This window comes from Ovis canadensis, chromosome 18, assembly GCF_042477335.2.
Source record: "Ovis canadensis isolate MfBH-ARS-UI-01 breed Bighorn chromosome 18, ARS-UI_OviCan_v2, whole genome shotgun sequence".
In the NCBI taxonomy this organism is placed as follows: domain Eukaryota; kingdom Metazoa; phylum Chordata; class Mammalia; order Artiodactyla; family Bovidae; genus Ovis; species Ovis canadensis.
The window spans coordinates 50,853,141-50,925,229 of NC_091262.1; positions in this window are offsets into that span (position 1 = coordinate 50,853,141).

Sequence of the window (72,089 nt, forward strand, 5' to 3'; positions counted from 1 at the left end):
TTTCCAAATTTGTTGGCATGTTGAGTGCAGCAGTTTCCTACCATCATCTTTCAGGATTTGAAATAACTCAGCTGGAATTCCATCACCTCCACTAGCTTTGTTCGTACTTGACTTCACATTCCGGGATGTCTGGCTCTAGATGAGTGATCACACCATCGTGATTATCTGGGTTGTAAAGATTTTTTTGTACAGTTCTTCTGTGTTGGAGAAGACTCTTGAGGGTCCCTTGGACTGCAAGGAGATCCAACCAGTCCATTCTAAAGGAGATCAACCCTGGGATTTCTTTGGAAGGAATGATGCTAAAGCTGAAGCTCCAGTACTTTGGACACCTCATGAGAAGTGTTGACTCATTGGAAAGACCCTGATGCTGGGAGAGATTGGGGACAGGATGAGAAGGGGACGGCCCAGGATGAGATGGCTGGATGGCATCACGGACTCAATGGATGTGAGTCTAAGTGAACTCTGGGAGATGGTGATGGACAGGGAGGCCTGGCGTGCTGCAATTCATGGGGTCGCAAAGAATCAGACACGACTGAGCGACTGAACTGAACTGAACTTCTGTGTATTCTTGCTACCTCTTCTTAATATCTTCTGCTTCTGTTACGTCCATACCATTTTTGTCCTTTATCAAGCCCATCTTTGCATGAGATGTTCCCTTGGTATCTCTAATTTTCTTGAAGAGATCTCTAGTTTTTCCCATTCTGTTGTTTTCCTCTATTTCTTTGCATTGATCTCTGAGGAAGGCTTTCTTATGTCTCCTTGCTATTCTTTGGAACTCTGCATTCAGATGCTTATATCTTTCCTTTTCTGCTTGGCTTTTCACTTCTCTTCTTTTCACAGCTATTTGTAAGGCCTCCCCAGATAGCCATTTTGCTTTTTTGCCTTTCTTTTCCACGGGGATAGTCTTGATCCCTGTCTCCTGTACAATGTCACGAACCTTCATCCATAGTTCATCAGGCAATCTATTGATCAGATCTAGTCCCTTAAATCTATTTCTTACTGCCACTGTACAATCATAAGGGATTTAATTTAGGTCATACCTGAATGGTCTAGCGGTTTTCCCTACTTTCTTCAGTTTAAGTCTGAATTTGGTAATACAGAGTTCATGATCTGAGCCACAGCCAGCTCCTGGTCTTGTTTTTGCTGACTGTATAGAGCTTCTCTGTCTTTGGCCTCAAAGGATAAAATCAATCTGATTTTGGTGTTGACCATCTGGTGATGTCCAAGTGTAGGGTCTTCTCTTGTGTTGCTGGAAGAGGATGTTTGCTATGACCTTGCATTCTCTTGGCAAAACTCTATTAGCCTTTGCCTTGCTTCATTCCGCAGCCAAGGCCAAATTTACCTGATACTCCACGTGTTTCTTGACTTTCTACTTTTGCCTTACAGTCCCCTATAATGAAAAGGACATCTTTTTTGGGTGTTAGTTCTAAAAGGTCTTGTAGGTCTTCATAGAACCGTTCAACTTCAGGTTCTTCAGAATTACTGGTTGGGGCATAGGCTTGGATTACTGTGATATTGAATGATTTGTCTTAGAAAGAATAGAGATCATTCTGTCGTTTTTGAGATTGCATCCAAGTACTGCATTTTGGACTCTTTTGTTGACCATGATGGCTACTCCATTTCTTCTGAGGGATTCCTGCCCACAGTAGTAGATATAATGGTCATCTGAGTTAAATTCACCCATTCCCGTCCATTTTAGTTCACTGATTCCTAGAATGTTGACTTTCAGTCTTTCCATTTCCTGTTTGACCACTTCCAATTTGCCTTGATTCATGGACCTAACATTTCAGGTTCCTATGCAATATTGCTCTTTACAGCATCAGACCTTGCTTCTATCACCAGTCACATCCACAACTTGGTATTGTTTTTGCTTCAGCTCCATCCCTTCATTCTTTCTGCAGTTCTGAACTCTTTCTGAACGCAGGAGACCTGGGTTCAATTCCTGTGTTGGGAAGATTTCCCGGAGAAGAAAATGGCAACCCACTCCAGTATTCTTGCCTGGAAAATCCCATGGACAGAGGAGCCTGGTAGGCTGCAGTCCATGGGGACACAAAGAGTCAGACATGACTGACAGACCTCACTTTCTTTTCTTATTTTTTTCCTAGTCTGATGCACTACAGCTTTCAGAATCCTGGTGAAACCATTACATCTGAGAAGGATATTCAGCCAATTGATGAGATACACCAAAAACTGCAATGCTGCAGCCAGCACTGGTCAAAGAGAGGCCCAATTCTTCTTCACAACAATGCCTGACTGCAACCAACGCTTCAAAAGTTCAATGAATTGGGCTATGAAGTTTTGCCTCATCCACCATATTCACCTGACCTCTTGCCAATTGACTACCACTTCTTCAAGCATCTTGACAACTTTTTCCAGGGAAAATGCTTCTACAACCAGCAGGAGGCAGAAAATGCTCTCCACAAGCTCATGGAATCCTGAAGCACAGATTTTTATGCTATAAGAATAAGTAAACTTATTTCTCATTGACAAAATTGTGTTGATAGCAATGGTTCTTGTGTTGATGAATAAAAATGTGTTTGAGCCAAGTTATAACAATTTTAAAATTCATGATCTGAAACTGCAATTACTTTTGGAAGAAACATATATATAAATGTTGTTTTATGAACAGCATATCAAATATTCAAATAGCAAAACCACCTTGGCAATTATGTGGTTAAATTTATATTTCTTAACTAAAGATTAGAAGTTTTGAACAATAATGCATGGTACATTATATATTAGATCATGAATGATGACTAATAAGCACAAGTTAAAGTAAGATTGAATTATTGTATGTGACTAGTATATGTATATAAAGGGATTTATATGTAAATTCTCCCCAAAACAAGGCATTTATCTTAACTTTACTTCCCAATTCATTTTCCTCTTCTCTCAACTTTTTCTGTACTAAACTATTCTTTTATTTTCCATAAAACTAAAAAAACATGTCATCAGCATACCCTAAAATTGATGAATTCTAAGAGTTAATTTATTGGTGCATTTCATACAAACTTAATAAGAATAGAAGAGAAATAAGATGTTGAATGTATCAGATTTTCCTATTAAGACTACCTGATTTTTTGTAGGCCCGGGTATATATTTCTTGAGTATAGAGCACCCATAAAAGAATGTTTATTTTTTTAAAAGAGAAAGTACTTCATAGAACCACTCTTAGAAATTTTAGAATTTGCAAGTTGAAGAAAGAAACTTTTAAGAAGCAACAGTTTTTGTTTATGATGTCAGTCTCTCAGGAGATAAATTAGATGTAGTGTGGATCTATGGAAAGGACATTGAAACAGGAATCAGCAGCAATAGATAGGAGTTCTAAATGTTCCAGTAAACTGTGGCAAGTCCTTAGTTAAGGTACTTCACCTCTCTAAGCCTCATAAGAATGATTATATCTACTCTGGGTATCTAAACTGGTTATTATGAGTAACAATAATGTAAATGAAAATATGTTGCATATTCTAAAGTACTAGAGTATATTCCGTGTCAACCAAGTGAGGTGATTACATAGTTTTGCTAAGAGACTAGACTTCTTGATTCAGCTACAGCATTTGAGATATCTACTCAGAGAAGCTAGAGGCAGTGTAATTAAGGAGGTATATATCATTCTTGTGGTCAAGGAAGGAAGACAGAAGTCAAGGCCACAGAAAACATAAGAAGCATCATTTCCAAAGGGTGAGGCAAACTGTTAACAGGAAATTATTTATAGAGTCAAAAGCCAAAAGAAACAGGAAAAGACAAGAAATCCATCACTTATAAGGATGAATGGTTTTGAAGGAGGCTGTTGACAATTGGAGGGCACAAAAGGCACTTTATTGTGCTTATTTTATGACCCTAAGTCTGGAGTCTGATGAATTAAAGGGGTAAAATTGTTCTGGGTGACATGTAAGAGAGAATACCCTCTAGGCAGTAACTTTTCACATTAACCCTCATAAGGTTGGTGCCATTCTTTCCTTTACAGCATAAACAAAAGATATTACTACAGAGAAATGAAAGGATACACCAACCTTGCATAGTTAATAGTTATAGCAATGTGTGTGTGCATACTCAGTCACTTCAGTCATGTCTGTCTGTTTGCAACCCTATGGACTGTAGCCTGCCAGGCTCCTCTGTCCATGGGATTCTCCAGGCAAGAATACTGGAGCGGGTTGTCATGCCCTTCTCTAAAGGATCTTTCTGACCCAAGAATCAAACCCACGTTTCTTGCATTGCAGGCAGATTCTTTACCCACGAGGCCACCTAGGAAGCACCAGTTATAGCAATGTGGCCTATGAAACCTGTATTTTTTTTTTGTTTTCAAACTCTTTGGGAGGTCATGGTCATAGAGAGTTACCTGTATAGTTAAAAATGATCTATAGCTCATAGTTTTTAATTTAAAAACTTATTCTTCAATGTTATAAGCCAATTAATTTAGACTTACATGATACCTCTTATAGTAAAGCATAAAATCATCAAAGAAATATCCAAGCTGTGTCTTCAAAATATAATAACTATATACTTAAACCACACAACAGAGTTTTGTATTTTAGTGCAATAAGAAATATGTTCACAATAATAGCTCTTATGCATGAAAATTATTATTTTTATCAATCATGTTTTAAAAAACTGTTAAAAACATTAAATGAGGTAAAAAATCACATTCTTCTAGGTTCTGAAGTCTATATAAAAGCAATAGTTGCTACTCTCTTACAAAAAAAATTTTAAAATATCAATTCAAGCTAGGAAAGACAAAGCAGAAGACTATGCTGATCAGTTCTTCATGAATGATACTAAGAAATTGTCAGAGATAGAAGAAAATCAAATTCAATACATTTTTAATCTACTTATTGGTACTCAAGGTCATTGAAAATTGGTAAGTTTTATATAGAATCAGGATTATTCCATGTTACTCAAGAATGTCTATATACTGCGTTATTCAGTAGTTTATTGCTTCATTCATCACGTTTTCTTTTGTTAGTGAGGGCATCTCGTCTATTCCATATAAACTGGGATCAAATGTATCAGTGTAAGTAGGAGGGGACATGGATTTTGCACTCTTTTGGCCATCGTGTTTAGTATTTGCTTTACTAAAAAATAGAAGAAGAAAAGGAATTTGGGGACTAGGTTTACACAGCTTCTTGAGTGCTGGTCACGTTTCATTGGTGGTTTTATGAGTAGTGTCTTAAAGGTCATCTGGGTATATTTTAAAGTGGATTTTAAGGATAACATAGCCATCAAATTCAATATCTTACAAAAATTTTATCTATTAATTAATTGTTGCTGCTGCTGCTAAGTCACTTCAGTCGTGTCCAACTCTGCTCGACCCCAAAGACGGCAGCCCACCAGGCTCCGCCGTCCCTGGGATTCTCCAGGCAAGAACACTGGAGTGGGTTGCCATTTCCTTCTCCAATGCATGAAAGTGAAAAGTGAAAGTGAAGTCACTGAGTCGTGTCCAACTCTCAGCAACCCCATGGACTGCAGCCTACCAGGCTCCTCCATCCATGGGATTTTCCAGGCAAGAGTATTGGAGTGGGGTGCCATTGCCTTCTCCTAATACCTAAGCATAATTATGTCCTCTCATTTCTTTCCTTTATTATTGAACAGAGTGAAGTAACTATCTTTAAAAAAAGCCAAAAAGTTTTATTAAGCATTATGTTTCCAAAAATGTATTTAAAAAATTCACAAAAGAAAAGCACTGATTTTATTTATAATCACTGCTTTCACCTGATTTGTCCTCTGTTTCAATCCTAATGTTGTTTCTTGCTTACCATGTGAGATAATGAATATTCTCATAGTTCCCAATCAATTGGATATGCTTACTCACATGCTGGTAAAGTAATGCTCAAAATTCTCCAAGACAGGCTTCATCAATATGTGAACCATGAACTTCCAGATGTTCAAGCTGGTTTTAGGAAAGGCAGAGGAACCAGAGATCAAATTGCCAACATCTGCTGGATCATGGAAAAAGCAAGAGAGTTCCAGAAAAACATCTATTTCTGCTTTCTTGACTATGCCAAAGCCTTTGACTGTGTGGATCACAATAAACTGTGGAAAATTCTGAAAGAGATGGGCATACCAGAACACCTGACCTGCCTCTTGAGAAACCTACATGCAGGTCAGGAAGCAACAGTTCCTGGACATGGAACAACAGACTGGTTCCAAATAGGAAAAGGAGTACGTCAAGGCTGTATATTATAACCCTGCTTATTTAACTTATATGCAGAGTACATCATGAGAAACGCTGGGCTGGAAGAAGCACAAGCTGAAATCAAGATTGCTGGGAGAAATATCAATAACCTCAGATACACAGATGACACCACCCTTATGGCAGAAAGTGAAGAGGAATTAAAAAGCCTCTTGATGAAAGTGAAAGAGGAGAGTAAAAAACTTGACTTAAAGCTCAACATTCATAAAACTAAGATCATGGCATCTGGTCTCATCACTTCATGGGAAATAGATGGGGAAACAGTGGAAACAGCGTCAGACTTTATTTTGGGGGGCTCCAAAATCACTGCAGATGGTGATTGCAGCCATGAAATTAAAAGACGCTTACTCCTTGGAAGGAAAGTTATGACCAACCTAGATTAGCATATTCAAAAACAGAGGCATTACTTTGCCAACAAAGGTCTGTCTAATCAAGGCTATGGTTTTTCCAGTGGTCATGTTTGGATGTGAGAGTTGGAGTGAAAAGAAAGCTGAGCACTGAAGAATTGATGCTTTTGAACTGTGGTGTTGGAGAAGATTCTTGAGAGTCCCTTGGACTGCAAGGAGATCCAAGCAGTCCATTCTGAAGGAGATCAGTCCTGGGTGTTCATTGGAGGGACTGATGCTAAAGCTGACACTCCAGTACTTTGGCCACCTCATGCAAAGAGCTGACTCACTGGAAAAGACTGTGATGCTGGGAGGGATTGGGGACAGGAGGAAAAGGGGACGACAGAGAATGACATGGCTGGATCATGTCACTGACTTGATGGACGTGAGTCTGAGTGAACTCTAGGAGTTGGTGATGGACAGGGAGGCCTGGTGTGCTGTGATTCATGGAGTTGCAAAGAGTCGGGCACGACTGAACAACTGTACTGAATTGAACTGAATGCTAATGAAAACTAAGCATTTATTTTAGATATGAAGAGAAGACTTCCTACTCTATCTGCTATTAACTCTAGTTATATTTTTCTTAAAGTATTGAAAATATTTCCTGAAAAGGATGAATCATTTTAATCTTCAACTTAACAGTAAGAAAAAGTAGGAAGTTAGTTCTTATCTTTAAAATATATCATATATTTGAAGCACCTTATGGACTTCCCTGGTGGCTCAGCTGGTACGGAATCTGCCTGCAATGTGGGAGACCTGGGTTCTATCCCTGGGTTGGGAAGATCCCCTGTAGAAGGGATTGGCTACCCACTCCAGTATTCTGGCCTGGAGAATTCCATGGACTGTGTAGTTCTGACGACTCTTTGCGACTTCCACTTTTTATTGAAATAATCATTCTGTCTCTTCCCATCTTCTTTGTGTTAATACATGACAAAAAAATAAAATAAAACAACACATTTGTTTTTCAGTTTTGCATAGATTCATTCATAAATTTTATTGTTAGACATCAACATAAACTAAAAGTGGATTTTCTGTCTAAAATTAGATGTTTTGACTAGTGTATATATTTGTCTCACAACCTACAGGTTCAAGATATACAATATTTGCATTACTATAAAAAATCCCCTTGTACTATTCCTTTGTAGTCACACAGTCGGTCTCTTCTGATCATTGGCAACCATTGATCTAGTCCCCATCACCTATTTTGATTTTTAAGAAATATCATATAATAAGTGAAATTGTACAGTATGTAACATTTTGAGATTGACTTTCACTGAGCATAATGCCTTAGAAGTTTATTTAAGTTGTTGGCTGTATCAATAGTTCATTCTTTTTTATTGCTAAGTAGCATTCTTAGTAAGGATGTACTTCTTTTTGTTTATGCATTCATTCATTGAAGGATATTTAGATTGTTTCCAGGTTATTGGCTATTACAAATAGAGTTGCTAAAACAAAATTTATGTATAGGGTTTAGGTGAACATAATTCCATTTCTATAAGATAAATACATAAGTGTAGGATATCTGGGTCATACAATGTTTGTTTAATTTTATGAGAAACTGATGAACTATTTTTGGGAGTACTCACAGTATTTTGCATTCCAGCAGCATTTTGAGTTCCAGTCCTCCTCATTGTCATCATTTGGTACTGTCAATATATATATTTTTAAACTTTAACCATTTTTATAGATGTGTAGTGGAAACTCCTTTCAGTTTTAATTTTTATTTCACCAATAATATTGAGTGACTGTTCTGATGTTGAATATCTTTCCATGTGTTTCTTTTCCATCAGTACATCCTCTTAGTGATGTGTCTATTCAGGTCTTTGTCCATTTTAAAGCTGGGTTATTTGTAGAGAGTTCTTAACATATTCTGAATAGAAGTTTTTGGTCAGATATATAATTTGCAAATATATTCTCCAACTCTGTAGCTTTTCTTTTAATTCTCTTCATAGTGCCTTACACGAAAAAGTTTTTAATTTTTATGAATTCTAATTTATTTATCCTTTTTATGGACTATGTTTTTGTGTCATGTCTAAGAGCTCGTTGCCTAACCACAGATCATAACAAATTTCTCCCATACTTTATTCCAAAAGTTTTATGATATTATGATCTATTTTGAGTTTCTTTTCATATATTGAGAGAGCTTTTGGTCGAGGTTCATTCATTTTTTGCATATGTTTATCCAGTTTTTCCAACCCCATTTGACTTGCCTTTGCACTTTTGAGGAACTCTGTTGACCATATTTGTGTAGGTCTATTTCTTGACTTTCTTTTTGTTTCATCGATCTATGTGTCTATCCTTTTTGCAATACCACAGTGTCTTGACTTCTGTGATATTAAATCCTACATTTAGATAATGCCATTCTCCTTGCTTCATCCTTTAGTTCAGCAGTTTTTGCTATTTATTTCTTGTGCTTTTTCAAGGAAAATTTAGAGTTAACTTCACAGATGAATTTCCTTTGAGTATCTAGTCTAACATTTTTTCCTTCCTAAATTTTTAGGTTCTACATTAGGCAAATTGACCAAGAAAACAAATGGGCTAAAAAGACATCATGTAATTTCAACAAAGAGACAGGAAATTTGATTTTTAATAATGAGATGTAAGTTAAGTCATACTATAAACCTAAACACAATATGTCAAAGTGACTTTTAAAGACTGAACTCATGCATTAGGATTTATCTTCTGAGATACATGACAGAGAAGTTTCCTGAAAAATGAGAGAATTGTTTTATAAAAGGAAAATTATGAAATACTTCTATGTTAGAATTTTTAAATTGTTAATAAGGGAACAAAATAAACATTATGAAATTGTTTGAAAGTTCTGTGAGCCCATAGGGACCTTATGTGTAAGAAAGGGAGGATCTTCCAGTAAATTGGCTGAAGGAAGAGTACTAACCATTGCATCTGCCAAATCAAATAGGCATATGATATACAGGAGCAGCTTTGGAAACGTTGCTCCCGTTACTACTTTTGGAGACCTTGAGTAACTTGCACAGGGGATATGATGTTTCTCCTCATCACCCCCTGGAGACTTATAAATGGAACAGCAACTGCTTTCTTTTGAGAAGATTATTAATAGAAGAAAAGGGTATTTAAGATAATAATAAATACAGAAATAAAATGACTAGGTTATTTCATATTTTCTGTATTGTTTCACCTTCTATCTGTTGTTATACTTGTTTCATGAGGCAGTTTACTAGATAGATGATCACATCTAGAGCAGAGATATTTTAAAGACATATGCAAATGAATCTTCTCTGGAGAACCAAAAGTAACAAAATGAGTATCCTAGGTGCTTTAAATTTCCAGGTTTAGTAAAGTCCCTATTATATTCTGTCATAATATATCACATCCTCATAGAAATTGTTCTTAAATCCTATATATATATATATTCTATATCATGTAGGAAATATAGTTTTTCCCTTCCTTCAGCTAGCACCATTGTACATGTACAGAAATCTTCAGACAACAGCAAACTTTATCCCTGTTTTTCTAACCCTTTCCTCTTTTATTTTGCAGAGATTAGTTGGAAATGAACACATAGCCAGCTAGATTACATTGTTAGATACTGAGTTTCTAACAGTAGTGCAAGTTTTTGATGAAAACATAGCAAATATCAACATGGCAAACTCTGAACTTTTCCCTGGCACCCTTCCACCAAAAAAGGATTTCTGCCTTGTTTTCAAGACTGATTCATTTCTATTTCACAATCTAGCATTGAAATATTTGAGGACCTACTCCTCTGAGGTCAATGGAAAAGCAAAGAATGAGACCACGCTGTATAAAAGAAAATTGTGTCACCTTCTCAGCAAATAAAAAGTTTGGTCTCAATTTCATGCTTAAGTATGAAGTATAGTCTCTGAAGAGACAGCCAGTTTGGTTTGTTATAGTAGGCTTTGTAACTGTGGAAGTGGAAAAGTTTCTCCAATCTGTGAAAGATATTGTGAAACATTTACTGTGAAGAAGCTGGAATAATACCAACCAGTAGCTATAAAAAATGAGAGAGGAGGCTTAATTTGAGAAGTTTTATACTTTTTTATAAGAACTGCCCCATTATTCTTAATACAGACAAAGGTTGAGTCAAGTTTGTGATGCAGTAAATGAAAAGTTAACAGTTCAGCTCATCACTTCAAGCGAATCCATCTAGATTCACTGCCTTCGCTTCTCTCCCTGTTCTCCCTTGCCCTGCACTTCTTCATTTTGATTAGCTTGTTCCCTTAACTGGTGAAGCAAGCATTTGTCCTTCAAGTCCAATAAGTTCTAACTGTCATTAATCACAAGTTTCTTTGGTAAGTGTTTTAAAAAGTCTAATCAGGAAAGAAGAGCACTACAGAGAAAATACACAGCACTTTTCAGTAAAGAATTCAGTGAAAGGTCAAGAACTAAGATAGCTGAGTTTTGAAATCTTAGATAAAATAAAATCAGCAAGCTATGTGTCTCATAATTTTACTTTCAAATATATTTATAGATTTGAAAGATCAATTATATCCTCTATTGTGTATATCGAATTGTGCCAGTTCATTGCTTGCATAAATTGAATTCTATCCCTCTTTTGGGTGAATTGCCCACCATTTTAACAATAGTAAAAGATGTATGAGGAACATTAAACAGAAAGTAGTTTTGGAGAAGAAATAAAATATCAGTGATTCCAAGAAATAAAATGCCAACCTCAAATTAACATGTGCAACTTTTTTCTGTATCTTCACAAATTAATATTTAGTAACTGGAATTCTTTTAGTGCCTAGATCTTAAAGGCTGGAAATTATGCTCCCAGGGAGGCAGAATATAACTGAAATCAAGCTTTATTAGAATTAAGAGTACCTCTACTTTCGGCTAAGATCAAGTGGTGGCTCAGACAGAAAGTGTCTGTCTACAATGTGGGAGACCTGGGTTCAATCCCTGGGTTGGGCAGTTCCCTGGAAAAGGAAATGGCAACCCACTCAGTACTCTTGCCTAGAAAATCCCATGGATGGAGGAGCCTGGTGTCCATGGGGTCGCAAGGAGTTGGACACGACTGAGCGACTTCACTTTTCTTTTTTTTTTTTTCTACTTTCCCTAGTGGCTCAGATAGTAAAGAATCTGCCTGCAATGCTGGAGGCCTGAGTTCGATCCCTGGGTTGGGAAGATCCCCTGGAGGAGGGCACGGCAACCCATTCCACTATTCTTGCCTGGAGAATCCCCATGGACAGAGGAGCCTGGTGAGCTATAGTCCATGGGGTCTCAAAGAGTTGGAGGCAACTGAGTGACTAAGCACACAGCTACTTTGATTGGGACCACTGATGTATGAATCCCCTCTGTAACATCTATGATAAATAGTTGAAGAGATTTAACAGGTATTGGAATATCTAAATATATTTCCATGTTTATAGTGAAGACATATTTCTGCCCCCTTTAACCAAACAGCCTGTCAGCTCCTTTTTTCCCCCCATTTCATTTAAACCATCATTTATTGAGCCCTATCACGCATCAGGTAATTATCATTCTATGTTGATTACAAAGAAAAGTAAAATTATTTCTATGGACCCTCAGTTATTGAGAGAAAGGAGTAAAAAGAGAGAGGAACATAAAGCAGTATTTTACGAAAATGATCTAAACATCATCAATGTATTGTGTACTGTATTGTGAAAAGTAGATGAATGGTAGTTAAGCTAGTAAGGGAGAAGTGTTAAAGATTTTCTGAAGAAGGTGATGTGAATTGAGTTTTAAACCAAGGTGTTGATGACCAGAGGAAGCAAGAATGGCGTGGATATGTCTATTTTATGCGGAGGGAAGAATTTGGGCAAAAGATGTGATCACGGCTTAGCTTCAGTGTTCAGTGCTTTCTATGTAATTTTACTAAAGTGCGAGGCACACAGGAAGAGATGAAGATAAAGAGGCAGATTGAGGGTGGTAAGGCTATATAGATACATGTTAAGAACTGTTGACTTTTAGATAAACAGTCATATAATCTAAATAATCTAAAACTAGATTAGTCCCATAATCTAAAACTCTTTTAGATAAACAGGAGACTTTAAAGGATTTTAGGGAGATGGGTGATATTAGCTCTGTACTTTATTTGTCAGTCTGTTGGCAGTGTGAGGGTAGATTTAAGTGGTCTGAAATATAAAATCAATAGTATATTGAAACATCCTAGATCAAAGAAGAGGAAGGTCTAAATTGGCAGTCTGGATGCAAAAATAAAAGTCATTGTTCAAATGTAGTGCATAATTACTAGATAAACTTGACCAGTAGGACTTGTAAATTAGGTGTAGGGGTTTAAAAAAAGACCCATGATTTCTGGCTGGATATTAGGACTATTGGTGGAACTGTAAATTGGCACATGGACTTTAGGAAAGAAAACAGTTTTGGAAGGAACATGAGTTTCATTTTAGACATCTGACTTTAAAGACCCCTGAGATATCAAGATGGGGAGGTGTAGAAATTAGTTATGTGATATGTTTAATATTTTTAAGAGAGATCATATTTAATGCTATGACTTTTGAAGTCATAACAGCATAAAGGTAAAAGTCATAAAAGAGGTAGAGATAATTCAAAGAGAAATTTAGTATAAGAAAACTCATTCACTGGAGAGTAGTTGAGTGTGCCAGCATTTAGGTGATGAAAGAAATAATGAAGACCAACATTATTTAGAAGTAAATTACAGTTTGATGTTATGAAAATGATGGGAGCAGAAAGTTTTAAGCACATGGAAGTGATCTACACAATTAAAAACAGCAAAGGATTCAACAGAAATTGAGACTGAAAATGTCTGTTGAATTGAGTCAGTGTGACTAGATTAGGAGTAGATTTAATGGTGGCATACAGGGGAACTGGACATGGAGCAACAGACTGGTTCCAAATAGGAAAAGGAGTACGTCAAGGCTGTATATTGTCACCCTGCTTATTTAGCTTATATGCAGAGTACATCATGAGAAATGCTGGACTGGAAGAAGCAGAAGCTGGAATCAAGATTGCTAGGAGAAATATCAATAACCTCAGATATGCAGATGACACTACCCTTATGGCAGAAAGTGAAGAGGAACTAAAAAGCCTCTTGAAAGAGGACAGTGAAAAAGTTGGCTTAAAGCTCAACATTCAGAAAATGAAGATCATGGCATCTGGTCCCATCACTTCATGGCAAATAGATGGGGAAACAGTGGAAACAGTGTCAGACTTTATTTTGGGGGGCTCCAAATTCACTGCAGATGGTGACTGCAGCCATGAAATTAAAAGACACTTACTCCTTGGAAGGAAAGTTATGACCAACCTAGATAGTATATTCAGAAGCAGAGACATTACTTTGCCAACAAAGGTCCGTCTAGTCAAGGCTATGGTTTTTCCAGTCGTCATGTATGGATGTGAGAGTTGGACTGTGAAGAAGGCTGAGCGCTGAAGAATTGATGCTTTTGAACTGTGGTGTTAAGAGAAGACTCTTGAGAGTCCCTTGGACTGCAAGGAGATCCAAGCAGTCCATTCTGAAGGAGATCAGTCCTGGGTGTTCTTTGGAAGGAATGATGCTAAAGCTGAAACTCCAGTACTTTGGCCACCTCATGCAAAGAGTTGACTCATTGGGAAAGACTCTGATGCTGGGAGGAATTGGGGGCAGGAGGAGAAGGGGACGACAGAAGATGAGATGGCTGGATGGCATCACTGACTCGATGGATGTGAGTTTGAGTGAACTCTAGGAGTTGGTGATGGACAGGGAGGCCTGGTGTGCTGCAATTTATGGGGTCACAAAGAGTCAGACACGCCTGAGCGACTGAACTGAATTGAACTGAACAGGAGATTACAATGGACTGAGGAGGAAATGTCATGATGAAGGGGAGTTATAAAAACAGAACATGCTGTCAGACATTTAGTGTAAGAAGAATGTATGATGTGTTGTCACTGATGCAAACGGAGTGTAAATTGCCTTGGTTTTTGCCACCTAATGTCCAAAATTTTATAATTTGTGTTCTGTTATTTGGTAAAGAGTTTTTCCATAAAATGAAGCCCTCTTCTAATAAGAGTGGGAAATATTTTTTTTTCTTTTTTTTTTTAATTTTAATTTTAAAATCTTTAATTCTTACATGCGTTCCCAAACATGACCCCCCCTCCCACCTCCCTGCCCACAACATCTCTCTGGGTCATCCCCATGCACCAGCCCCAAGCATGCTGCACCCTACGTCAGACAATGAGTACGAATTGTAAGTGCCAGACTATATCTTTTATTTTATCCTTTTTTTTAAAGTTGGTTTTGATATTTCTGATAGAAGGATTGGAAAGGATTTTATACAATCTTGACTTTGTGTTTTCGAACCACTTAGAGTCATCTTCTGAAAAATTTCAGGCTGTAGGGCCAAACCTATGTTTGCTGGGTTTTAATTAAATTATACATCTAAAAATCCCAAAAGTATAGCTAGCTGTATCAGACGTCTCTGTTGATTAACACAAAGATAATGTGCTTTATTTCTTTAAAACTTCTTGTTATTTTTATTTCAATAAGCATGCTTTTTATAGCTACAATTAAGTCCAAAGTAACACATTTCCTTCTTACTTTCAATTATTATAAGAAAAACTTTTTGTAGACTCATTGAGTCTACGGTTTATCAAATACTGTGTGTTACCCCCAACTACTTCACTTTTTTCTCCATAATTCAATTCCTAAATTTTACCTAATTCCTTCCAAACATTGAATTTAATCTTAAAATTTTTCAACCTCTTTTAAATGGAGTGGTCTATTATTATTGTTACATAACATTGCTTCTATTTACCTAAACTTATTTTTTTTTTATTTAAGGAGGATTTTTAATACATAAACTGAAAATGTAATGAAAATTATCAACTTTTCACTTTATAGCTTGTCCTTTATTTTATTCTTTGATTTGTAAAAAACTAAAAAAATCTTCCTAGCTTCTCTGGTTTAATGTTTACTCTCAAACTTTTTAAAAAATTTGTTTTCCTTCTCTTCTCTATAAAAGAGAAGAGATTGAATACAAAAGGAAATGAGGGAATTTAGGAGGGATGGAAATATAAATTGACTCCTTTTTGGTGGCATTATGCATTTGTAAAACACATCAACTATACCTCAAAAAAGGATGGGTTTTATTGTATACAAGATTTTACCTCAATAAACCTGAATTCTAATAATACCTCTTAAGTTCACATAATTAATTGGGGTATTGAAAATACATGTAAAGTATTGAGAGAGAAATTATCCTACCAAATATTAAACACATTATAAAACTTCAGTGGAAGCAATATAGATGTGGTGCATGAATCGATACAAAGAACAATTGGCTAGATAGATATAGAGCTATCTAATGCATAAATACATAACAATGCATAAGAATTCAGTTCAAAATAAAAGAATAAAAGCAAATGTGTCAGAGTCAATTTGCCTCTGCTAGAATCCCAGCTCCATGCTTTACCTTTTATGTAATATGAATTGATAAAAATCAATCTGTCTGTCCTTCAGTTTTATCTCCAGTTAAAAAATTAATTTTTTCTTCATTGTGGTCATATAAAGATTAAATGAGGTAATTTATGTAAAGCAAAGTTTCTTACCCATGAAGTTCATGTACAGATTTAAGGGCCCAGAATTTGATGGAAAAATTACATCTTCATTTTGATCAAGCTATAAACAAAATTCTATTTCTTCTAATCATAAATGTAGGCAATAAATCACAGTAGAATTAGGGGTAGCTGTTTTTGGGGCTCCAAAATCACTGCAGATGATGACTGCAGCCATGAAATTAAAAGACGCTTACTCCTTGGAAGGAAAATTATGACCAACCTAGATAGCATATTCAAAAGCAGAGACATTACTTTGCCAACAAAGGTCCGTTTAGTCAAGGCTATGGTTTTTCCAGTGGTCATGCATGGATGTGAGAGTTGGACTGTGACGAAGAAAGCTGAGCACCGAAGAATTGTTGCTTTTGAACTGTGGTGTTGGAGAAGACTCTTGAGAGTCCCTTGGACTGCAAGGAGATCCAAGCAGTCCATTCTGAAGGAGATCAGCCCTGGGTGTTCTTTGGAAGGAATGATGCTAAAGCTAAAACTCCAGTACTTTGGCCACCTCATGCAAAGAGTTGACTCATTGGAAAAGACTCTGATGCTGGGAGGGATTGGGGGCAGGAGAAGAAGGGGATGATAGAGGATGAGATGGCTGGATGGCATCACCGACTCGATGGACATGAGTTTGAGTGAACTCCGGGAGTTGGTGATGGACAGGCAGGCCTGGCGTGCTGTGATTCATGATGTCACAAAGAGTCGGACATGACTGAGCAACTGAACTGAACTGAACTGTGGCATCACTATTAGAAATCACAGGGGTTTTTTTGAACCACATTACAGTTTTTGGCAAATATTTCAAAATCTTTTTTGCATCCATCATTAGCCAAAAGTATAATTTTTGTTAGATCCACCATCAAGTCATTGAATGCACTAGTGGAATGTCAGGCAACTCTGTACCCAGTAGTAATTCATCCACCAAGAGATGAAGTCAGGGTGTCTCATATCAGTGCCCCAGTCACCTAGTTGTTTTGCAGATCTCTGCCTACAATTATTTGTTAATTAACACAGAAATGAGGTGATTCACTTTTGTTATTTGTATAAGTTTTCAAAATTGAGCAATTCAAGTGAGAATTTTTAACCCTGGTAGGGTGGTATGGGGCTTCCCTGGTAGCTCAGCAGTAAAGAATCTGCCTGTCAATGCAGGAGATGTGGGTTTGATCCCTGAGTTGGGAAGGTACCTGGAGAAGGAAACAGCAACCCACTCCAGTATTATTGCCTGGGAAATCCCATGAACAGAAGGATCCTGGCGGGGAAAGAATCTTTGGGTTGCAAAAGAGTCAGATACGACTCAGTGACTAAACAACAATAACAGGGTGATGTGTCCTTTTTTAATATAGGAATTCATCTAAACCACATTATCAACTTGTACCCTATTGCTCTGGATTTGTGATTGCTATTCATTCCAGCACCTGCTGATTCTCTTCTTCCACTTAAACTTGGTTAGCATTAATTTGGAGAAGGCAATGGCACCCCACTCCAATACTCTTGCCTGGAAAATCCCATGGATGGAGGAACCTGGTGGGCTGCAGTCCACAGGGTCGTGAAGAGTCGGACACGACTGAGCGACTTCACTTTCACTTTTCACTTTCATGCATTGGAGAAGGAAATGGCAACCCACTCCAATGTTCTTGCCTGGAGAATTCCAGGGACGGGGAAGCCTGGTGGGCTGTTGTCTATGGGGTCACACAGAGTCGGACAGGACTGACGTGACTTAGCAACAGCAGCATTAATTTATTATTATTATTTTATTTTATGTAGTGTGGAAGGGGCTGAAACTTAACCTTAGTCTCCTATGTTATTGGATATAGAAGAGCTTTCCTCTTTTTATCACACATAAAATTTCTTTACTGAATTTCAGGTTTCGTGGATTTTCATCCTGTTAGACATTTTTTAAACATACAGTTTCACAAGTTCCTTACCTTCCTTTAGGTCTGCTTCTTTAGTAATATGTTTCCCTTTCCATTGCCTTCCTCTGGTCATGAAGTGCTAACATTTATGTGCTATTTATCCCTTTGCTCAGAAAAAGATAAATTCACAGGTGACATCAACTCAAAATTAAACTACATTTTGTTATTTCTATAAATCTTGACTCCAAGAAACTGGAACTTTTAGAACTGTTACTCTTAGCTTTATAAATCTAATGTTATTTGAAAGAAAGTATTATTTGCCAAGAAAGCTCATAATGAATCTGATTCACTCCCTCACAATCCTAGATTCTAGAATTTCATAGGTCTGGTAAACTTAACAGGTACCCACTGTTCCCTACCAGTGTTCCCGGACAGATCCTGGGAAAGCAAGATTTCAATTCTCTGCGGTACCTTAAATTTTATGCCTTGTGGAAACAGACTGTTATTGTGAGAATATTCTGAGTCATCCCTAATCCACCGATCACGAGAAGATACTTTTTCTTGCTCTTTTAAGCACGTTTTTTTCCTGAAAGAAAAAAAAAAAAAAGCTTTCTTGTTTCTGCCCTCCTCTGCTGTTTTCATCTAAATTTTTCTAATCTATGAAGTATATTCCAAGAATATCATAAATATGTAAACAGTTTATAGACCATCTCAGCATTCTTGATTGTCAGGAATAAAACAGCACTGACAGATTTAGCACCCACACAGGCAAACACATCCTTTGGTACCAAGGAAGGATTTTACCATATGGCACTCTGCTAGGCTGTGGAACTGAAAAGGTGCTCCAGAGTATTTATTGTAATTCAAGTACCATGAGAATTTAACTAATGTTTTATTCCCCTTTTAATAAGAAATCTACTCAATGTTCTGACTTTCTCTAGGCTTGAATCTCATAACTCAGGATATAAACTTCTTAATAAGTACTATTACATATATAGTATCTATTCTGAAAAGAAAAGAAAATAGATGTCCTGAATCAATTAAGAGGATATCATGAGTAGAACTGAAAGAAATGTAAAAGGGGAACAGATATTATACCAGAATGTTAACAGACAAAAGATACAGAGCAAAAAGGTCACTGAACAAATATTTTAATAATGCTTTATTGAAATTCCACCAGTTATACACTATTTCCTTTACCATGCTGCAGAAACCTGGGAGGAATAATGTGAGCAATGTTATTTATGATACAACAAACTTAGGCACCTCTAGGGCACACATCAGCCACCAAGCACTTTGCCATGGATTGCCTGATTTCTTGACCTTACAAAGTTGCTTTCCTTCAACAGAAGGAAATTGTGTGCAGAGTCAAACTAAAATGAGCCTAACAAAGAGGGTTTCTTACTGTCAGTTCGGAACTATGAACTTCTTAATAGGAATGTAAACATTTACTCAGTGACTCTGTGCACAGAGATCATATTAAGTGATTCACATGTTTTTACTCATTTCATCCTCACACTAAACTCTGAGGTACATACCATCCATTTTTTAGAAGAAAAAATTAACATATATGGGGACAAAATAACTAGATCAGCATCAACCATGTAGTAAGTATCGTTTTGGCATTTAAATGTGAATGCCACTGCTATGTTGCCTCTTTAATGTCAGTCTTTTGTGGAAAAGGAAGGTGCAGTGAGTGATACACAGAAGCCGTGTCAAAAAGTGCAGTAGACTCTCTGGCAAACACCTGAGAGTATGGATGATTGAAAGAGGATGCTCTGGTTAAGGCTAGACAATCTCTCATTGTGAAAAGAGTGCTCGTTTGTAAGGTGAGAGGGCAAGGCTTGAGCATGTGCGTCTAGCTGGTTTGAGATCTAGTGTTGTGTCATCTCTATTCTAACCCAACCACTTTTTCAGAACACTGCTTTCCATGTTAGCTGTTCACTGCGCCGATTGGGAGGGGATGCCATAGAAAAGGACAATGGAAAGCCTGCTCATGTCTTGTTTGTCTTATGGGACTCGACACAGCCTAACCAGGACACTTCAAATACTGATGTTTTTATTACTTACCCCTAGAAGATCCAATTGCTTCCTGCAGTTCATGGGGTGGTAAGCTAGGAAGGCATAAATATACAGGGAAACATTTCTTCAATTTTCTAAAGTAGAAGTTTTCTGTCCTTTGAGACTCCATATAGGCCTATGAGTTTTAGACATAATTTATAGTTTCAAATTCTTCAACACTGGGAAATGAAGATAATGGTGTATAAAACTAGGTAGCATAATGTTTCTAATGGGAAACTTGTGTTCATGTCAATTTGCAGTCCTCTGAGGGTCTCTGCCAGATCTTTTCTGTGTCATCAGGCTTCCACGGCTATTAGGTGTGAGAGTCGATGCCATCACAATTCTATGCTTCCAAACAGCCTTTTTCACTGCTATACTGTGTATGCTGAGGGTTGGAAAGGGAAGGAGCAGGTGGAACCAACAAATATGACCCATCATATTAAGCCTCAGCGACTGCAGGGCAAAGTATGAAAAATGGAACTCTTGAGTTTTAGCTTTGAACTGTCATTAAATTCATTTGATCATTTTTAAAAACTGTGATGATCTCTTCAGCAAACTGGAGGCAAGAGGAACCTTAAGAAGTACTGAACTTTAATACACAGAAAATCCTGACAACTCTCCCTTTCATTTATATATCCAGAATCTGACTCCTTTTTACTTTCCTGTTTTTAAGACCCTGAATGAAGCTTTTATTACCTGTAACTTGAAACAGTGAACTCCATAAAACAATCAGATTGAGTCTAAGTGAAGTGAAAGTTGCTCAGTTGTGTCCTACTCTTTGCGACCCCATGGACATAGAATTCTGCAAGCCAGAATATTACAGTGGGTTGCCTTTCCCTTCTCCAAGGGATCTTCCCAACCCAGGGATTGAACCCAGGTCTCCCACATTGCAGGTAGATTCTTTACCAGCTGAGCCACCAGGGAAGCCCAAGAATACTGGAGTTTGTAGCTTATCCCTTCTCTGGGGGATCTTCCCAACTCAGGGATTGAACCCAGGTCTCCTGCATTGCAGGTAGATTCTTTACCAGCTAAGCTACCAGGGAAGCCTAGATTGAATCTGATGAAGTGTAAATTTAACACAGATATCCCCCATCTCAAAAATGAAATAAATGCTAATTTAAAAAGTTGTATGCACCCCTAGACTCATTGCAGCACTATTTACAATAGCCAAGATATGGAAGCAACTTAAGTGTCCTTTGATAGATAAATGATGAAAGAGGATGTGGGGTGTATGTGTAATGGAATATTCTAAACCATAAAAAGGATGAAATCTTGCCATTTGCAGCCACATGGATGGACCTAGAGAGTATTATGCTATTAAGTTGAGTGAAATATGTCAGAGGAGGACATATAGTATATAAACTCACTAATATATGAAATCTAAAAAGAAAGTAAGCAAACCAAATGAACAAATAAAACAAAGCAGAAGCAGTTTCATAGATACAGAAAACGAATAGGTGGTTGCCAAAAAGGAGGGCGGATGGATGGTCAAATAGATGAAGGGAATTAACGGGCCCAAACTTTCAGTTAAAAAATAAGTCATGGGGATGTACTATACAAAACAGGAAATATAGTCAATAATATTGTAATAACTTTAAATTGTTACAGGAGGTAACTCATTGTGTTGATCATCTGGTGATGTTTATAAATGTCAACTTGTTGTATACCTGAAACTTATATAATATTATATGTCAATTATACTTCAAAAAAGAAAAGAAGACTTCAATCATGTTCCAAGTCAATCAGAAAAATGCCAAAGTCCTTTCAGTCTACAGAAAGAAGGCATTACTCGTCTGACTTAATTGCCTATTTCACGTCCCCTTAGTCTCTGCTCCAGCTACTTTGGCCTTCTGGTCATTTCTCAAATGTTTCAGCTTGCTCCACCTCAGAGATTTTGAACTTTGGTTCTCCTTCTACTGAAACACTTTTCTCTTAGATACCTGCGAAGGTGTAGACTCATTCAATTAAGAACAGGGCCATCTCTCCTTCCCTTGCTATCCCTATATTTTGTATATATGTGCGTACATATACTCACATTCTCAAAAATGTTAAGGTAGCTTGAGTTCATAATATTAAACTATGAATAGATAAATTATATTACCAATATTAAATATCATAGCATTAATGTCAATCTTTATAATCAGTAAATTGGGTGGGAGATTATTATATATAATTATTCCATATTAAGTATGATGTGTTCAAACATAAGCAAAATATTTCATGGGAAGAAATATTTTTATTTAGTTTTCATTTCTTTGTTGTTCAGTCACGTAGTCATGTCTGACTCTCTGAAACTCCATGGACTGCAGGACGCCAAGCTTCTCTGTCCTTCACCATCTCCTGGAGCTTGCTCAAACCCATGTCCATTGAGTCAGTGATGCCATCCAACCATCTTGACCTCTTTCATTCCCTTTTCCTCCTGCCTTCAATCTTTCCCAGCGTCAGACTCCTTTCTAATGAGTTGACTCTTTGCATCAGGTGGCCGAAGTACTGGAGCTTCAGCATCAGCATAAGCCCTTCCAAAGGATGTTCAGGATTGATCTCCTTTAGGATGGACTGTTTTGATCTCTTTGCAGTCCAAGGCACTCTCAAGAATCTTCTCCAACACCACAGTTCAAAAGCATCAATTCTTTGGCACTCAGCCTTCTTTATGGTTCGACTCTCATATCCATACATGACCACTGGAAAAACTGTAGCTTTGACTAGACAGACCTTCGTTGGCAAAATAATATATCTGCTTTTCAACACTCTGACTCAGTTGATCATAGCTTTTCTTCCAAGGAGCAAGCGTCTTTTAATTTCATGGCTGCAGACACCATCTGCAGTGATTTTGGAGCCCGAGAAAATAGTCTGTCACTGTTTCCATTGTTTCTCCATCTATTTGCCATGAAGTGATGGGACCATATGCCATGATCTTAGTTTTTTGAATACTGCTTTTTAAGCCAGGTTTTTCACTCTTGTCTTTTACTTTCATCAAGAGGTGCTTTAGTTATTCTTCACTTTCTTCCATGAGGGTGGTGTCATCTACATATTTGAGGTTATTGATATTTCTCCTGGCAATCTTGATTCCAGCTTGTGCTTCATCCAGCACGACATTCAACATGATGTGCTCTGCACATAAGTTAAATAAACAGGGTGACAATATATAACTTTGACATATTCCTTTCCCAATTTTGAAGCAGTGTCTTGTTCCATGTCTCATTCTAACTGTTGCTTCTTGACCTGGATACAGGTTTTGTAGAAGGCAGGTAAGGTAGTCTGCTTTCTAATCTCTTTATTTCTAGGTTGTGAATCATTTATTGACTTTGTTTTAAAGTCCATTTTGTCTGATATGTGTATTGCTACTCATGGCTTTTGTCATTTCCAGTTGCACAAAACATCTTCTGCCATCCCTAACTTTCAGTCTGTGTATGTCTTTTGCTCTGAAGTGAATATCTTCTCAGTAGCATGTTGTAGATTCTTGTTCTTTTTTATGCCACCTGCCAGTCTATGTCTTTTGATTGGTGAATTTATTCCAGCAGTCCCTAACTTTTGGGTTACCAGGAACCAGTTTCACATTTTGTGCTTTTAATGTCCTAATTTATATTTACATGCTTATCCTTTTCTGTTAATTTTAGTTGTAATCACTTTTATCATTATTCTGTTGTGTTTTAGAAGGTATGTGTACTGGCTTAAGTGATTTTTAATCCTTTTATATATATGCCTTTAATACTATGATTTTCCTTTGCCTATAGATTCTTGTTTGTTTTCTATTTATCGAAGACCCTTTAATAATTATTTTAATTTAGGTTTAGTAGTGCTGAATTCTTTTAGTTTTCTCTTGTCCAAGAAATTCTGTCTTCCACCTTCTATTATAAATGATCATATTGCTGGGTAGAATATCATGGTCTTCCCTGGTGGCTCAGATATTAAAGAATCTGCCTGCAATGCAGAAGACCCAGGTTTGACCCCTAGTTCAGAAGATCTCCTGGAGAAGGGAATGGCTGCCGACTTCAGTATTCTTGCATGGAGAGTTCCATGATCAGAGCAGTCTGGCAGACAGGTTTTCTCCCTTGTGGGGCTTTTCTCTCCCTTTCTCCTTCTGGAACCCTATTGCATGTAAGTTGGCACTCTTTGTGTTATCCCATAGATCTTATATGTTGCTTTCACTTTTTTTTGTTTACATTTGTTTTTCTGTCTGCTGTTCCGATATCTTGCAGATCACTTATTTGTTCTTCTGTGTCATTTATCTGCTAATCATTGTTTCTAAGCTGCTTTTCATCTCAGCAGTCGATTGGTCCAAGTTTGATTGGTTTGTCTTTATGGTTTTCTTTCTTGTACAGTTGCCTGCACTTCTTTCAGTAATCTTTCTTAATTCCTAAAGCATTTTAGTTACCACCTTTTTTGAACTCAGAGTGTAGTGGACTAGAAAGGTTTGTTGCACTATTTGTTCTTTAGAGGATTTTTCTCTTGTTATTTTAATTAGGAGTAGTTTCCCTGTTTCTTTCTTTTTTTTGCTTTTTCACTTTCCTTGTCTCTATAAATTTAGGTGAAGCAGTTGTGTATTTTGGTTGAAGTGGTGTTTTTAGGTGGGAACATCTCTGTATAGACTGTGTGTACCCAGCATTTAGCTTCGAGGATTGGTTTTCGTATGGATGCCAGCCACATCTTCCCTCAGAGCATGCTGGCCTTTGTCTCCTTGATAGGAGTGTGATTTGTGTCCAGACCCTGCCCTGGATGTGAGGTCTCTTCTTTGCTCTGTTACTGTCACCACCCACTTAAGGACAGGGTTTGCTCCCCAGCTCTTGAAGTAGACAGGGTCATGTTTGATCAGGCTCTGCTGCCCTTGAGTGCATGCACTACCCCAGAGAAGGTGACTACTGAAGTAAGGGCCAAGTAAGGTGACTACCCAAGTAAGCGCCGTGCAGTCACAGTGAACCATGCACTGCCCATGCAACTCTCTGCAGTTCCACTCAGAAGCAGCCCAAAGTTGCATCCGCTTCTCCCTTGTATCCACCCGGTATCTAATGCAAGGCTCTAATGTGAAGTAGTCTGGGGCTCATGGCTGGGTAACTCTGGCTGCAAGAATCAAGGTGGGTGTGCTGCCACTTGGAATCTGAGATACCTCTGTGGCAGACCTCTCCCATGACCTGTCCACCCTATATCTGATGCCAGGCTGCTGGACTCTGGCATTGGTGGAGCCAGAAATAAACTGCTATGTACTTCTGCCCAGGGCCTATCCACCCAAGACTCAGCGTCCTGCCTCGGCCTGTTCCTGTGATGCTTCTCACGCTTGTAGCCACAATGTCTGTCATGACCAGAACCCGCCCTCGCCCCATGCCTGCTGACAGTGGGCTCAGTGGCCAGAATTGCTCTGAGTGTGTGTGTGTGTGTTAACGTTGCCCACTGTGACTCTCCTCCTCCTCAACCCCACCCTAGATGCTTCAGGCTATATCGAGCGAGATCAAGTCCTCTCTCAGGGTCTGCATGCCTTGGATTCAGTGCTTAGACCCTCCGAGTTCTTGTGGTGCCACCCTGTGCAAAGACTCCTAATGTCTGCCCAGTTCCTTCCGCCACCCCCGTGTTTGTGCTGACAGTGGTCATTGTAGTTCTGCCTGGATCGCACCCCCTGGGCTTCTGTCTCTCTCTGTGCAGCCAGACTGAATCTCTGTCCTGACCTCCTGCCAGTCTGCAGTGTAAAGAGTGCGGCCAGGACATTCGCTCCTCAGAGTGGCAAGTAGGCAAGGTGGCAGCCCCCAGCACAAGTCTCTCTCTACCCTGATTATTAGCAAGTGAGCATGGGTGCTTTCTTCTGGAGTAGAATCTAGACGTCTCCAGCCTTTTTATCTGCACCAGCATGTTTCCCAGCAGTTAAGGGGCTTTTCAAGGACCTTCTCTTTTTCACACATCCCTTCCAGGAGTGCTGGTCTTGATGATCTTTCTGTTTTTTTCCTTTCTACCTGATTACATGGAGATGTTTCTTGTAGCTTTGATTGTATAGGAAATCAGTTTCCAGGTAGTTTTCTTTGAGAATTGCTCCACAGGTAGATGCATCTTTTTGTATTTTTGTCAAAGAGTTGAGCTTCACGTTCTTCTCCTCTCCCATTTTGATCCCCCTCCTGACTTATTCTTTTCGTGTTATCTTTGGTTATTTATCTCTATTGTGTAAAATAATATGCATATATTGATATTTCTTGATGTATTCATTTTAATCACTGTTTATTGATTTGCTCTTATGGAAGATTAGGATTTTACTTTCTTTCATACCACATCTCAACATTCAATCACACCCTTTAAAAAACTGATTTCAATAAAAATTTCTGGTTAATTATGAAGCTTTATATTATTCAAAATGTAAATATTAGTCACTGGTAAGAAAAATTATATAAAATGTAGGTTTTATCATCAGTCTTTGTTTTCCTTGAATTTAACATTTGCCTCACTTGTCATTTTATTAGTTCCCTATGTACCTATTTTCTGCATTATCAATCTATTAACAATGTTATTTTCCCAAATCTCTATTACACCAGAGGCTATATCATTTCCATTTTTTTCCTAAAGACCATATTTTATCCTATTGTGCCAGCTTAAGCTGGCATTTGCTTTCTAAGTCATTTGCTTTTTGAGTGTGCTCTGACTCTGGGGCCGTCTATCTTTGGAGACATTTTTTACTTTCCCTCTCTGTTAAATGTTATTTTGTTTCTTAGTTTATTCCCTTGTTTAACTGGAGCTCATCTTCTAGTAGTTTCATGGAGAGGAAAAATAGGCTATACATTTCTTAAACCTTTACATGTCTAAAGGGGAATTTATTTTACCTTTCCAATTGATTCAAAAATGAACTGAATGCAGAATTCTAAGTTGAAAGTCATTTTCTTTTTTTTCAGAATTGTGATGGTATTACTCCATGGTTTTCTGGCTCTTATAGAGAACTTCTATGATGTGTGATTCTTATACCTTTGTGTGGAATCTTGTTTTACTCTCTGGTGATTTTAGAAAATTTTTTATCCTCGACATGCAGAAAATACAGGATGGCATATTTTGTTGCAAGATTTCTTTATTTCATTGTACAAGATCCTCTATCAGCTCTTTATATTTACAGACACATGTCCCACATTTATAGGAAATACTGCTGCATTTTTGATAATTTTCTTTCATCTGTTTTTATTTCTTTCATTTTAATTTCTATTACTATAATAATAAAAATCTTGAATAGTCTTTTAAATGTTTTAAATATATATTATCTTTTTTTAATATGCATCTTTTTATTCTAAAATCAGGGTTTCAGTTCAGTTCAGTTGCTCAGTCATGTCTGACTCTTTGCAACCTCATGGATTGCTGCATGCCAGGCTTCCCTGTCCATCACCAACTCCCAGAGCTTGCAGAAACTCATGTCCATCGAGTCACTGATCCAACCATCTCATCCTCTGTCATCCCCTTCTCCTCCTGCTTTCAATCTTTCCCAGCATCAGGGTCTTTTCCAATAAGTGAGTTCTTCACATCAAGTGGCCAAAGTATTGGAGTTTCAGCTTCAGCATCAGCCCTTCCAATGAATATTCAGCATTGATTTCCTTTAGGATTGACTGATTTGTTTGATCTCCCTGCAGTCCAAGGGACTCTCAAGAGTCTTCTCCAACACCACAGTTCAAAAGCATCAATTCTTCAGCACTCAGCTTTCTTTATAGTCCAACTCTCACATCCATACATGACTACTAGAAAAACCATAGCTTTGACTAGACAGACCTTAGTCAGCAAAGTAATGTTTCTGCTTTTTAATATGCTGTCTAGGTTTGTCACAGCTTTTCTTCCAAGGAGCAAGTATCTTTTAATTTCTGGCTGCAATCACCATCTGCAGTGATTTTGGAGCCCCCCAAAATAAAGCCTGTCACTGTTTCCATTGTTTCCCCATCTATTTGCCATGAAGTGATGGGACCAGATGCCATGATCTTAGTTTTTCAAATGTTGAATTTTAAATCAACTTTTTCACTCTCCTCTTTCACTTTCATCAAAAGGAGCTTTAGTTCTTCTTTGCTTTCTGCCATAAGGGTGGTATCATCTGTGTATCTGAGATTATTGATATTTCTCCTGGCAATCTTAAAAATCTAGGGCTTATTCTTGACTTTACCTTTTATACCCTCATTTTAAAACCTTTCAGTGTTATCTTTTTAATTTTCAACATATATCTCATGTTATATTTTAACAGTAGTATTTTATTAATTTAACATATTACTTTTTTCCTCTCTTACTGTGGCCCAACAAGGCTCTGAATAAGCTGGCATCAGGTTTTTGTACAATTTATTGTTTTCATACTTCAAATCTTATTTTAAAAGATAATACCTCAGTTTTCTTTATAACAATTTATATTTGAATTTGTAATTACTCATTCATTTTTTACTTGTTTATTATCTCTGTATCTCTGCTAGAGTGTTTTTGATGGCAAAATTATCTTTTCTTAAAAGAACATTCATAATACTTGGTATATAATCAATAATTTGTTAGTGTTAATGAGAAGGAAATTAAAATGGTACAGAGTAGGAAAGAATGTGTTGAAGTACATAATAATCACATAAAATAAATACTAGTAGAAATTGAATATACTAAATTAGTGGATATAGGTAACCTATACTTATAAGATATTATAAAGAATCAGAACATGTAAAAAAGCAGACAGCCATAATGCTTAGATTCTTAACCCCTCAATAAAAAATTTGAAGCAAGAATGCAATTGTTGTTTTATCAAGTAGGGCAGAAGGGTCAGTGAAAGTGAAACCGTGGTGAACTTTTAGACTCAACTGAAGAATTGGCCTGATAGTCAAGGCTATGGTTTTTCCTGTGGTCATGTATGGATGTGAGAGTTGGACTGTGAAGAAGGCTGAGCGCCGAAGAATTGATGCGTTTGAACTGTGGTGTTGGAGAAGACTCTTGAGAGTCCCTTGGACTGCAAGGAGATCCAAGCAGTCCATTCTGAAGGAGATCAGCCCTGGGTGTTCTTTGGAAGGAATGATGCTAAAGCTGAAACTCCAGTACTTTGGCCATGTCATGCGAAGAGTTGACTCATTGGAAAATACTCTTATGCTGGGAAGGATTGTGGGCAGGAGGAGAAGGGGATGACAGAGGATGAGATGGCTGGATGGCATTGCTGACTCGATGGACGTGAGTCTGAGTGAACTCTGGGAGTTGGTGATGGACAGGGAGGCCTGGTGTGTTGCGATTCATGGGGTCACAAAGAGTCGGATACGACTGAGCGACTGAACTATTGAACTATGAAACCCCCATCCTCATGATAATTGTATAAAGATGAAAATGCTTCCTTTAAGTGAAGTAAGCTATAATCAAGCATGCAGTAACAAGAGATCATGCTAGCTTCACCTTTGAATAACCTTTTTTGGTAAGAAATTATGAGCAGTTTTTGCAGAACACAAGAAAATGATCTTAGTTATAAATAAGATACTGCACTTAGTTTGAAATCCAGAGAGGTTCTTGATTCCCCTTACACACTGTAACTCCTCTGGATGCTCTTATAATCAGTATAAAGAAACCATGTTACCTCATCACTTTTCCTTGCTTCCATTTTTTTTTTTTTTTAATGGAATGAAATCCCTTGACTGGAGGACAACAAGGCTCATTCTTCTGATTACTTTGTAAAATAGGTTGAGCTAAAAGCAATTGTAGCAGCTATTTTCTTAGCTCCTTGCTGCCACTATGGACAGTAAGCTCTGCCTAAGGAGTTGAAACAGGGAAACAGGAGCAACGTCAAAAAGATATGTTGAATAAATTCAGAAAGGTATCATGTTATGCATTTGTCCAGCAGGAAGCTACATGACCTTGTGAAGGTCATTTCAGCTCAGAGTGCATTAGCTCTCTGAGAATTTTAACATTTGCAGTGTGATGTACATAGGACTTCTGCAGAAGTATCATGAGGGACAATAGGGTAGAATGGGTCATTACCAAGACAGAATATAAGAAGGAGTCCTGAGGTGGCAGAAGGACGTGGAGGTGTTATTATATTTTGGTGATCACCAGGACCCAAAACACAGTATGAGGCTCAGGAATCATTTTTTGATATAAAAAATTACAGCGTTAAATCGGCAGGAATGCTGATGCCGCTTTAATGTAGGGGTAGCTTAGGTTCAGGGATCTTCCAGTCTGGGGAATTTTATTACAGAGAGAGTTCAGAGTGGTGTGTAGGGTTGAGAAATTATGTGAAGGAGAGAGATAGAGTTCAAAAGACAAATTTCTGACAGGCATGAAAAACTATAAGAAAGCTATAAGTAGAAAATCAATCAAGGGATAGGTCTAACTCATTAATCAGAATTAAAGTAGCAAATAAATGATTACTTAGAAATTTTGAAAAAGAATTATCACCTCTAGGGACCTTTTGAGGTTAAAGTTGTTTCAAACAGAGCTATTTATTTAGGAAATAAAAAGTTCCATCTTTTCGGAGGGCCACTGGCAAATATGCCTGGTAAAAGCATTTATTCTGAAAGAGCATTGCTTTATTCTTATTCGTTTTATTATCCATTTACCTCTTGGGAGAATTGTTTAAATATTTAATGCTTATTCATGTTTATTATGCAGTAGACCAAAGGCTGCTAGGTTTCTAAAGGAATTACAGTCTTTTATACTGTAATGGTTTGGAAGTTTGTGTTTATATCCAGGAATTCTTCTTGTTCCTCTGTAAACTCATCCTTTGTTTTACTATTCTTCATCAGAAAAAGGAAATATTTCCTTTTAATTTTTTAAAAATTTCATTTTTACTTATTTGTTTTTGGCAATGCCTCATACCTTGTGGGATCTTAGTTCCTCAATCAGGAATCGAACTTGTACCCTCTTCAGTGAAATATTCGAGGCTTAACCACTGGTCTTCCAGGGAAATGTTCCCCTCTGCCACCAAAAAGAAGAATAAGGAAATGGCTGTAAAACATAAATCATTAGATCATTGTTTTCTTCTTGACAACTATCATCAACTCATTCTTAAGGAAAATGACTTAATAAAAGTATTTATTCTACCCTTTGTGGTCCATCCAGTTTCTAAAACTCCTAAAAAATGTGCAAGCTTTTTCAAAGTCTACTTCAAATTGGGAACCAATATCAAATATATACTCCTTTAAAAACCTGGTCAATATTAACTAGACATGGAACTCTTCTCTAAGGAGAGTGTCTTACTTTGTTTTGATTTTTTAATATGATCTCTTTATTTGCCTTTTGGCTAAAATGGTAAAGAATCTACCTGCAATGCAGGAGACCTAGGTTTGATCCCTAGGTTAAGAAGATCCCCTGGGTAAGGGATGGCTACTTATTCCAGTATTCTTGTCTGGAGAATTCCATGGATAAAGGAGCCCAGCAGGCTACAGTTCATTGAAGTTGCACAGAATCAGACATGACTGAGCAACTAATACTTTCACATTTGCCTTTTACCTCATACCTGAAAAAAAACCTAAGAAAATAAATTATCAAGGTAGGAATTTAATAAATATTGAAATTATTTATATTCATTTATTCCAAGTCTAAGCTGAAAGATTCAAAATCCAAATAATTATATTTATTAAAAATTCTTCTTTGTGAAACCTCCAGTAATCTATTTTGCTAACTTCATGTTTCCAATTTCAAGAAAAACACATTTTTTCCCTTTTAATTACAGTATGGAAGTGTAATACTGTATGAAAAAAAGAGGTTGAAATTCCCGGATTGAAAACACTTGAAAGAAGCCAGTATAAGACTAAGTGTACTCTGCAACAAGCTTAGTATTATCACTGGATGGTCCACAACCTGACCTCTCAGCTGTTGGTATTACTTGTTTGTTCCTTTCCCCAGCTGATGACTTTCAGCAACTGTCTATTTTTCCCACTTCTAGGATTTTATCTCAGTTATTTGCCATTCTACAAAACCTTAGAAAAATTTCCTCACACTTTTAAAACTTGGCATTCCTAGCTTAAAAGTCTGCAATATTTATTCATTCTTTATTACTTCAGGTTCACCTTGGAACCAGACAGAGATCATTCTGTCATTTCTGAGATTGCACCCAAATGCTGCATTTCAGAATCTTTTGTTGACTATGAGGGCTACTCCATTTCTTCTAAGGGCTTCTTGCCCACAGTAGTAGATATAATGGTCATCTGAATTAAATTTGCCTGTTCCAGGGATCACTGATTGCTAAAATGCCAATGTTCACTCTTGCCATCTTCTGTGTGACAACATCTAATTTACCTTGATTCATGGACCTAACATTCCAGGTTCCTATGCAATATTGCTCGTTAGAGCATCTGCCTTTACTTCCATCACCAGTCACATCCACAACTGGGCATTGTTTTCACTTTGGCTCCACCTTTTCATTCTTTCTGGAGTTATTTCTCCATTGATCTCCAGTAGCATATTGGACACCTACCGACCAGGGGAGTTTATCTTTCAATGTCCTCTCTTTTTGTCTTCTCATACTGTTCATGGGGTTCTCAAGGCAAGAACACTGAAGTGGTTTGCCATTCTCTTCTCCAGTGGACCATGTTTTGTCAGAACTCTCCACCATGACCATCCATCTTGGGTGGCCCTACAAGGCATGGCTCATAGTTTCATTGAGTTAGTGTGAGTGTCCAGGAATCTCCAGCAGAGGAGTGGGTCAGAGGTGGCCTGCTGCAGGGTTGGGGTCACTGAGTGCAGCAGTGCATGCATGGGACCATTTGAAGGAGGTCAACATTATCTTCATTACCTCCACCATAGTTTGGCCTCAGGTCAAGTAACAGGGAAGGAACACAAATGCACCCTTCAGCAGAAAATTGGATTAAAGATTTACTGAGCATGGCCTTGCCCATCAGAAAAAGACCCTGGTTTCCCCTCAGTTAGTCTCTCCCATCAGGAAGCTTCCATAAGCCTCTTATCCTTATCCATCAGAGGGCAGATAGAATGAAAAACACAATGACAGAAACTAACCAATCTGATCACATGGACAACAGCCTTGTTTAACTCAATGAAACTATGATTCATGCCCTGTCCACCCGAGACAAATTGGTCATGGTGGAGAGTTCTGACAAAATATGGTCCACTGGAGAAGGGAACGGCAAACCACTTCAGTATTCTTGAATTAAGAACCCCGTGAACAGTCAGTGTCAGTGAATTTGCTCTGTCGTGTCTGACTCTTTGTGATCCCATGAACTATCCTACCAGGCTCCTCCATCCATGGAACTTTCCAAGCAAGAGTACTGGAGTGGATTGCCATTTCCTTCTCCAGGGGATCTTCCTGACCCAAGGATTGAACCCGGGTTTCCCTCATTGCAGGCAGAGGCTTTACGGCCTGAGCTATCAGGGAAGCCTCCCCATGAATAGTATGAAAGACAAAAAGATAAGACACTGAAAGATGAACTCCCTAGGTCAGTAGGTGCCCAATATGCTACTGGAGATCAGTGAAGAAATAACTCCAGAAGGAAGGAAGAGATGGATCCAAAGCAAAAACAACAGCCAGTTGTGGTTGTAGCTGGTGATGGAAGTAAAGTCCCATGCTGTGAAGAGTTATATTGCATAGGAACCTGGAAGGTTAAGTCCATGAGTCAAGGCAAATTGGAAGCAGTCAAACAGGAGATGGCATTAGTGAATGTTGACATTTTAGGAATCAGTGAATTAAAATGGACTGGAATGGGTGGATTTTACTCAGATGACCATTTTATCTACTACTGCGGGCAAGAATCCCTTAGAAGAAATGGAGTAGTGCTCATAGGCAACAAAAGATTCTGAAATGCAGTACTTGGATGCAGTCTCAAAAACAACAGAATGATCTCTGTTCGTTTCCAATGCAAACCATACAATATCACAGTTATCCCAAGTCTATACCCCCAACCAGTAACGCTGAAGAAGCTGAAGTTGAACAGTTCTACGAAGACCTACAAGACCTTCTAGAACTGACACCCAAAGATGTCCTTTTCACTATAGGGGCCTGGAATGCAAAAGTAGGAAGCCAAGAAATACCTGGAGTAACAGGCAAATTTGGCCTTTGAATACAGAATGAAGCAGGGCAAAGGCTAATAAAGTTTTTCCAAGAGAACACAGTGGTCAGAGCAAACACCCACTTCCAACAACACAAGAGAAGACTCTACACAGGGACATCACATGGTCAATACTGAAATCAGATTGATTAAATTCTTTGCAGCCAAAGATGGAGAAACTCTATACAGTCAGCAAAAACAAGACCAGGAGCTGACTGTGGCTCAGATCATGAACTCCTTATTACCAAACTCAGACTTGAATTGAAGAAAGTAGGGAAAACCACTTGACCATTCAGTTATGACCTAAATCAAATCCCTTAGGATTATACAATGGAAGTGACAAATAGATTTAAGGGATTAGATCTGATAGACAGGGTGCCTGAAGAACTATGTGCAGAGGTTCCTGACATTGTATAGGAGGCAGTTATCAAGGACATCCACAATAAGAAGAAATGTAAAAAGGCAAAATGGCTATCTGAGGAGGCCTTACAAATGCTGTGAAAAGAAGAGAAGAGAAGGGAAAGGCAAATGAGGAAAGGAAAGATATACTCATTTGAATCCAGAGTTTCAAAGAATAGCAAGGAGAAATAAGAAAGCCCTCCTCAGTGGTCAATGCAAAGAAATAGAGGAAAACAATAGAATGGGAAAGACTAGAGATCACTTCAAGAAAATTAGAGATAGCAAGGGAACATTTCATGCAAAGATGGGCACAATAAAGGACAGAAATTTTATGGACCTAACAGAAGCAGAAGATATAAGAGTTGGCAAGAATACACAGAAGAACTATACAATAAAGTTCTCCATGACCCAGTTAATCACAATGGTGTGATCACTCACCTAGAGCCAGACATCCTGGAATGCATAGTCAAGTGGGCATTAGGAAGCATCACTACGAACAAAGCTAGTAGAGGGGATGGAATTCCAGTTGAGTTATTTCAAATCCTGGAAGATGATGCTGTGAAAGTGCTGCACCCAATATGGCAGCAAATTTGGAAATCTCAGCAGTGGACACAGGAATGGAAATGATCAGTTTTCATTCTAATCCCAAAGAATGTTTAAACTACTGCATAATTGCACTCACATCACACAGCAGCAAAGTAATGCTCAAAATTCTCCAAGCCAGGCATCAACAGTATGTGAAATGTGAACTTCTAGATTTTTAAGCTGGATTTAGAAAAGCCAGAGGACCAGAGATCAAATTGCCAGCATCCGCTGGATCACTGATAAAGCAAGAGAATTCCAGAAAAACATCTACTTCTGCTTTATTGACTATGCCAAAGCCTTTGACTGTGTGGATCACAACACACTGAGGAAAATTCTTCAAGAGGTGGGAATACCAGACCACCTTACTTGCCTCTTAGGACATCTGTATAGAGGTCAGGAAGCAATAGAACTGGACATGGAAAAACAGACTGGTTCCAAATCGGGAAAGAAGTCAAGGCTGTGTATTATCTCCCTGCTCTAACTTCTATGCAGAGTGCATCATGTGAAATGTCATGCTGGACTTGGCACAAGCTGGAATCAAGATTGCCAGGAGAAATATCAATAATTTCAGATATGCCAATTACACCACCATTATGGCAGAAAGCATAGAAGACCTAAAGAGCCTCTAGATGAAAGTGAAATAGGAGAATGAAAAGGTTGGCTTCAAACTCAACATTCAGAAAACTAAGATCATGGCATCCAGTCCCATGATGTTATGGCAAATAGATGGGGAAACAATGGAAATAGTGAGAGACTCTATTTTGGGGGGCTTCAAAATCACTGCAGATTGTGACTGCAGCCATGAAATTAAAGGATACTTGCTCCTTGGAAGAAAAGCTATGACAAACCTAAAAAGCATATTAAAAAGCAGAGACATTACTTTGCAAACAAAGGTCCATCTAGTCGAATCTATGTTTTTTCTGGTAGTCATGTGTGGATGTGAGAATTGGACTATAAAGAAAGCTGAATGCTGAAGAATTGATGCATTTTTGAACTGTGGTGTTGGAGAAGACTCTTGAGCATCCCTTGGACTGCAAGGAGATCAAACCAGTCAATCCTAAAGGAACTCAGTCCTGAATATTTGTTGAAAGTACTGATGCTGAAGCTGAATCTCTAATACTTTGGCCACTTGATGTGAAGGACTGACTCATTGGAAAAGACTCTGATGCTTGGAAAGATTGAAGGCAGGAGGAGAACGTGACAACAGAGGATGAGATTGTTGAATGGCATCAGTGACTTGATGGACATGAGTTTGTGCAAGCCTGGGAGTTGGTGATGGACAGGGAAGCCTGGCATGCAGCAATCCATGAGGTCGCAAAGAGTCAGACATGACTGAGCGACTGAACTGAACTGGACTTGTTATTTCAGATTAACTCTTTGTATGGGCTTCCCTGGTGGCTCAGTGGTAAAGAATGTCTGCTAACGCAGGAGATGCAGGTCCAATCTCTGGGTGGTGCAGAAGAGCCCCTAGAAAAGGAAATGGCAACATAATCCAGTATTCTTGCCTAGAAAACCCCAAGGACAGAGGACCTGGGTGAGCTATGTCCATGGGGTCACAAAGAGTCAGATACAACTTAGCAACTAAACAGCAACAGCAAATCTCTTTGCTGGCATTATTGAAAAACCTCAGATTATTATGAGCAATCAGGTTTTAAATTGTGGACCTGAAATATAACAGCTATTTGAACTTGGTCAAATTTCTTAGCTTAGATGAATTTCAGTTTTTTCATATGTAAAATGGAAAATTTAGTAAATATCTTATATTACTGTTGTTGGTAGCAAGTGAAAGAATTTATGTACGGGACTAAGGATAGGATTTGTGTAGGTAAGACTAAAAATGCAATTCCCCTTTCCTTCTCCACACTGTTTTCCTTTTCTCAGGTAAAACTGGGTTTCATTTTTTTCAGCAGCTGCAGCAACATACATGCAATTGAATATGACTATGCAGCCTGAATTTTTGTTGCTGTTCTCAATGTTTTAAATGATCAAAAATTTGTCAAATTTTGTGAAATAACTTTAGGTATAATGGTAGACTCCTAATTTCAATTATCTGCTTATTTTTGGTCATCTTTTTTAAAGTTTCCATAGCAGTCTTGAATTGACATGATTATTTACACAGGAATAGCATCAGCCAGCAGTCATAAGGAAAACAAGTACTAGATTATTATCATCCCAAGATATAAATAAACAAAACCATATGTATGTATGTACATAAACTGAAAAACATAGAACAAAGACCCAGTGAAAGGCAGGTACTTGGTAGATAATCATCTAATTGGAAAGCACTGTTTTTATACCTCCTCAATGGGGCAAATATAAGTTCACTCTCAATTATCAAGAGATGTTAATATACAAGACAGACTCTTTGGTGCAGGCACACATACAGGTGCAAAACAGACTGAAGGAAATAATGATGACAGAAAAAGTTCCTGCCTCCTGTCTACTTCTGCAGAGACATCTTAATAGAGGGGAAGAAAATACCTTACTTTTTAAAAGCCACTTTAGGAAATGGTTATAGATCTCTAGGGCAGAACAGGGAGGCAGACCACGGAGTATTTATGAAGAGGAGGGATGGATGTAAAAACTGTAGAACACTGATCACACAGGATTGCAGTATTAACCTGACACCAACACACATTGGGGCAGGACAGTGGCCACCAGCGGTGTGCATTTTCAAGACAGCAAAGGCCAATGGCTGATAAAGCTACTGTTGGGACAGAAACCAGCCTCTGTCTTAAGAATTTGATCATGGAACCATGCAAAATTCACTTTTAAATAGTAATGAGCATTTTAAGGAGCCTTAACAGTCATAACCTGATTCTCTCCTTTGCCCAAGTTACTCTGGTAGTAAGTTGGCACTGGGATACTCATCCACTTTTGGAGGCTCGGAAGACACTAAAGTAGTATAGTGCTAAGTGTCCCTGGGTGGAATGAAAACTTGAATGTGCTTGCTTGAGTCTAAGATGCTACCGAAAAAGACTAGGAAGATAAAAATCCTAGGTATTTGATTTGAATATAGGTATATGATTTCTTTGACTTAGCTTTACTATAATAAGTTTGGACAGACAAAATTGTGAAGTTTGACTTGAATAACTTTGTCCCATCCTCAGCTGAATACATGATTCCCTGAGGAGAGTAACTTCCTCTATTGCTATCCAAACAAGCTTTTAGCTAGATGTTACATATAATGGGAACTGATAAAAAATTCACATCAAGGATTTAATGACAAACTATTTAATTTGCCCCTTCTTTCCTAGAGGGAAAATTCAGACATCACTGATAGGCTCCTGTGAAAATGTTTTGGAGGTAACTCTGAACTACTCTGCACATGTATCCATCCAAGATCATGTCAGGTGGTTGCAAACTTGAATGCCAGAGCAACATCCTGTTGAACCTGATTGGAAGGTATTTTAGGAGTTGGAAGAGTTAGTCACTCAGTTATGGGTGACCCCATAGACTATAGCCTGCCAGGCTCCTCTGTCCATGGAATTCCCCAGGCAGGAATACTGGAGTGGGTAGCCATTCTCTTTTCCAGGGGATCTTCCTGACCCAGGAATCAAACCCATGTCTCCTGCATTGCAGGAAAATTCTTTACCCTCTGAGCCACTAGGGAAGCCCCTGGAAGGTACATAATCAAATTCAATTTTGAATTCTTCTCCTCTGGAAGGTACATTAGAGGAGAAGAATTGAAATTTGAATTTGATTATGTATTCTTTGAGAAAATGAAATGAAAAATAACCTCTCAAGGCAATCTTCCTCCAAAGTGGGCCATAACCCATTTACTATACCTATATAATCAAACAGAAGTTGGTTAAATATTGTGAGCAGAACCAGAGTTTCTCATTTTATCATTTAATTGGAAAGGAGGGAAATAGGAACAACTCTTGATAAAGTTAATATGGTTTGATTAATCAAGAGAAGTACCTTCAATTCAGGTAAACATTACAGTAACTCTAAAGCACAGGTCCTTGAACGCTCTTTCTTCCTTGGCCCTTCTATCTTTTATACCAGAACCTGTTTATATGCTTTTGTGTAGTTCAGAACCATCACTAGACAATTACAACAATTAAGTCTCAGATTCCTTAAGTTGGAACCAACTCTCTGGAGGTATACATTATTCCTCAGACTCACATGTGAGCAAACATAAATGTATTTAAAACGTACAAACATGAGCACACACACACACACACACACACACGCATATATACACATACAGAATGTCACTATAGAAAAGTATACTGTTTTCGTTAAACTATAACAGCACAACAAAGAATCTCAAAACCTGCAGCTTTAATCTATGATCATTTGTTTAGCTTTTGAGTCTGCAATTTGGGGAGGGCTTAGTGAGGGAATGCTTCATTCTATTCCATATGCTTAGGCAATCCACTTTCAATAATGGGGAATTGCTCAGTTGTATCCAACTCTTTGCAACTGCATGGAATGGATCCCCAGGCTCCTCTGTCCATGGAATTCTCCAGGCAAGAATGCTGGAGTGCGTAACCATTCCCTTCTTCAGGGGATCTTCCTGACCCAGGGATCGAATTCCGGTCTCCTGCATTGTAGGCAGATTCTTTACCTTTTGAGCCAATAGAGCTCACTCATGTGGTTTGCAAAGTGGTGTCTCTATTCACTGGGAGCTCAGCTGGGCCTGAGGGCCAAGGACCTCAGTTCATCTTCACCTGATTCTCTCCATGGGCTCCCTGGTTTATTCTCGGCATGGTGGCTGGGTCCCAAACGTGAGCATCCCATGCGACAGGAACTAAACGCTGCCAGCTTACTGAAGCCCCATTTCAGAATTCAATGATATTACTCATTTTATTGATCAAGCAGTGACAGATTCTGGATTCAAAAAGAAGAAATATATACTTTACTCCTGATGGGAACAGGGTCAAGAATTTGGGGTCCATGTTTTAAATGTTACATAGTTCTGGATTTATGTGTGTGTGTGTGTGTGTGTGTGTGTTTTGACAATTCTGTGCTTCTTGCAGGGTCTTATTAGTTCCCTGATTGTCCTAATCACTGGAAAGCCAGGGAACTCCCCCCCTTTAAAAAAAAAAAAATTTGCTTCTACCAGGGACTGAACCTGAGCCATCACAGTGAAAGTGCTGAATCCTAACCACTAGACCACCAGGGGACACCCATGAAAATATTTTAATTCCCTTGATAAAATCTACTACTTGATATGCAAAAAAATTCAGTGTACAGCAGCTTTTCAGAAAATACTTTTTAAAATCTAGTATAATTCCTTTAGAAAATATTCATATCATTGCTAATTTCTCATTATTGATACTGCATTATTCCTAAAACCATCAGAACCACTCTTGTGATTTCTATTATGAGACTGTCTTTTCGTTATCCTTATTTAATAAAACTGAGGTTAATTCATTATGTTATGATAAGTCACCCAATCTGAAAAGTGACTTCACCCTGACAAAACACTTTCACAGTGTTTCATATTCTGTTGAATAACCTGAAAGAGTTAATGTACCATCACCTCCCACTTAACTCCCCCACCCCCTGCCCAGAGGCTATCAAACAAGTCATCAGAAGGGACTTAGGTGCTGAAAGAATCAAGCTCATTATGTAAAATGGTACATGAGCTCTCTCTCCTTAACTCTGGGAGGGCTTTTTTGAAGCAAATGAAAATTTTGCCTGCATTAGGTCTACTGTACAGATTACTGCAGATGAATTTAAAATCTTGGCCAAATAACAAAGAAGTAAAGGAAAAGCACACAAACAGATGCCCCAAATTTAACACACAACATAAGCATATCTATTTCTTTAGTCCCATTTATAGGCTTTCCAATAAATTGAAAATAAACAAAACCTTCTGGCTTTGCATGTCTGTGGGGAGTTTGGGACTTTAGGTACACATATTTAAGAATCTTTTGCATAAATCTGCATATGTTTACATGCAATGACAGACATACTGCCGCTTCCCAAATGTGGCTAGGATAATTTAATCTTCTGAAACATTCTGCATAGCATATGTAGGTATAATATGCTCAGAAACATTACCTGAATATATGCAAAGTACACTTAGCTTATGCTTACATAGTTCTCATTGCAAAAGATGTAGTTTAGAATGAGATAACCATTTTAAGGTGTTACTTCTGTACATGTATGGAACTTAAACCATAATATACTTACACTGAGCTTTTTAAAATTTAAATTAAAAATACTTCTAGATTTACTTATTGTACATTCTTTAAACTGATTCATATTTCTTTAGCTATCTTCTTAGTTTTTCACTGCAATTATTACATTGGTTTTTAAAGTTGTTCAACATTGTGAGTTGGAGATCACTGAAAGTTTCTTTAATAGGGCTTATGAAAGCACTTACTCCAAAAGAGTGAAAGAGCAAACAGTAAAAATAATAACGAAACAATATTGACCTAAATACAAATTATCTGTGAATCTACAACACTGCTATTTTTAAACAGAGAAATATTTTAAAATTTACAAAATGTATTGAATCATATAGATTCTTTGTTTTTGCTTTTGTGTTGATAGAAACGTACCTTCTCTTTTCATAACTCTTTATTTCATTGGTTAGTCTTTGTTGCAAATTCCTTAATTTGAATAAATGTTTAACGTTTTATTTATCCAGGAAATGTACGTCTACTATAGAATGTAAAAACATAAGTAGGCAAAAAAGAAGAAAAAACACCCATGATCCTATCATTGACAGCACTGTTAATAGTCCGTTTAGATTTTTTCTTTCATTACCATACTTCATTGTTTAAAATATCGTGTCTATCTTTTTCCACTATAGAATATATATTAACATTTTTTCATGTATTCTAAATATTCTATACATCTTATGTTATTATCACCTTTTAGAAAACAGCTCTCTTGAATTCTTTCTTTTACGTATACCTTTAGAGATGATCTCCAAATGAACATATATCTCTTTGAACAAATCATTTAAACAAATTCATATCATTTTCCAGAAAAGAACTGAAAATGACTCATCTGTTCACCAATTGCTTCTTTCCCGTCACCCTCTCCTCTTACATGATTGGAGGCTACTATGATGTGTCCCTCATTCTTTTGTATAATTAGTCTCCATTTATATTGTGATTTTTTGCGTAGCACCTATGGTGAGAGGAAATTCCCTGGTGGGTGGCTCAGACAGTAAAGAATCTTCCTGCAATTCAGAAGACAATTCAATCCTTGGGTTGGGAAGATCCCCTGGAGAAGAGAATGGCTGCCCACTCCACTATTTTTGCCTGGATTCCATGGACAGAGGAGCCTGCTGGGCTATAGTCTACAGGGTTGCAAAGAGTCAGACACAACTGAGTGACTAACACACTGCTCTAAGAATGGAATGACCACTGCTGGAGCATTTTTTTCCATGTTCACAAGCATAAGGTTGCAATTTTTAGGTGTATTATTTAAAGACTTATGAGACTCATTCACTCACAGTGAAGATAAAAATTTAAAAGCTCCTATCATCTTATTTTATATATCATATTCCAAACTCTCAAATAGTTAACACAGACTTGTTTTATACCTAGAACGTATTGTTAGATTACGGCCTGTTACTTCTAGAACTAGCTCTGTTACTTCTGGAATGAAAACTAGAATTTTAAGTGTGGCACAACCGTTCTTCCATTATCTGCTCCTGCCTTGCTTTCCAGCTTCTTATTCCAGCATTCTCTAACCCACAGCTTTTCCATTCATGTTGAACTAGCTGAAGTAAACAGGCTGTTTTCTGCTTGGAATGTCATTTCTTCTGTTTTTACTTGGCTGGTTGTCTTCTCTACTGTCAAGACTTAGCTCATGCTTATTCTCCTTAGGAAGCCATCCTTGACCTCCACCATATTCTGCATGAGGTTCCCTTTCTCTGTGAGCTGAATTGCTGTGTTTTAATGTTCCAGTTGTTTCTTCAGCTATGAACTCCTTGAGGACAGAAATGAAGGAAGGGAGTTAGTCTGCTTATGCTTTAAAAACCATATGTTCAGATCTGTTGTTATATATGTAGCCCTACATATGGCCTTTTTTGGGTTGTCTTTGATTCCTTCCAAGAATAAATTGGGCATATGCAAGTATATTTTCTCTCTACATATTGGAGAACATATGTATGCCAGAACCCAGTGATTTTCCCGCTATAATCTAGCCTTGGGTAATAAGCATGCTCTGTGTTATAGAAGGAGTCTTCAGCTGTTTTTTGTTTGTTTGTTTTGTCTATGCCTCAAATCTGTGAGTAAAAGAATCCATATGTGACACTTAATTATGTCCCTGATTCACTCATGTAGTCCTCATCTATGTCATAGCTACCAGGTGCCAGGTGCAGTGATAAGCACTGGGGTCACAAAGAACTGCCATTGCTTAGGCAGAACTGAAAGTTTGCCCATAGTTTGACTTTAAATCTCTGAGGTAAGCCTTTGCCCTAGCACATTCTTTCCTTTGTTGGCTGTTTTTACTGATGTGTTATTAAACTGAGATCCTAGGAGCTATGGAATATATTAACATGATTCTTGCCACTGAGCATCCTTCAAAATAAATAGGTGTGGGGATGCAAAAGGATAATGTATATAGGGGGCACAAGAGATATATAAATGTTTTAGAGATTCTAGTAATGTAAGCAATACCATTAACTAACATTCTACTTATAATATCTATTACATAGAGTTGTGAGAATTAAATGTGCTAATACACGTAGAACATTTGGATAGTACCTGGATGTATCAAGTATTTTTTGTTTGCTGTTCTTACTATTTACTAATTATATGCTCAGTGTTTTAAGAACTTTATACATACGTATGTATATATGAACCTTTTATAATTCTTATTCACTTTCTTAATTACCATGTAAAATTATTGCATTATTGGCATCATCGTCCTTATTATATAAAGGAAGAAACTGAAACTTAGAGGCATAAGTAACTTAACATGGTAAAGTTATCTAGAATTCAGGTCCTTGCTCTCTCAATTTACATCTGAGAGATGCCACCAGAGAGCTGCCTCACATTTCTCTAGCAGTTAGCTTCCCTTTGATTCTGCTGCTCTAAAGTTAACCCTAAAATGATTTTACTTTATATTTATTGGAAGTACTAAGTGCCTCTTGGTTGTAGATAAATAGAGGGCAATGGTGTCAGTGAGACCAAAGAAAAATAGTAGAACATTTTCCTTTTAATTTTCTACTCACTTAATTTTTTAACATCATATGGCTCTAGTGAAGGTCACACAGAGTTCACTGTTCAAGGTAATGGTTATTCTAAAGTACTTTACTCAAGTCTCCTCTAACTCAACATACAATTAATTTTAGATTTTGTATTGATAATTTTCCTCAGTAAAGATAAATTAACTCTTTAAATCAAAGCTATAGAAGTTCAGTATTGACTGCAGTGAATAATAAGGCCTCTTTAATTTCTCCCAGCAACATCTAAAGGGCTGTAAATTTTCAAATCCATGCTTCTGATGATGGGGAATTCAGTTATTTTTAAACATAAATTACAAATCCATAACTAGCTATTGAGGACAAATTTTAAAACTTTATTATTGTGGTTTTCTAGTCACATTTTCCTACTGAAAAGGCTCCCTTTAAGTTAGCTTTAATGCAGTTTTAAGTGTTAAATTCTGTATTGCTTTATAAAAAAATATGGTCACCATGCTGTACATTATATTCTCATGACTTACTTATTTTATAACTTGAAACTTGTACTTTTGACCCCCTCATATTACTTTGTATTACCTTCACATTACTTTGAAGATCTCTGAAGGGCTAATTATTTACATCTCTGTTGCCCCCAAATTATAAACCAATTGAGAAATGGACATAAGAGTCAAATGGAGATGAAGCTACTATCACTATTAACAGTAAAATCAGACTGTGACATATGGCTTAGATTTAAAGCTAAATCTGGTTTATCTCTGAATTGATTTTACTCACCTAGTCATTGCATAGGACCCAACAACTCGATACCATCTCTTGAAAGGGTAATGTCTGTCCAGATGGGCATAAACTGGGGAAAGAGGAGATGGCAAATTCCTGGAGAGAAAGGGCTATCCACACTCAGAGACCTCCTTCCTGGAGCCTCACTTTACATCATCCCCTTGCTCTTCTGTTAGAGCTGGTACAGGAGGACTGAGTAAGTGACAGGTTTGGGAGATTGAAGAGTGGTGGAGAGAAAGCAGCAGCTGTCTCCCAGTATTTCTTAGAAATTCCTATTTTACAGTCTGAGGTAAGATATGGGGAAATCATAGAAAGTTCCTTTTATATATTTATGTATTTGTTAATTCTGAAAGGACCTAAAAATGATAAAGCAAAGCATTATGTCATGTGATAATAATAACCTACTGAGAAAAACAGGCTTTTTAAAAACCTGTGACAGTGGAGCATATTAAATATAATAAATGTAATGAAAAAAGGAAGCACAGGATACTATGAGAAATTGTGGAAAGGTCCTCACTCAGCTTAGGGACATTGAAACTTTGGGAAGTGGTCCCAGAAGGAAAACTATAATGCCTGAATTGTCAGTGTAGATCACCAGGTAATGAAGAGTTGCAGTTATCATGATGGCCTATGGGAGAAGGATGTTTATGTTTTTGACACAGAGAAGATATGATATTCAAAGGCATCTAGGAGCAGAGACTGTTCAGGAAAAAAAAACCCACACATAGTTCAACATACAGTTCAGTGTTGGAACATTATAATAATAATGAAATTAGAGAGGCAGGTAGGAGGAAGATCTTGTAGGAGCTATACGTTATGTTGAGAAATTCATATTTTATTGAAAACGTAGTGAGAGTCATCTCTAGATTTACTGAGGAAAATGGTATAGTCATACCAGAGATCTCTTGGTACTTGTGTGAACAGATTGTTGGACCATGGTCAGGAAGCCGGAGAAGATTTAAAATTTATAGAAATCTAGATGAGAACAAATAAAGGTAAGGAAGGAGCATTTTGTAGAAATATTAAGATAGTACAGTTTATGAGTTAAGTAGAAAAGTATATAGGTAGATACAGTCAATTATTGAGTATGGGCTAAGGGAGGGAAGAGAACATTAATCACCAAGGCATGTGACACTTTCTAATTCACTCTAACATAATTTTCTATTTCTTATATGTGTGTATGTGTGCTCAGACATGTCCAACTCTTTGCCACCTCACGGACTGTACCCTGCTTGGCCATTTCCACCTTCACGGAATCTTTCTGACCTAGGGATTGAACGCACATATCCTGGGTCTCCTAATTAGCAGGTGGATTCTTGACCACTGCACCACCTGGGACACTTCTATTTCTTATATATTTAATCTATAATCCCATAAGCATAATATTATTAACATTTTTTTTCTGAAATATAGAGAACTAAGATATTATAATGGTAATACAATGAAATTTGCTGGGGCTTCCCCAGTGGCTCAGGAGTAAAAAAAAAAAAAAAAAAAAAGTCTGCCTGCAATGCAGGAGATGCAGGAGATGTGGGTTAGATCCCTGAATCAGGAAGATCCCCTGGAAGAGCACCTGGAAACCCACTCCAGTATACTTATTGGGAAAATCCCCTGGAGAGAAGAGCTTGGTGGGCTATGGTCAATGGGGTTGCAAAAAGTCAGACTCAACTCAGAAAGTTGCCTCAATTGAGGCAACTGAGCATGCACTCATGCACATCATGAAATTTGCTAATTGACCAGTCTTTTTACATCTGTATTTGCAAATGTGAATGTGGATAACTAGGAGAGTATATAAGAATATAACAAAATATATAATTTTGTTTTAGTCTTAAAATCCTAAGACTGTTATAAAAGATGAGAATATTTTAGCAGCTCATAGAAAGTCTAATGCCATTAAGAGACATATTTTTGTTTCAAAAGTAGAATTTATATTTACAGCATTTACATTATATATAATGTAGAGATGGGAATACCAGACCACCTGACTAGACCACAGAGAAATCTGTATGCAGATCAGGAAGCAACAGTTAGAACTGGACATGGAACAACAGACTGGTTGCAAATAGGAAAAGGAGTACATCAAGGCTGTATATTGTCACCCTGCTTATTTAACTTATATGCAGAGTACATCATGAGAAATGCTGGACTGGAAGAAACACAAGCTGGAGTCGAGATTGCCGGGAGAAATATCAATAACCTCAGATATGCAGATGACACCACCCTTATGGCAGAAAGTGAAGCGTGCCGGGGTCCAGCTCTGGTGGATCCAGGGAATTTGAAGCGTGGATGGCGTAGGCAAGGAGGACTTATTTATTAATATAAGATTAGATTAGGAAGAAATAGTGTAGTAGGAAAATTAAGTGGAGAAAGAGGGCTGAATAACTTGGATTACATGGAAGACCAATAAAATTCCAGACAAGGAATTTGCACCATCTACGTTGGGCCACCGGCGCTCACTTGAATATCTAAGGGTGCCTCGCCTTAGGCTCCCTTTCACGCAGGTCTTAACAGCCAGGGCAAGGAAGTAGACTTGGCGAGCCTCTGTGCCCCAGATGGGAATTCAGCCTGAAATTAAAGTAAAGAGGAGAGGGAGGGAAGGAGAGAGAGAGACACACACACACACACGGGGTAAACCAGTCCAGCGACTGGCTCCATCCTCTATTGTTCAGAAGGCCTTTTATACTTTTGATAAAACATGGAGATCAATGGGTAACACAAAGTTATGCAGCGTTAGCAGCCCAGATTCTTATCAAAACCAGGCTTTTCTCTCTGCATACCTAGTTGTATACACAAATCTTAGGTAATTTACATCATCTTCCAGCCAAAAGGGCCAATTAACATTTTACAGCCTTTTTTCTGATAAGGGTTTGTCAACCAGAAGACTTATTTGTGTTGATCTTCCCAAAGTCTGGTGCCATTCTCAGAAAGCACTAAATAAAGTTACATTCTTACATAGCAAGGACACAAGAGGAGTGCAATGATATATAACAAAAGAAGTAGTTAACTCAAAAGTCTAGTGTTGCTAACATCAAAACTACTATATATCTTTTTCCCTATCCCGTTTACATTGACTAACATCCTCCCAGGTGCCTAAAAGATAAAAAATATGGAGGTCTGGCGGCAATCATTGAGTCAACAGTGAAAACCAGTCACCAGTATGATTTTTAGCTCTTAGAAAAGGCTCTGTATCTTAAGATGCTTTTAAGCTTTGTGCCTCTGGCAATTGGGGCGCTGTAAGCAATTCACAAGCTGTAAGAGGTCCGGGGGAACCTGTTAGGCAAGCTAGAGAGCTATCAGAGGGGTTTAACTGAAACATCCCTTTCAAAATGCAGAAGACTAAAGCCCTGATTTGACTTTTTCCAGAGAATATTAAAAGAGTGGAAAAGCAGGCAGATTCTTATTTTTGGGGTGGATGCTCAGGAAATTCCAGGGGGAAAACCTGAGGTCTGATTAGCCTTGCCATCAGAGCTCTGCCGTATGACCTTGTCACGGGTGGAATTCCTCACGCTGGCTTGCGGCAGAAGAAGAGCTAAAAAGCCTCTTGATGAAAGTGAAAGAGGAGAGCAAAAAAGTTGGCTTAAAGCTCAACATTCAGAAAACAAAGATCATGGCATCCGGTTCCATCACTTCATGGGAAATAGATGGGGAAACAGTAGAAACAGTGTCAGACTTTATTTTGGGGGCGCTCCAAAATCACTGCAGATGGTGACTGCAGCCATGAAATTAAAAGATGCTTACTCCTTGGAAGAAAAGTTATGACCAACCTAGATAGCATATTGAAAAGCAGAGACATTACTTTGCCGACTAAGGTCCGTCTAGTCAAGGCTATGGTTTTTCCAGTGGTCATGTATGGATGTGAGAGTTGGACTGTGAAGAAGGCTGAGTGCCAAAGAATTGATGCTTTTCAACTGTGGTGTTGGAGAAGACTCTTGAGAGTCCCTTGGATTGCAAGGAGATCCAACCAGTCCATTATGAAGGAGATCAACCCTGGGATTTCTTTGGAAGGAATGATGCTAAAGCTGAGGCTCCAGTACTTTGGCCACCTCATGTGAAGAGTTGACTCATTGGAAAAGACTCTGATGCTGGAAGGGATTGGGGGCAAGAGGAGAAAGGGACGACTGAGGATGAGATGGCTGGATGGCATCACGGACTCAATGGGCGTGAATCTGAGTGAACTCTGGGAGATGGTGATGGACAGGGAGGCCTGGCGTGCTGCGATTCATGGGGTTGCAAAGGGTTGGATACAACTGAGTGACTGAACCGAACTGAACTGAATGAAATCCCTATTTTTTCTAAGGTTAGATTTGAAAGACAGCTGGTGAAGTTTTACCTTGAGAAGTTTTATGGTTATATATGTGTGTGTGTACTTATATAAAATTTATCTTCAGCATCAGTTCAGTTCAGTTGTTCAGTCATGTCTGACTCTTTGCAGCCCCATGGACTGCAGCATGCTAGGCTTCCTTGTCCATCACCAACTCCTAGAGCTTGTTCAAACTCTTGTCCATCGAGTCAGTGATGCCATCCAACCATCTCATCCTCTGTTGTCCCCTTCTCCTCCAGCCTTCAATCTTTTCCGGCATCAGAGTCACTGGAAACAATGAATCAGTTCTTCGCATCAGGTGGCCAAAGTATTGGAGTTTCTGCTTCAGCATCAGTCATTTCAACAAATATTCAGGACTGATTTCCTTTAGGGTGGACTGGGTTTGATCTCCTTGCAGCCCAAGGGCCTCTTAAGGAGTCTTCTCCAATACCACAGTTCAAAAGCATTAATTCTTCAGCACTCAGCTTTCTTCATGGCCCAACACTCACATCCATACATGACTACTGGAAAAGCCATAGCTTTGACTAGATGGACCTTTGTTGGCCAAGTAATGTCTCTGCTTTTTAATATGCTGTCTAGGTTGGTCATAGCTTTTCTTCTGAGAAACAAGTGTCTTTTAATTTAATGGTTGCAGTCATCATCTGCAGTGATTTTGGAGCCCAAGAAAATAGTTGGCCACTGTTGCCATTGTTTCCCCATCTATTTCCCATGAAGTGATGGGACTGGATGCCATGATCTTCATTTTTGAATGCTGAGTTTTAAACCAGCTTTTTCCACTCTCCTCTTTCACTTTCATCAAGAGGCTCTTTAGTTCCTCTTCACTTTCTGCCAAAAGGGTGGTGTCATCTGCTTATCTGAGGTTATTGATATTTCTCCTGGCAAACTTGGTCCTGGCTTGTGCCTCACCCAGCCCAGCATTTTGCATGATGTATTCTGCATAGAAGTTAAATAAGCAGAGTGACAATATACAGCCTGATGTACTCCTTTCCCAACATATATATACTCCTTCAGCATATATCTTAATAAAAATACATTAAAAATAATCTTCTTCTTTTTCCACTGGTTTTTCCAGTGGTTATGTATGGACGTGAGAGTTGGACTGTGAAGATAGCTGAGCACCAAAGAATTGATGCTTTTGAACTGTGGTGTTAGAGAAGACTCTTGAGAGTCCCTTGGAATGTAAGGAGATCCAACCAGTCCATTCTGAAGGAGATCAGTCCTGGGTGTTCTTTGGAAAGACTGATGCTAAAGCTGAAACTCCAGTACTTTGGCCACCTCATGTGAAGCGTTGACTCATTGGAAAAGACTCTGATGCTGGGAGGATTGGGGGCAGGAGGAGAAGGAGACGACAGAAGATGAGGACGACATCAACAACTCGATGGATGTGAGTTTGAGTGAACTCCGGGAGCTGGTGATGGACAGGGAGGCCTGGCGTGCTGAAATTCCTGGGGTCGCAAAGAGTCGGACATGACTGAACAACTGAACTGAACTGAAAGAATAAAAACAAGCAACAAAAACCAAAACATGTTTTATGATTACATGATGTCTCTTCTCTAAAACTCTTTCCTACATTTTTGTCATTTGGAAATACTTTCACCAATGTACTATAACTTCCAAGCTATAACATTTTTCAGAAAGAACAAGGGGCAAACTGGTTTTGCGAAAGAATGCAGACCAGTAGTTTTAGTAGAGTTAGGAATAGGATATCAATAAAATCAGTATGAATCCAACTTGTTCAATAAAGATGTTACTACCCAACCAATGTACAATTTACAAGAATGAGAGATAAATTTACAAGAGTGAGGGAAGGAACGGTGGTCAAAAATGGACTGGTAAGCAGGCCATTGCATGGATTTTATGGAAATATTGCAACAAGACCCTCTGCCTGGGGTATGTAGATACGACAAACACAGGGAATAAATCTGAGATCTTTTAGAGTGTATATGTTATGGATAATCTCTTTCCAATTGAAATATACTCAACTGTCCTCAATGTTAGTTTCCAAGGTAACAATGAATGATTCACCAATCTGATTGCTACCAGGGGAGATTAAATGTGATGGATAACTGTGATAATTTCCAGAGAAATTCTAGTGACTACAGTCACTTAGATATACAGCACTTTAATCCAAAATCATTTGTTAGACTGGTGAAAATTTCAGATATCAGGGAAAACTGATGAGTGGGGTTGGTGAGATCTTATACATTATGCCAGATGTGATGTGAGTTTCTTGAGCATAGAACCGTGAGTATGGTTTTGAGATGGCAGAATCAGGAAGAAAAAAAATAACAAGGGAGTGTTGGCCCCATGAGACGAATATGCCCCCAGAGTTGACCATAATTCATTGCTGGTTATCCTTCCACATATTTGCATAAAGAAACTGGGTGCCGCTTTACCACCATCTGCTCTTGTTGCCCAGAGATATGTGTAGAGAGCAGGGGAGCAGAGCAGATTCCTTACCTCACATCTAAAGTTTAGAGCAGGTTTATGTGACTGGAGGAGCCAAAGACACACTGCCTAGGGAAAAGAAAGGCTGTGCATAGAAAAATCTACCACTTTCAGATTTCTGGGTGAGGTAGTAGGCTATGCCTCCCACCCAGAATCCTAAAATGGGAGATTACCCAAACATAGAAAGATTTAGAATAAAAGCAGCCAAAAAGAAAAAGTCTACTTCAAGTATCCCCTTGAGATGGATTTGGAAGGCTTACATGTACAAGATGTTGTCATGCATCAGCCCCAGTGCCTGTTTCTGTAGCTCACACTGAATAAATTGTCTTTCTTTACCAGCTCATTTGCACTTCTCTGCATTTCGCAGTGATTATCCAGCCACTCATCTGTTCCTACTTTCCTTCCACTCCACTTTCCAACCACCGCAACCACCACCATGACTCAAAAGCTTTCAGGTTGCAAACACTTGGCAGAGACATGTAGTACTTGTTTTCTTTAAAGAGTGAAATCAGTGCTCAGAACCATGAGGTTGTTGACTAGGCTTTCAGTCCAAAAGAGATTTATGCTATTTTAAATACAAGATCTTCATGGGAAAAAAATTCCATAAAGAAATGAGGAAGATGCAAAAGAAACAATAATGATCAGAAACATTTAAGATGATTCAGTGATGAACATTATCCAACTGACTTGAATCAGTCTCCAGTTCTGACGTGTAAAATTTTGTGACTTTGGCTTATTTACTTAACCTTTCTTACCACAGTTTCTTCCTTATTACATAATTCAGAGAATTGTTATGAGGATTAAAATAATACATTTTTTTGACTTCCTTGACATTCTCTTTGGATAAAGAGTGTTTACAAAAGATGTAGAGCAGGGTGTATAGCATGCCACTATATATAAAATGAAGGGAATACATTATAGTTATTTTACTGAATTTGCATAAATAAATTCTTAAATGTTATTAAAAAAAAAAACACCCTGTCAGCAATAATTACTGTAAAGGTAGGGGGAGTAACTTGGCAGACAGCTTGAGTTTTATATTTGAAGCATATATTACTTAGTCTTAAACTGTATATTAAATTTTAAAAAGGAAATTTAAAATATGTAGGAAATAAAACATATGTAGAAATTTTTAAAAAATGGTGAGGAAAATTCTGAAAAGTAGGAATATGAGAAAGAATTAGTCTAACATACTAAAATACAGAGTATTGAACATTAAAACGATGTGATAATGGTATAACAACAGAGAGACATATCAAAGAAAAAGATTAGATATTCTAGGATAGACACAAATACATAATGAGAATTGTGCATATTTTAAAGTAGTATCTCAAATCAACTGGGGAAAAGATAGACCTAGGAAGTGGCATTAGAACAACTAGGGAAACATCTGAAAGCAATAAATTTGGACCAATACACTATGTTTATTAGGATATATTTCAAATAGGTAAAATATTTAAATATAAGAAATTAACTATAAAAGTGCTAGAAGAAAACATGAGGTTTACGCGTCTATGCTCAACCCTGTCTGACTTTGCGACCCCCTGGACTGTAGCCCTCCAGGCTCCTCTGTCCATGGAATTTTCCAGGCAAGAACAGTGGAGTGGGTCGCCATTTTTTTTCTCTAAACATGAGGTGATTCACTTATAAATTGAGGGTGGAAAGAACTTTCTGACTTGATTAAAAATCTGAAGGGCATAAAGGAAATGATTGTTAAACAGAAGAGACAGAGAGATAGGCAAACAGAGACAGAGAGACAGAGGCAGAGAGGAAGATAGAATAAGAGAAAAGATAATTAAAATCATAGCACTGACAGATTTCCCAAAGTCTGACAGTACTCTGATTGTAGGAGGTATAAATTTGTATAATTTTAATGGTGAGTAAATTTGTAAAGTATATTAAAATTATAGAAAATATTTCAAAATTGCATATTCTTTGACTGAGTACTTCTGGGAATCTAGAGTTCTACTTGCCTCTGTACAAAATCACAAATATACAAGGGATTATTCAAGGATTATTTATATTAGTTTGAACTATATGAAATTGAAATTTTCTGTAGTTCAAAAGCATTTGAATGCTGGCAGTTTAATATGGTTCAGCCTGTAATAGCAAATGATTGAAAAAAGTATTTGTTAATAGGATGTGGTTCAATAAATTATACTGCATGAAGTTAAAGTAATAGTGTGAAAATAATTAAGTTAATCTGTTCATTCAACTAGGGAAAGATTACCAATATATGTTGTTATACAGGGAGAAAAAAGATATTTTAACAATGTGTACCTTAAATTGTATTTTGTGTAAAAGTGAAGAAAAGTGGGTGAATATATTTAAGTACATAAAAATATAAAACCTTAACATTTATAATGGTTAGCTTTTGCAAGGAGATGGGCTTCTGCATATGGACCTCATTACTATTTGGAAGTGAGAGATGTGTGTGCAGTTGGGAAATGCATGGTCCTCTTGGTGGTGGGTGACTTTGTGTATCATGCCTAGAGGTGTGTATGTGAGGGAATTTGTACCGAATATGTTTTACTGCGTCTTAACATTTGAACTCCATGGATGTTTTACCTATGTATAAATTAAATATGTCCAGTATTTTCTATATAAAACAAGGAGTTTCTTTATGGTTCGTGTGAGACAGGAGATTTTTTTATTCATGTATTTCTTATTGTTGTTGTTCACTCAATAAATTGTGTCTGACTCTTTGCAACCCCAAGGACTATAGGATACCAGGCTTGTTAATAAAATATTCTGATGTACAGAATTATATTATATTTACCAATATCAAATATTATCAAATGTTTACCAATATTTAATGGGTTAAAATAAAATAAGGTTAGTAAGAATTTCATAAAATTTTCAGAGAATGTTTCAAGCAGCCTGCTTTGGTACAGTGGCAGAAATGAGGGTCGGAAGCTCGACTCTGCCAAATTGGTGTCTCCTATGTGGTCTTCTGAAAGTTACTTAGCATCTCTAAACCTATATTTTCTCACCTGCAAAACTGGAATAATAGTTTAAAACACTTTTTTAAAATATAAATTTATTTATTTTAATCGGAGGTTAACTACTTTACAATATTGTATTGGTTTTGCCATACATCAACATGAAATTGCCACGGGTATAGAGGTGTTCCCCATCCTGTACCCCCTTCCCCATCCTGTACCCCCTTCCCTCCTCCCTCTCTGTACCATCCCTCTGCACCAGCCCCAGGCATCCTGTATTGTGCATTCAAACCTGGACTGGCGATTCGTTTCATATATGATATTATACATGTTTCAATGCCATTCTCCCAAATCATCCCACCCTCTCCCTCTCCCACAGAGTCCCAAAAGACTGTTCTATATATCTGTGTCTCTTTTGCTGTCTCACATACAGGGTTACTGTTACCATCTTTCTAAATTCCATATATATGCATTAATATACTGTATTGGTGTTTTTCTTTCTAGCTTACTTCACTCTGTATAATAGGCTCCAGTTTCATCCACCTCATTAGAACTGATTCAAATGTATTCTTTTTAATGGCTGAGTAATACTCCATTGTGTATATGTACCATAAGTCAAAAGTATTTGAAATTTTGACATATCAAAAGTTTTGTAAATTAAACGCCAAGTTGTTTTAAAGAATAAATATTTATAGTAACAGAAATTGCTAAGTTTGGTTCTGCAGATAAGAAGTCCAAAAGAGTTTTGCTACATGAACTTCTATATACATACAGAGAGATTATTACAGACTCACAGGGAATGGGTCACTGAGTCGGAAGTAGAGTAAATGTGAGTATATAATGGGCTTCAGGTGGTGCTAGTGGAAATGAACCTGCCTTTCAATACAGGAGACAAAATGAGACATGGATTCAATCCCTGGGTTGGCAAGATCTCCTGGAGAAGGAGACGGCAACCCACCCCAGTATTCTTGCCTGAAGAATCCAATGGACAGAGGAGCCTGGCAGGCTACGGTGTTACATGGGTTCAGACACGACTGACCCTACTTAGCATGCATGCACCATGTGCCACAGTGCAGTCATGGCTCAGAGAGATGCTGCGCTTGTGTATTCACCACCCCCCACCATGACCAACAGCAGCACAAGTTGTGTTGTTCAGTCATTCAGTTGTGTCCGATTCTTTGTGACTCCATGAACTGCAGCACACCAGGCTTTCCTGTCGTTTACCATCTCCTGGAGTTTGCTCAAACTCATATACACTGAGTCAGTGATGCCATCCTGCCATCTCATCCTCTGTTGTCCCCTTCTCCTCCTGCTTTCAGTCTTTCCCAGCATCAGGGTCTCTTCCAATGAGTTGGCTCTTTGTATCAGGTGGCCAAAGTATTGGAACTTCAGCTTCAGCCTCAGTCCTTCCAGTGAATATTCAGGGTTGAGTTCCTTTGGGATAGACTGATAGTTTTTATTTACTAAGTCCTGACCACTTGTTAGATTTGGTGTGGTGCACCACAGTTAATTGTTTCAAAGTTCCCATGGATCACTGCCTTCTTGTGGTGAAGGGGCTTGTGTGATTAACGAAGGAATGAGCCATGCCATGCAGGGCCACCTAAGACAGATGGGTCATAGTGGAGAGTTCTGACAAAACATGGTCCACCGGAGGAGGGAAAGGCAAACCACTCTAGTATTCTTGTCCATGAGAAACCCATGAAGTATAATAAGGCAAAATGATATGACACCAAAAGACGAGCCCCCAAGGTCAGAATGTGCTCAATATGCTACTCGGGAAGAGTGGAGGGCAATTACAAATAGCTCCGGAATGAATGAAACGGCTGGACCAAAGCAAAAACAATGCTCAGTTGTGGATGTATCTGGTGTGAAAGTAAAGTCTGATGCTGTAAAGAACAATATTGTGTAGGAACCTGGAATGTTAGGCCCATGAATCAAGATAAATTGAAGATGGGGATGCTCTATACAGTCAACAAAAACAAAGCTTGGCGCTGAATGTGGCTTAGATCATCATCTCCTTATTGCAAAATTCAGGCTTAAATTGAAAAAAATAGGGAGCACCACTAGGCCATTCAAGTGTGACCTAAATAAAATCTTTTATGATTATAAATGAATAGAATCAAGGGATTATATCTGTTAGGCAGAGTGCCTGAAGAACTGTGGACACAGATTCATTACATTGTACAGAAGTCAGTGACCAAAACATTCCCCAAGAAAAAGAAATGCGAGAAGACCAAGTGGTTATCTGAGGAGGTTTTACACATAACAGGTAAGAAGACAGCAAAGAACAGGGGAAAAAGGAAAGATATAGTCAACTGAATGTAGAGTTCCAGAGAACAGCAAGGAGAGATAAGAAGGCCTTCTTCAATTAAGAGTGCAAGGAAGTAGAGGAAAAAAAAATAGACTGGGAAAGACGAGATCACTTCAAGAAAATTGAAAATATCAAGGAAACATTTCATGTAAGGATAGGCACAACAGACAGGAATGGTAAGAGATCATTTTAATCTCTTTTGACATAAGCAGGGAGATTAAAGAGGGGTGGCAAGAAAAAAAGAACTTTACAAAAATGATCCTAATGACTCAAATAACCACCATGGTATAGTAACTCACCAAGAGCCTGACATCCTGGACTGTGAAGTCAAGTGGGCCTTAGGAAGTATTACTACAAACAAGGGTAGTGGCGGTGATGGAATTCCAGATGAGCTATTTAAAATTCTAAAAGATGGTGCTGTGAAAGTGCTGCATTCAATATACCAGCAACTTTGGAAAACTCAGCAGTGGTCACAGGACTGGAAAAGATCAGTTTTCATTCCAATCCTAAATATGGGCAGTGCCAAAGAATGTACAAACTACTAGACAATTGTGTTCATTTCCCATGCTACCAAGGCTTCCCTACTGGCTCAGCTGGTAAAGAATTCGCAGTACATGAACCAGGAAATTCCAGATGTACAAGATGAGTTTAGAAAAAGCAGAGGAACAAGAGATCAAATTGCCAACATATGTTGAATTGTAGAGAAAACCAAGTCATTCCAGAAAAACATCTGCTTCATTGCCTATGTGAAAGCCTTTGACTTGTGGATCAAAACAACATGTGGAAAATTCTTAAAAAGATGGAAATACCAGACCATCTTACCTGCTTCCTGAGAAACCTGTATAAATGTCAAGGAGTAACAGTTAGATTTTACATGGAACAAGGACAGGCTCAGTATTGGAAAAGGAGTACGACAAGACTGTATATCGTCATTCTGTTTATTTAACATATATGCAGAGTACATCATGTGAAATGCCAGGCTAGTTGAATCACAAGCTGGAATCAAGATTTCTGGAAGAAATATCAACAACTTCAGATATGCAGATGACACCACTCTAGTGACAGAAAATGAAGAGGAACTAAAGAGCCTCTTGATGACAATGAAAGACAAAAGTTAAAAAGCTGGCTTAAAACTCAAAATTCAAAAAACTAAGATCATGACATCCAGTCCCATCATATTATGGAAAATATATCGGGAAAAAGTGGAAGCAGTGACAGATTTTATTTTCCTGGGCTCCAAAATCACTGCAGATGGTGACTACAGCCATCAAATTAAAAGACACTTGCTCCTCAGAAGGAAAGCTATGACAAACCTAGAAAGTGTATTAAAAAGTGGAGACATCACTTTACCAGCAAAGGTCCATATAGTCAAGGCTATGGTCTTTCCATTAGTCATGTACAGATGTGAGAGTTGGACCAAGAAGAAGGCTAAGTGCCTAAGAACTGATGTTTTTGAATTGCAGTGCTGGAGATGACTCGTGAAAGTCCTTTGGACTGCAAGGAGATCAAATCAGTCAATCCTAAAGAAAATCAGTCCTGAATATTCATTGGAATGACTGAAACTGAAGCTTAAGCTCCAATAACTTGGTCATCTGATGTGAACAGCTGACTCATTGGAAGAGTCCCTGATGCTGGGAAAGATTGAGGGCAGAAGGAGAAGAGAACATCAGAGCACAAGTTGGCTGGATGGTATCACCAATGCAATGGACATGAACTTGCACAAACTGCAGGAGGTGGTGAGGGACAGGGAGGCCTGGCCTACTGCAGTCAATGGGGTCACAAAAAGCTGGACATGACTGGGCGACTGAACAACAACATTTCTTTGACCATGACCTCCTGTTTATATATTACATAACTGTTATTATTTATTAATATTTTAGAGTACCTATTTAATAGCTTCTTGAGTACTAATGTTCTCCTGAAGACAGTTTAGAAACAGTGCTAGAGAACACAGAAATGGAGTCAGTCATCTTTTCCTGGAGTAAGGAAAGAGCTATTTCATGGAAAGTTAAAGATAGGTAAGTTAAACTATATATATCCATTTTAGTGGAGTGAGCGAGTGAAAGTTGCTCAGTCGTGTCTGATTCTTTGCAACCCCATGGACTGTATAGTCCATTTAATTCTCCAGGCCAGAATACTGGAGTGGGTAGCCTTTGCCTTCTCCAGGGGATCTTCCCAACCCAGGGATCCAACCCAGGTCTCCCGCATTGCAGGTGGATTCTTTATCATCTGAGCCACAAGGGAAGCCCAATATTTCGTGGTAGTATTTTGTTAATGGTAGTATACAATTTAATATATTGACAAGTTTTATATTATTTGAAAGTGAAAGTGTTAGTCATTCAGTTGTATCTGACTCTTTCAGACCCCATAGACTGTAGTCCATCAGGCTCCTCTGTCCATGGAATTCTCCAGGCAAGAATACTGGAGTGGGTTGCGTTGCCATTTCCTTCTCCAGGGCATCTTCCTGACCCAGGGTTCGAACCTGGGTCTCCTGCATTGCAAACAGATTCTTTACCATCTGAGCCACTATCACAGAATTATTTAATACTCAGTTCAGTTCAGTCGCTCAGTCATGTCTGACTCTTTGTGACCCCATGAACTGCAGCACGCCAGGCCTCCCTGTCCATCACCAACTTCCAGAGTTCACTCAAACCCATGTCCATTGAGTTGGTGATGCCATCTAACCATCTCATCCTCTGTCGTCCCCTTCTCCTCCTGCCCTCAATCTTTCCCAGCATCAAGGTCTTTTCAAATGAGTCAGCTCTTCGCATCAGGTGGCCAAAGTATTGGAGTTTCAGCTTCAACATCAGTCCTTCCAATGAATACCTAGGACTGATTTCCTTTAGGATGGACTGGTTGGATTTCCTTGCAGTCTAAGGGACTCTCAAGAGTCTTCTTCAACATCACAGTTCAAAAGCATCAATTATTCGGCACTCAGCTTTCTTTATAGTCCAACTCTCGCATCCATACATGACCAATGGAAAAGCCATAGCCTTGACTACATGGGTTCCCAAATCACTGCAGATGGTGACTGCAGCCATGAAATTAAAAGATGCTTACTCCTTGGAAGAAAAGTTATGACCAACCTAGATAGCATATTCAAAAGCAGAGACATTATTTTGCCAACAAAGGTCCACCTACTCAAGGCTATGGTTTTTCCAGTGGTCGTGTATGGATGTGAGAGTTGGACTGTGAAGAAAGCTGAGCACCGAAGAATTGATGCTTTTGAACTGTGGTGTTGGAGAAGACTCTTGAGAGTCCCTTGGACTGCAAGGAGATCCCAACCAGTCCATTCTGAAGGAGATCAGCCCTGGGATTTCTTTGGAAGGAATGATGCTAAAGCTGAAACTCCAGTACTTTGGCCATGTCATGTGAAGAGTTGACTCATTGGAAAAGACTCTGATGCTGGGAGGGATTGGGGGCAGGAGGAGAAGGGGATGACAGAGGATGAGATGGCTGGATGGCATCACTGACTCAATGGACGTGAGTCTGAGTGAACTCCGGGATTTGGTGATGGACAGGGAGGCCTGGTGTGCTGTGACTCATGGGGTCTCAAAGAGTCAGACACGACTGAATGACTGAACTGAACTGAACTGAACTGATTAGATGGACATTTGTTGACAAAGTAATGTCTCTGCTTTTTAATATGCTGTCTAGGTTGGTTATAACTTTCCTTCCAAGGAGCAAGAGTCTTTTAATTTCATGGCTGCAATCACCATCTACAGTGATTTTGGAGTCCAGAAAAATAAAGTCAGCCACTGTTTCCACTTTATTCCCATCTATTTGTCATGAAGTGATTAGACCATCACTGCCATCTGGTGATGTCCTTGTGTAGAGTCTTCTCTTGTGTTGTTGGAAGAGGGTGTTTGCTATGACCAGTGTGTTCTCTTGGCAAAATTCTATTAGCCTTTGCCCTGCTTCATTCTGTACTCCCAGGCCAAATTTTCCTGTTACTTCAGGTGTTTCTTAACTTCCTACTCTTCCATTCCAGCCCCCTATAATGAAAAGGACATCTTTGTTGGGTGTTAGTTCTAAAGGTCTTGCAGGTCTTCATAGAACCATTCAACTTCAGCTTCTTCAGTGTTACTGGTTGGGGCATAAGCTTGGAACACTGTGATACTGAATGATTTGTCTTGGAAATGAACAGAGATCATTCTGTCGTTTTTGAGATTGTGTCCAAGTACTGCATTTTGGACTTTTTTGTTGACCATGATGGCTACTCCATTTCTTCTAAGAGATTCCTGCCCACGGTAGTAGATATAATGGCCATTTGAGTTAAATTTACCCATTCCAGTCCATCTTAGTTCTCTGATTCCTATAATGTCAATGTTCACTCTTGCCATCTCCTGTTTGACCACTTCCAATTTGCCTTGATTCATTGACCTAACATTTCAGGTTCTTATGCAATATTGCTCTTTACAGCATTGAACCTTGCTTGTATCACCAGTCACATCCACAACTGGGTGTTGTTTTTGCTTTGGCTGCATCCCTTCATTCTGTCTGGAGTTATTTCTCCCCTGATCACCAGTGGCATATTGGGCACCTACTGACCTGGGGAGTTCCTCTTTCAGTGTCCTATCCACTGGAGAAGGGAATGGCAAAGCACTTCAGTATTCTTGCCCCATAGTTAATACTATGATGTGTTATATTAAATATAAATTAGACTTGTCCCTGAAGAATATCCTTACTTTATATTAGGGGTAATTTTCAGAATGAGAAAAAAGTTCTCTTGACTGTGGTACTATATCTAATTTTAAAGTCAAATGTGAGCATTCATTTCACCTAAAAACAATATTCAGGAAGTCCTGCAGTCTTCATGTTTATTTTGAATCTCTTTTATTTGGATGAGTGCCCTCAAGTATTTCTGGGCTACCAAGTCAAAGGTAGATTATACTAGATATGTTTAAAAATTTTTAATTGTCTTATCTTTTCATTATTAATTATAGTGATGCACATACTATATTTTCAAAGGTTTTTGTTGTTATTATTGTTTTTTTAAGTCCATGTAGGTGAGAGTAATTATAAAATTGTTCTTTTAAACACTGACAGTTCTTCCTTCCTCCTGGAATTCTCAGTTGTTTACACATTTCTTCGTGGTTGTGGTTAATTTATGTCCTCCCAAAATGACTGCTCAAGGTGTAAAAACTTATATAAGCTGACAGTTTCCTCTTAACTACATGGCTAAAAAGGATATAGTAATTTCAGTTGTAGAAAAATATTGCACTAATGGCATATGGCCCAGATTCAAGTTTCTGAATGGATATTAATGTTGCAGTCCATATAAATATTGTGGGGAAAAACATGTCATTTTGAAATGTAAGTGACTAAGAAAAAGGCTAATTTCCTTCAAATTTGGAAGAATACAGAGACTGTGTATACTTTGTGAGCAGATTTTATTGCAGACCAGAGAGCTGAAGATACTAGCTCAAGGTTAACAAATATGTTGTTGAGAGAGCCAGAATTCAAAGGCTAATTCCCTCTCCACGGCTCTTTCTATTACATGTCTTCTGTCATCCTTCCTAATACTTTGCCTTTAGACAGTTTATAAATTTTTGTTCTGTAAATTCTCTTAGGGCTTCATTATGCCAAAGGCTGAGTTGCTGTCATTTTCTTCCTCTGCTTATCTTGGTTTCCAAAGAAAATAAAAAGAAAACACTCAGGGTTTATTTAGCACCTATTTTGGGCCCGTCACTATTTGAGGCAAGAATAGATGTAGGTCCTATTTATGCCCATAGGTTTCTCCAACGGTAGTATAATTACTGGTCAAATACTTTGGTTTCACCTGCATATTGGAAAACAAATTATTATTTTTAAATTATTAAGAAGGAATTCCAGTCTTACTTTCAGTTTCGTTAATTTTGATTAAAATCAGCAACATTAGTGGGCTAAATGGGTGAAAGGGGTTAAAAAGTAGAAACTTTCAGTTATGAAATGAATCCTAGGGATATAATATATAGCATGTGACTATAGTTAATAATACCATATTGCATATTTGAAAGTTGCTAAGAGTAAATCTTGAAAGTTTTCATCACATGAAACAACAGCTGTAAGAATATACGGTGGTGGATGTTAACTAGATAGATATATTATGGTGATCATTTTGCAATGTATGTAAATAATAAAGTAATACATTATGAACCTAAAACCAATACAGTGATATGTGTCAATAATATCTAAATAAAGTCAGCACCAATACTGTTCTAAAGCTTGAACTTTTCCTTGTATATCCAACTGTATGCTTGACATCATTACTTGGATTCTTAACAGGCAACACAAAGTTAACATGTCCAAAGCTCAAAACTTCATCAATTCATCTATTTCCCAATGGCTCTTGTTTCTGCAAATTTTGCCAACATTCATTCAGTTGCTTGGGCCAAAAATCTTGAAGTCATTCTCAATTTTTCTCTTTTCCTCATGTCTTACATCCAAGTCATCTCTACTGGCTTTACTTTCAAAATTTATGAATTTAACATCTTATCATTGTTTTTATTATCCTCCTAATGGTACCCCACTCCAGTACTCTTGCCTGGAAAATCCACGGATGGAGGAGCCTGGTAGGCTGCAGTCTATGGGGTCGCTAAGAGTCAGATATGACTGAGTGACTTCACTTTCACTTTTCACTTTCATGCATTGGAGAAGGAAATGGCAACCCACTCCAGTGTTCTTGCCTGGAGAATCCCAGGGACGGGGGAGCCTGGTGGGCTGCTGTCTATGGGGTCGCACAGAGTTGGACACGACTGAAGTGGCCTAGCAGCAGCAGCAGCAGTTCATTGTTCATGCTACTGCAGTAGCATCCTAAGTAGTCTCTGCTTCTACTCTTTTGCTACCTTAATCTAGTCTCTACATGTCGGCTACATTAAAACTAAAGTTGGATTCTTACATTTCTGTTCTCAAACACTTTCCCAATATACTCAGAACAAAATGCAAATTTGAAGCAATTTTTATTGGCCTATAATAACCCATATGATCTTAAACCTTTTGTTTATTCTCATCTCATTTCCTGCTTGCTTGTTTTGTTCTACCCACACTTGCTTTGGCTGGAATTTGAACCTGCCCAGCATATTAATACCTCAAGGCCTTTGCCCTTAGTCTCTCTGCTTGGGGTGATCTTTGCTCAGATATTTGTAGTATTCTCTCCTTTACTTTATCCTCTTATTTGTTCTAATATTGACTCTTTTGAAATAATTTTCCTGACCACTTTACCTATTGTAATACCTTCTTTATTCCATAACCAATTACCTGCTTTAATTTGGTGGGTTTTTTTTGGTCTCTTATTACAGCTTAACATTATAATATGCACTATAATGGTTATTGCCTACCTCCTTCAGTTGAATGTTAGCTGCATAAATGCCATTGTTTACTGCTATATTTAAAGTGTCCAATACAAGGCATGGCTCATAGATGATATTTTGCAATGTAAACAAAGCTAGATACACACAAATATCAAATTGTAGTTTTAAGTTCTGTAAAGGACTGTTGACTGAGTCAAGGAGATGTGGAAGTGTTCTCTGAGGAGAGTATCTCTTAGCCTAGATCTAAAGGGAGCAATGAAAATTAACTAGGTTAAGAGAAAAGTAGAAGTCTTCTGAGTAGTGTGAGGACTTGCAAAGTGTGAGAATCTGAAGCAAGAAGGCTTTGTTGCTGGTGCAGAGAAAGCAGAAGTGGGCATGGGCAAAGGAATGTTAAAACATGCAGAGATGGAGAGGTGAGTAGGAGCTTGATCGTGCAAGGCTTTGTTCTTTATGGTGATCCTGTTTTGTTTTGTTTTGTTTTAATCTTAACAGCAATAGAAAGCCTTTTTGGTGTTTTAGGCAGGGTGGTGTCATGTCAAACACATGGTTTTAAAATGTCTATATAATTATAAGACATGAAAACCTGACATGCTGCAGTCCATAGAGTCACAAAGAGTTGGACACAACTGAGCAACTGAACAGTAGCATAATTATATTGTGAAGTTTGAAACAGGGAAAGTTGTAATTAAAACAGTCCAGGAGAGAGATTATCAATAATTTACCATGGGGCAGTTGGTGGAAGTACTGTTTTCCTTAGGTCTGAATAATAAAGGGGTACCCTATCTACAGAGAAGTATAGAAGAAAATGTAACCAATTTTCTTGGACACTTGAAAAATTGGTTACAAAATTTGTAACAAAAATATGGTTACAAAAATGTAACCATAAACCCCTTGTGTGCCAGTATTGTGCTGTGCTTAGTCATTCAGTCCTGTCCGACTCTTTGTGACCCCATGGACTGTTGCCCACCAGGCTCCTCTATCCGTGGGATTCTCCAGGCAAGAATATGGAGTGGGTTGCCATTTCCTTCTCCAGGGAATTTTCCTGACCCAAGGATTGAAACTGGGTCTCCTGATTTGCAGGCAAATTCTTTACCATTTGAGCCACCAGGGAAGCCCCTTATATGCCAGTAACTCTAAAGAATATTGGTGATTAAAAGAGTCTGTTCACCTGATATATCATTGGAGATGATAAACAATAGCATGAACTAGAGATTCAGCCATTTATTCACCTACAAATATTATCAAGTACCATTTATGTGTCATGTGCTGTGATAAACATGGGAATGCATTTGTGGACAAAACAGTAAAACTTTCTGCCCACAAAGAGCCTATATTTTTACAAGGAAGAGATTGATACTATTAATATTGAATACATATTTAGCATCTCAGGTAGTGGTAAGTTTTCTTGATATGACCAAGAGGAAATTCTAATTAAGCAATTGTAAGAGCCAGAAGCTCAGATGAAATAGCTGTGCATAGAACATATAAAGTACAAAATACAAGGTAGTTTGAAAGTCATCTATTGGTAGATAGCTCTCTAATCATGAGTACAGAAAGAAAGAGCTTAGAAAGGGAGTATGAAGTAAGAAAAGAATCAGTCTAAATCCTAGCAATGAGATGCCCCTGTCTTTAATACCCAAGTAGAGAAAAATGATCCTTTAAAGGAGATAGAAGAAGCAGTTAATTAGACATGAGCACACCAAGGATTGATATAGATATTATAAGATGATCAAAGGATCAATAGCTCAAAGAAAATTGGTCATAGCACTGGTGCTACACGGATGTGTTGCTTGTTAGGAAAATTTGAAATAGCCTTTATTGAATATTTATATTTTCCCATTAAAAAGATGGACAGGACTCTGGGATAGCTATGGTAATGTTCTCAATACAGTAATTTTTGTGTCACTGTCTTGGTAAAACATCACTTAAATGACTTTTTTCTTATAAAATGGAGAAGAAATTTCAAAGGCCTGTGCTTCATGATGTAGTCTCAAATTTTCAACTGTAACCTCATTAAGGTGCTAAACCTAGGTGAACCTTCTTCCCCGCTACCTGAACCTTCTGCTCCCAGCCATCTCACCATTTAAGTGTTCCTTCAAAAGTCTGAAAAATTCATATTTTTTAAATTTGCTTATAGCATTTGATTTTTCTGGAATGCCTTCCTCATCCAATCAATGATAGACCAGTGCTTGTCATTTCTCTTCTAGAAAGTCTTCCTATTTTAACTCTGTGATTCATGAGAATAATTTATTAATACTCTACCATGATCAAGGATGGAGAGAGTTTATTATGTCTTTGTGTTCTCTACAACATCTAGCTCACATCTCTGTTTGTTAAATATTAAATGATTATTGAATGGCTATTAAGAGTCAAGCACTGGAAAGAGCCAAACAAACTGCTGGTTGAACAGCTACAGTTGATTTCCTTTTAGGTGCTAGAATGAAACTATTTGACAGAGCGTATTCAGGGTGGAGTGCAAAGAAAGAAATAGTACCTAAGCATCTATGGCTAATTTCATGCTTTTTTGTTTGTTTCTTACATGGCTCACATTAGTTTCCATAGGATCACTGTTTAAAAGAAAAGAACAATTCCTTCTTTCCTTTGAAAATGATGAAACCTTAATATTTAAAAGTCTTTCTGTGCAAGCTATTGGTATGAAATATCGCAACATCACGTCTGATAGTTCAATTTAAATATTAATGAAAACCTTAAGCTTTATCTGGAATAGTTAATTTGGAATTTCAATTCTTATTCACCATCCTTGTGGAAAAAAAAAAAGGACAGAGAAGAAAGGCGGAGCTTGTCTGCTCTAAAGGATTTGTGAATAAGATTCCCCAGCAGACACCCTGTTTGCAGACGAAGCAACATGGATGTTACCTGTCTGTCACAGGGGATGCCAGCCTGTAATGAGGCTCACTTGGCTTGGTGTGCCTCTGTGTGTGTGCGAGTGTGTGTGTGTGCATGAACATGACAAAGCTAACTCGCTGCAAAACCCAAATAGTAAGTACCTTCAAGCTGCCATATACATACCATGTTCTGTAGGAGAATATCGGGGGCAGGGAGAATAAGAAAATAAGGCTGAAATCCAGTTTAAAATGGAACAGAACAAATGTGCATTTAAGATTACCTGGAATCTGTGAATCTATTTTTTGATTGATAAATGACATCAAACCTTAATTACATGACATAAAATAGTAAATGTTCATGATTTTATGTAATATATAGGAACATTCTTAGGTTAAATGGCCATCCGGAAACTGTGTTTCTGTGTCCCTCTGGATTCAGGGCATAGGAAAGCCTGCTGCTTTTCAATCTTTTTGTGAATGCCCCCAAGAAAGTATTCTTGAATTTAGCTCATTGTGTTGTATGAATAGTGATTGATCTTGTCAGGAGAAAGCCAACCACATTTAGCCCCTTGCAAAGCCAACAGCTAAGGCCAATATCTTAGTCAAGTTCTCTTTGCCGCTGCTTCAGCTGTCAAAGTCACTGGTGCAATGCAGCATTCAAGGTAATTTCCATTTAGTGGTGAAAGCTGTTTTGTTCAATTTCTTGGCTTCTTTGTCTTTTTACTTGCCCCCTATCCATCTAATACCATTCCCATGTCATTGGCACACTTACGTTTGCCTCACCTCGCTGATTTCTCCCCACCTGCGTGACATGCCTAGAGCCCCATTACTGCTGATGCATTATCCATCCAGGGCTTCTGTTGCGTGGTGACATTCCAGAGCAGAGCTCAGACCACGGGCATCTGCCAATGTGTAGGAACTCTCCTCTCCAGCAATTATTCAGTTTGATTACACACGATGATAAGCTATTAAGAGGCACTCATGCACAGCCCTTTATTTACCAACAGTTGAAATCTCCCTGTTTGCTTCCACTGTGTAGGAAACTAATTGTGGCGAAGTAAACAAAAGGGAAGGGCAGTCACCTGTGGTGGGAACAGCGCTGCAAGGTAGTCATTTAAGTCTCCCAAAGAGAAATGATGTCAACAGACCTGTTGGATCCATTTCCCAAACTAACACCTGTAAGTAGAGCACCTGGCAAAGAAAGATGTCTAGTGATCATGACCACACAATCTAGTTTTTACAACTCCTGTTTCTGTTTTTAATCATTTATATATACATTCTCTTAGGCCATCAACAAAATGCAAATGAGGGTTTCAAAGAAAGCCTAGACAAAGGAAGTTCTTTATAACAACTATATAACAACAGCTGTCCAAAATTTTATGATTCCATTTATAGTTTGTAGATAGTTGCTTTATCAATTAGGTTACAAGTGTATTTTCTGTATAATTATTCACAGCAAATAGCCTTGCATAGAAATTTTTATGTCAACATTCTCTAACTCTTAAAAAAGTGCATAATAGAAGATGTGTGTTGAGTGCATATAAGTACCAGTTGTTTGTGAGTCTTTTTAGACTGTTAGATCTAAACAAAAAGTTGTAAACAGAATAGAGTCTTTCATTCTGGAAAATATCTATAATAAGATATCTTTAATTCCCTCAAAATCAGCTTAAATAATCACATGCCTCCAGTCTGCAGAAACTCCATGTTGCCTCTGTTGTCCTTTTATCTCCTTTCCACAATCCCATTGACCCTATGCCCAACACAGGCATTTTGGAGTCTAGAGGAAGAAAGAGGAAATTTGTTGTTTATCAGGTAGTGTTGGAAAGTAAATGGCTTTCCTTTGAGAGTTTCCTTCCTTCTTTTCACTGCATTGAATTTAGAGCCCATCCTTCTCTACTTTTATCCCCACTTGTTAATGCACTGCCTCCTCCCAGGGCAGCATCAATAAAGAGACCCCAAGATCCTGTTTGGAGTTTGTTTACACTCAGCCACAACTGGGAATATGATTTCTAGCAGTATACAACGAAATCTTGCTTTTGCAGGGGGAAAATAAGAAGGTGAAAACTTCAATTCCCTGCGGAGTTCACAGCAGTGATAGTGGACTGTGCCCTTGTGAATATACTACACCCATTGTTGTATTTATAGACTATTCTCTTTTGTCCACATGGGTGGTTGCTTCAATAGTATGCACATCCCATGCATTATATGTAACGATGACTGTAGGGATGACATTACTAATATATTTTCATACACACCCACATTTGCACATAGGTACTAAGCTGGCATGTCTATTTTCTTTTATGCACATGTTTTCCAGTGGTTCATCTCTGAAAGTCAGCAAGTGAGATAAATGTTTTAGATATAAATACAACTAACACCTAGAAGCCCAGTTAGAACTCTGGAAAAACTTTCTAAACACACTGCCTTCCTTCAGACCATCAAATCACAACTGTTTATGAATGGCTACAGAAAGATAAGAAATCTTGTTAATACGTACAGAATGTCTGATATGACTTTATGATGTTTTTATAATGAATTACCTACCTCCACAAACAAGTATCCAAAATATCTAAATTTTTTTTTCAGAGAATTATAGTTGAATTGCCATTATTTTGGCAATGCAGACATTATGAGCTTAGAAAATTGTTTCCAGAAACCTAAAAAACATTAAAATACGGGTATTGCAAAATTTAATATTTGGAAATCTTTTTGGAAATTTAAGAAATACCAAAACGTTATTCTTATGTTTCCAATTTCTATGATGATAAAATTGTTACCACTTATTTTCTGATGCTTAACCAAGATTAAATAAATATTCTATTGACCAGATTCTCCTCCTTTCCAATCTGGTTGTACTATCACATGATCATGAGTATTATTAACAGAGGCTGGAATTTCTGATCTGTAAATGTTTCATTTTTCATCAAAAATAACCCTAAATTTATTTTCAAATGTTTTTAAAGTGACTCAGGGTAAATATAGAATGAGATTCTTTCAAATTCTTTAAAATGAAATTGACAGCTTTGTTTAAAAACTTTAATAAAAAATTATAAGTTCACAAGTCTTATATTAAATAAAAATCACAGAAACAAGTAGATCAAGACCCTCTCCAGATATTTTAAGAAAAATGCCAATATTCAGAGATAAAATCTACATTTGTAAAAATAAAGCAGTACTTTTTCATTGAGTTTCTTATGAGAATTCCAATTTATTCAGTTTCGGAACCAGAAAATATTTTTCTAAGTTTTATTTGAAACAGAAATTTCCCTTGATGGTGACATTTGATAAAAACCAACTATCATCCATCAGTCTAATAGGACATTGACTCATAGTTTCTGAGTCCTAGAATAGACAATCTTTCCAAATTCCAAGGAGTTCATAATACACTGGATATCAAGTTGTTTAACTTCTGGGGCTATTATAGTTTTTCAAGATACACAATCAGAGGGAATATTCTCTTATGATTTTGTGTATGGATCACTCCAACAGTGCTACTGTAAAGCAGCTAAAACTGGAGGAAGACAGTAATTTCTACAATGTCAAAAAGCCATTGGCATTGCCATTGGTATTAGCCTCTTTATTACAATGACTACTCTTTAATATTCTTCTACAGTGGACACATTTAGTACTGTGAATAGGATAATTATCACTTATAAAAAATGCAGAGGAAAATTTGGAAATGGTTCCCTCCAAATTATCCTTTGGTATTTTCTGTTATGGACTTCCCTGGTGGCTCAGACAGTATGGAATCTGCCAGCAATGCAAGAAACCTGGGTTCAATCTCTGGGTTGGGAAGATCTGGAGAAGGGACATGGCAACCTACTCCAGTATTCTTGCCTGGAAAATCTCATGGACAGAGGAGCCAATTTTTGTTTATTAAAATAAGATTTAATCATGAATGCCACATTTATTTTGAAATTTATCTGGTAAAGAGAACCTGCATTTTGCTGTGTGGTTTCTTTTTCCAGGAGTGCTCTTCCCTTGTTGGTGTATTTGACCAAACCTACTCCATTCTTCAAGAAGACCCAGGTCTTAGTGGCCCATTGCTTATGACAATTTTCTCTCAATGCAAATTTGCTTTCTTCCTTTCAAGTGCTCTCATAGATTGACCTTTGGCCCCAGTTCTTGTAGAGCCTTGACTCTGCTGTGTAAGGATATCTTTGTCTTATTCTGTATCCTGACTGGAATATGTATTTTGTGAGGGCAAGGATCATGTCTTCCTTGCCACAGAACCTCAAACCATATCCGATATACTGCAGGGAGATATAGACAAAGTGCTAGGGAAATTTTTATATAAAAGTACACAGCACAAAGAATTTACTACTATACTTTGTTCTCATTGCTTCCAAGCTCTTATGTTGTTTTGTTTGGAAGGTGATGATGTTTTCCAGGGTTGGGGAAGAGAGGGAGAGATTGGAATAAACTGCAAGTATCTGCAAGATAGGGACTTTGCCTTATTTGTCTCAGAGCCCCCAATACATGCATTCTCTGCAGAGAGTAGACAGTATTGTAATGAGTTATTCATCTTTAAAGCAGGTCATAGTCTCAACTGAAAATAACTCAGGCTTGTCATTTATAAATGTTATAATAAAGATACTCTTTATAAGTATATACACTATTTGATGTTTGAAAAAATTAAACATTATTAAAAGTGTCTTGACTGTAGATAATCCACAATTAATGCAAAGCAGATACACATGCTAACAAAAGCATTGTCTCTTTATTGTCTTCAGAACATTCACTTATTCATTCACATGCTCATTAATTTATTCTCTTATTCATTCAATAATTATTTATTATTTACCAATTACCTATTGTATGTACACAGTGCTAGTTTTCATGTGATTTGCAGTGTGGTGAAGACAAATGTTTAAGAGATAATAGCAGAAATAATGATAAAGATGCAGCTGGAAAAAGTGCTTGTTGCTAATAGAGAAAGTGTATGAGAACCTTAATCTTGTCAAGTATTGGGAGGGGGTGGGAGGTTGGGATGGATCAAGGAAAAGAATCATTGAGGAAATACCAATTAAGCAGAGTACAGGATCAGAAGGGAAAGCTGGCAGTCAAAGGACTGAAGGAA